Genomic DNA, 72,089 nt, shown 5'->3' on the forward strand with positions numbered 1-72,089 from the left:
TGAACTGGAACAAATTGCATGAGTGAGATGGACGGGAAAGGCAGAAAACCATGGGGGAGACCTTCGTCCAGCAGTGGGCAGAAGCAAAAGGTTGAAGAAGAAGAAGAAGAAGAAGATATATGGAAAAGGTATTACTTGTTTAGAGCGTAAGCATTGTTGATAACCACAGGGACATTTATCTCATTCGTCTCATCCAGAACAGGCGCATTTTTGTTTATTCTTCCTCCTTAAATCGTAGCCATTTCTTCATGATGATGATGATGATGATGATGATGCAGCTAGAGCCATTTCGATATGAGATGGTGATCGACGCAAAATGTCGGAGACATTTCGCTCAAATGGAAGTAAGAACATTATGATTCCACTGTATCGGGCTTTGATCAGATCGCATGTGGATTACTATGCACAGATGTCGTCACCTAGCCTTCAAAAGGATGGAGCGATATTGTTAGGGGTCCAAAGATGATTGAATAAGCTGTTCCAAGAGTTTCTCTACTGCGCATATTGCCACTCTGTTCTTCCATCTAATTAAGAATGAATTTATGACAAGTCACACAAACATTGATAGTTATACTGCAATAACACTGAATCTCCATCGAAAACCAATCTCAGCAAATAATAATAACAACAATAATAATAATAATAATACAGGCCATTCGACATGCAAAACAAACCACAATCACCCTAACCCAGTGGTCGCCAAAGTGGTCGATATTGACCCCCAGGGGTCGACCATTGTTAGGTGTCGATAGAAAAATATAAGACATCATTATACGAGTAATATTTAATTCGGTTGACTTGGATTACCTCCATCCTGAATGACAACGCAATTAAAAGTGATCGTGGGAACAGTGACATGAATAGGACCTGTAAGATGGAGCAAGGTCATGAAAATAGTTGGAGGCCACTCAAGTAGGCCCAAAATGACATATTTACCATTAACGGATGTCGTGGTTACCGCCTGGCCAGCGCGGGGGGGGGGGGCAGATTGCAACAGGTACGCGGTTGCTTATTTATTTATACTTACACGTAAACGATCCCATTCTCATTTTTGCGCATCGACATAAAAGTGAGCGTTAATGTTCTAAAATTCATCAACGAACATATTATAATTCAATCGTTATTCATTCACGAACTAAACTTCTCTATGTTAAAGAGTTGAGCAGGGCTGGTAGTAATACCAGTGATATTAATACCAGTAGTTTATTAATACCAGTATATTAATATCACTAGTAATACCCGTGATATTACTAGTGATAGTAATAGTAGTAGTAATAGTAATATAATAATATATACTATATTATACATACAATAAACATTGTAACTATAAAATAAACAATCTAAAACTCACATAAGCGTCTTTTTTGCTTGTCCTATTATAATTATGTAATAAAAATGTAAAATAGAAGGGTTCGATAAAAAGTCAAGAAACTCTTGAATGGCTCGACGATCAAAGAAGTTTGGCGACTCCTGCCCTAACCTAATAGATCTTTCTCATCCAGTTTACAATTATCCTTAGTAGTAACAACAAAACAAACGTCGTTGGCCAAAACTCGCAGTAATCAAGACCATACAACTTACTCTTCACATAAGCCCAAATCGCAGATATATTCACTACTATTCACATTCAATGCCAAAATGACAGATTTCACAATTCCCTTTCTCACGAAAATGGCACCTTTACCTTTGTGAAATCTGACATTGCTTTTCCATAGAATGACTAGCTTAGAATCTCTTGTGTTTAACCGCCTCTGACTCAAGGCTTCCTAGCTCCATTTGGTAACATTCATGTACTGCATTTAATGGTCTCCAAACTCTGATAACCAATCAGACCTCTTCACTTCCTCTCTATCTGCATTCCAGCCATCAAAATCGTGAGGTCATCTTCCCAAGCAACCTTAATTCGCAGTTTCACCTGGATTCCCTTTTCTAACGTCATAGACCGAACTGTACGACATGTAGAAATTTCTGTTATAAGCTATTACCTAATGCAAATCATATACCGGTATATATACATACCTGAATTCTTGATAACCCTTTTCACTGTCTAAATTTTTAACTGTTTCTTCTTCCATATATACTGTAGAGGTTACCTGTCCTGAGGGAAACTCAGACCACAATTTGTGTATTCTCCTATCTCACAGCATGTGCCTTCTCCAATAACACCCAGCCTCATGTCCTTGAGCAATCAGCAGTTCCAAGTGCGACGACCTTCCTAATTTCAACTTCTCCTTTCCATACTCTGGGTATTGCTTCCACTCCTACCTGAACAACTGTTCTTAGCGAGACACAGAAATCATCCTCGCTGATATCAAGATCTCCTTCTCTATTCTATCGGAAATCCTGGTTCCACAGAAAGAGAAAAGGAGGAGTTGAATAAAAAATGCAATCAAGATCTTCAGCTTCAAACAACAGTCTAATCTGAAGCACGTAACAAACACAAAACGATCATCGGAAAATCTAAATCTGATTCCAAAATTCAAACAGTAAAAAACTTGTCTCCTGTTCAAATGGAAGCTGTGCCCTGTGGCCCTGCACATCCACATCTCTCTCTCTCTCTCACTCACTCTTGACCTGATAGCACAATTATTATAGCACCCATAGATAAACTTGTACTTCTAGCATAGGTATTTTCCTCCAACTTCAGCATAGATAGTAAAGACAAATCGCCTCCTACCATACTAGAATCCCAGCATCGTATGTCTCTTGTAGTTTTTCGGTGAAAAGACATCAGATAAAAAACTTTGACACTAAAAAGTCTTCATAGCAGTGTTCTGGTGGCATCTCTCCAATTATATTCAAACATTGTGCTCCAGAGCTAACACCTCTTCAGAGTTGTCTCTACAGTGTTTAATACTCGAGCGTCACTTATCTCAATGCTTTGAAGGAATCATATGTATTACCTATTACACAAAGAAAAGATAAAAGTCTTCCACCTAATTTCCGACCAATTGCCATTACCACAGTCTTCTTCAAAATAGAAAAAAAATCGAGAAAATCATCCCTGGCGTAACGTCCACATTACTTAAATGCTAATATTTAATGAGGACTACCACTTAGGATTTTGCCATTCAAGATACACAGCTGACCTCAGATTACATTCCCTACCACTGGACAGTGCCATGGAAAGGAGCCATGGACCAACCTATCTCTTATTCGGAGAAACAATTGCTGTCCCTCTTGTTATTTACAGAGTTTTTGACAGTGTCCGACGTCGAAGCCTGCTAAACAAATTGCCGTCTGTTGGGCTACCTCACTTCCTCTATAATTGGACAGCCAGCTTTCTCTCTCTCTCTCTCGGTGGGAGGAATAATCTTCATAGAAGATTATTCCTCCCTCCTTCATTCCAGTAAAATTACAGAGTCCACCATCGTCTTAGGAAAAATTACTTTAATTTCCAGAGTTTTCGACTATCTCATTAAGGTCATTATCATCTAGAGTAGAGTATACAAATATATGTACAAAGACAAGCTATACTACACGTACAATTCAAACAGTAAGCCAAAGAAACAATGATTTGATCAACAGTTATTCTAGTGGTCTGACCTCTAGTGAAAAAAAAAAACTACATCAAAGCTAAATTCCGTCTAAGACGTCATCACAGAACAATTTAATTTGATAGCTTTAATAAAGCAAAAGTGGTGGCCTAATTCATAATTTAACAGAGTATTGTTATATTAGAGTTAAGATCCTGATCCTAGATTACTTAAAGTCCTAATTATAATTAATTCTTAAACCAAAGGTTAAGTGTAGAATATGTGCTGTCCATATTCTTGGGATTTTTAGACCACCGTTATTGATAAGATTAGGATTAATAAGAATTCCACAAGCCTCATTTTGGTGTGATATAAACAAGTGCTGAATTCTATGTAGAGTTTTAGGGCATGATTAGAAAGGCCAGATTTACCACAGTTATTAAATTTAATGTTACATTTGTGTTCCTTTTTTCGGGTAAACGACAACTGGGCGACGGAATAAAAGATCAAATATGCAATTCTATTCTGTTGATCTATTACCAGGTAAATTTAAATAATATTTTTTTGAGAAATGATTTAAAAGAACGGTATAAACATAAAATTTGAAAAATATCACTCATAATGAAGTTTATTTTTATTGTGTAGAATTACGAATTGTATAGAAGCTGTAAAGAAATTTCCCGTACTAAAAAATCAGTCAGCTAGTTAATAAATATTTAAATTATATATTTTCGTTTATATCATATATCAAAATTTGTAGGATCGTTTAAGAAAGAGATGGTTAAAAAGAGTGGTCCGAAAATGATTTAAAAATGAAAAGGTATAATTACACAGTATTAGAATAAAGAAAAAAAATTTTAATTCATTTATTAATATTATTTTGTAATTAATAAACATATTTACAAATGCTACTTATACACTAAAACAAAAAGTATATGAATTCAAAACAATTGTTTTGAATTTATTAATTCATATTTAGTTATATGCAATACCACGTAAATATTCTATTATATTTTCCCTATCGTAATTAATAACTTTTTTCAAAATTCTTTGGTCAACTTCATCGTAACGTCTACGTTTGTGCTCATGTTGAAAACCTGCTACTGATCTTTCATAATCAACATGATATGTTTTTTGAATTTTTTGTAGTCCATTTATAAAAATCCATAAATTTGGATGACTTGCGCTGCTGCCAAAGCTCAATTGCAATTTTCGATGACAGGCATCCGCAAAATTATTTGTCCTATCGGTTCCATTTATTGTTTTTTACACAGACCAATCGTTTCAGAGAAAATTCGGTGGAGCCCTGGTTCTGTTATTCGTTAGACGACCTATGTATGTGTTTGTAAACCATTCTAAAATCGGTATCGGTTCAAATTCATTGAATAAATGATTCTCAAGTTCAGAAATAGCGTAAATAATTTTTTTATTCGGTTCTGGAATTGATAATTTTTGAATTTAAAGCGAATTGCGCATCAGAATTATAGTGGTTAAAAGACTGCATGAAGCTAAATGCTTACGAAGATTTTGTACGAGATGAAAGAAATCAATCATTTATGTTAGCTTGTGTAAATACTATGCGTAACACTTGATGAATGGCAATTTCAAAATCAACATTTATATTTTCGGGATCTAGTAATGGCCACATATCATGTATCTTATAAAATAATTTTGTGTATGTTTCAAGAGCCTTTTTTATATTGTTTATTTTATAATAAACAATATAAAAAAGGACCTCCATCCTTTCTAGCCAAAATAATAAAAATTTGAGCAAAAAGTGGGGGGAAAGTAAAAATGTGCCATCCATAAATAATTCATTCATGCTTTGGCTCCACACTGCATAGCTTTCACGACCAAAAATTAATATTCTCATTGGGTCAACCTGTTCTGATCCAGAAGCAGCCAATAAAAACGTTCAAATTGTGATGGACTGAATTCATAATTTAATTATTCTTCAGGAATAATTATTGTTTTCCTAGAATCAGGATTAATTGGGGCTTTTAAATTTTTTAATCTTCTTCTTTGAATATTTCTGCACAGACTGCTATGATTTGGAAGCATTCCTTTTACCGCAGAAGAAACATTTTGTAGAACTTGAGTTCTGATTTGTGATGGGTTGCTCATTGTCGTATCCGCGAATTTTTTGGCTGTTTTACTAACTTCTTGCGTTATTACTCCGACCGTATTTCCAGAACTGCTACATGTGTGTTCCTGTTTTTCAGAAATTAGTGATCCATCACTGACACTTGTCCAGATTCTATCTTTGCATCCTTTGTTTTTATTTTCAAATCGCCAAAATTGAATTTAACCTTTCCTATCAATCTTGTCTTTAACATAAAGATACCCATTCCAAGCATATTTTTCCGTGTCTCTTTGACTTAATATTCTTGAATTATCCATTTCTGAAGAATAGAAACAAGAAATATAAATATAAAAATAAAATTAAAAAAAAAATGTTTTCACTATTGATATAATTAAGAATTTTTTCAGTACTATTTGAAAAATAGTACTGAAAAAATTCTTAATTATAATTCTTAATTAATTTCACTATTAATTATATCAATAGTGAAATATTTCTATACTTCTATATAATTGTACTTAGCAATTTGTTTCATTTGAGAGATAATCAAGAGTTTGAAATTTATTTAAATTAATTTAGATGTCACGTATATAATTTAGTATACGATTAAGATTATAAATTTTGAATACATACCTTTTATTTACTGAAATTTGTTCTTTGCACGTGGTAACCGTAACGTTGACACAAATATCGGAAACGATGTAATAAACAAACAAACAACTAGTCTTACTGTTTAATAGAAGTCAAAATATATTGCGAATGCGTATTAAAGTAAATAACCGCACGCAAAACGCCCAAATGATAAATTGACAAACAAGACACCTTACGCAGTGTAGCTCAGAAATACTTCTTCAGACAATAAAAATAAACTTAATTATAAGCGAGATTTTTCAAATTTTATGTTTGTACCGTAATTCTATGGGAAATTTCAATATAACTTCAAACAATTCGTAATTCTACACAATAAAAATAAACTTAAATAAACTTAATTATAAGCAAGATTTTTCAATTTTTTTCTTTGGTAATTTTTCAGTTGGGCGTTTTGTGTGCGGTTATTTAGTTCAATACGCAATCGCAAGATATTTTAACCAGTCTTACTGTTTAATAGAAGTCAAAATATCTTGCGAATGCGTATTAAACTAAATAACCGCACACAAAACGCCCAAATGATAAATTGCCAAACAAGACACCTTACTCAGTGAAGCTCATAAATAAAAATTATAAGCAAAATTTTTCAATTTTTTTGTTTATACCGTTCTTTTAACTCATTTTTACCTGGTAATAGATCAACAGAATAGAATTGTATATTTCAACTTTAATTCCGTACACCAGTTGTCCGACGCCCAGTTGTCCGTCACTCAGCTGACTGTGTCCCTCTTTTTTTTGTTTCGGATAGGAATTATACGTCATGTTTCACTTGTAATGGGCAAATTACAGGGGCAATGAATACAGTATACTCCAGGATGGGCCAGCAGAGGAAGTGATCCTTGTATGAGTTGAATAAGTTCTTTATTGCAGGTTTGAAAGGTTGCCTTACGGTTGTGTTTCTGTAGTATGGATTGCTAGTTTTATTTTAATTTAGTTTAATTTCAGTTTTCCTAGTGAAAACTGAAAATTTGTTGATATTATTTGAATTTGTTGATATTATTTTTGATGTAGCCGTTTTTCAGGAAATTATTGCTAATAACTTTTAATTCATGTTTAAGTGCTCGTTCAATGGAGCATATCTTCAAAGCCCTGTTTTTATCGTGTTGATGACACCCACCTTGTTTTTGTGATGGGTGGTAGTAGGAGTTATGTGCATATAAAGGCCAGTATGTACGACGGTGTTCTGAAATGTTCTCTGCCAAACATCGAAAAAACGAATTTATAATTTCAAAATAATTTTTATTTTTCAACATAATCTCCCTTAAGACTAATACATTTATTCAATCGATGCTCCAGAACCATTATCCAGTCCCTGAAGTGTTTCTCAGTAAGATCTTCAAAATACCCCTCTACAGCTGCAATCACCTCTTGATTTGAAAAAAAAAAAAACTCTGATCAGCGAGGAAGAGGGTTTAGTTTTGGGAAGAGATAGAAGCCAGAGGGAACGAAACCGGGGAGTAGAGTGAATGGTCCAACAATTCATAGTGCAGATTCATTAATTTTCCCTTTGTCAAAACACCTTTGTGGGCATGTGCATTGTCCTGATGAAGGATAATTTTTTATTCTGCAAACCGGTCTTATCTCAAAAATGGTTTCGTCTAGTCTGGTTAAAAGATCGGAGTAATGTTTCTCGGTTATTGGTTTACCCTTTTCAAGATGAATAAAAAAACAAATGCCTTTAGCATCCGAAAACACCGATGCCATGACCTTTCCGGCTGATGAAACTGACCATGTCTTCTTTGGCGCTGAACAGCCAGCCAACTTCTGTCCACTGTTTTGACTGCTATTTGGATTCTGGTGTGTAATGGTGAATCCAAGTGTCATCCATAGCAATAAATCGACGCACGAAATCAGTTTTATTCTTGTTAAAATAATTCTGAACACTCCAAGCAGTGTTCAGAGATTTTCATGCGTGCGTTTCTGATCTGCTGTGAGCAAGCAGATCACCCTTAGTGCACCCATCTTGCGCAAAGGTTTTTCATTTGGAATTCTTCATGCAAAATATATCCTATATGTGCTTTTGAAATGCCAATAGTCTCAGCAATTTCACGATTGATTGATTTTGATTCACCAGTCATCCAATACCATATCGTGCACTTGATCAATGTTTTCTGGTGTTGATACACTTTTTGTACTTCGTTCACGTGGATCACCTTCAAGCCGGTTATGGCCACGTTTAAACCCGGCAGCCCATTTCTTAATTGTCAGAAATGTCGGAGAAGAGTGCCCATAAACGTTTGTGAACTTCGAATGAATTTCTCTTGGCGTTAAACCTTTCTTACAAATAATTTTATAACCCGACATGTTCAATTTTATCCATTTCAAGAGATACAGACAACACATTTTTTTCAGACAGGTGTATAAATCAAACTACTTGATAGAATGAATTTCACATGGATGCTTATAGCAGATGTACCAACATAGAACAAAACAATCTTGCCGATGGTGCTGACCCTTTATGGTCGAGGCCGAGAACTTTTCAGAAACACCCACGTATTTGCGATAAACAGTGAAAGAAAGACTGCCGAAATGAAGGCGCGTGACCAGTAAATCTGGAAACGGAAGTATGTTCCGACTTTCAATTTCAGATAAAAAACATTGTCAACGTATCTAAGCCAGACTTTGGGTTTAAAGTAAAGATTTCTAGAGCACATTGCTCAAAAGTTTCCATATAAAAGTTAGAAGTTGGGTGTGGGGAGGTAAGGTTGAGCCCAGGGCTGTGTCTTCTTTTTGCAGGTAAAAGTATTTTGCCACACAAAATAGCCAAAAATTAGTAGAGGGCACAGATCGCTGTGATATCTGGCCGGAATTTGTCCTGTAAAATAAGAATTTTTTCAATGATTACGTTTATGTATTGTGATGGCTTTAATTTTGTTTACAAAGTTTATGGCAGATGCGGTACATTCTGCTTGTGAATCTTGGGCAAACTATTAATTCTCGTTTAACGAGAGTAGTGTGGTAGTTTTTTTAACTGTATCAGCCGGTCAGGACGTGATTGATTTAAGTAATTCTGTTTTATTTTCAATCCGATTAGTTGGGTTATTGTTCACAAGTTGATAGTTGCTGTTGTCTGAGGATAATCGATTCAATTTTTTCTATGTAAGTTGTTCGAGGTTTATAATCGTATTTTATCAGCTATGGTGGTTTGGAGAAATCTTATGCTTCTTTCAGTACGGTATACAAATTCCAGTTTGTTAATACCCCTGAAAGTCATCAATTACAATTGATGTTATGAATTACAATTATTATTGTAATTCATGTAATTCATTACAATTAATGAATTACATGAATTATAAGTTATCAGCAGTATCTTGTGCTAACAACAAACTTCTTCTCAATATTCCACTTAAAAACAAAAATAGATTACAATAAAACTGTAGATATCTCATATTTTAAAGTTATATCAGATAAAATAAACAGAATACGACAGAAATACAACTTTAATGCCACCTTTGAACCTACTGCAAAATTACAACACTTATTCAACTCATCGAGGGAGCCACTTCTTCAACTAGCCCACCCTCGAGTATATCGTATACTCGAGGGTTGTATAGTATAGGAGTATAATCGGATGCACAATTCCTATCCGAAAAAAAGGAACATCAACGGCACATTAAATTTAACAACAATGGTAAATCTAGCCTTTCTGATCATGTCCTGAATACTTTACATTGAATTGATTGGAAAGACACCGTTTTACATCACACCAAACATGATATGGGCTTAAATTTAAGGAGGCCTGTGAAATTCTTATGCACTACCTTAATCTTAACAATAATCGTGGTCTAAAAATCCCAAGAATATGGATGGCACATATTCTACCCACATAACCTGTGGATCTAAGAATTAATTATAATTAGGATTTTATGTAATCTAGGATCTTAACTCTAATATAACAACACTTATGTTAAATTATGGATTAGGCCACCACCCTTTGCTGTATTAAAACTATTTATATGAATATGTTCTCGGATGATGTTATAATAGAATATCGATTTGATATAGTTTTTTTCCGACTACAGGTCAGACGAGTAGAATAACAGTTGATCAATCATTGTCATTTTGGTTTACTCTTTGAAATGTAATATAGCTTGTCTGCGTATATATATGTATATAGTCTAGATGATGACCCTAATACGAAGGTCGAAATATCGCGAAATTCAAGTAATTATTCCTAACACGATTGTACCTCCATAATTTTACTGAAATGAATTTATAATTTTGCTGATGAATAGAATTAATAGTTATTTATGTATATATAGTGTCAACCACTTATGATGTAGTTATATGAAAAGTGGTTCACTTCATTCAATCTACTCATTTGACAAAGCCTGCAGTGTATAAACGTACCAAGCCTCAAGCTTCAAGATGATCTACAAAAAAAAAGTACCTAAAGATTGATCCACATATCATCCTTTAATAGGATGAGGACAATCTGGTCACCCATGAATACACCAAAAAGCAGTCACTCCATTTCTGTTGCAATTCCCTTACTCTCAGTAATACACAAATCACCAGACAGGATCAAATCTCTCTGCTTCGATTAACATTTACCTCCATAGATTAACATTTGCACTCCTGGCGTAAACTCATCACATCAATAACTTCCTCGGCATTCATAAAACTAGGCATTCTCTTATGATGATATTTTACACCCACCTATCTAGTAACTCTATCAAAATTCCAAACCTTAAACCTGAACCTTAAAGTACTGCTCATAAGTCCTCTTTCACTTCAACCACTACCTTACAGACGCAATGTTTTGGCAGTGTGTTTATTTATTCTACAGGTAATTCAACGGTCCTTGCTCTACTGAATTGTCAACCGTAATTCCTTCACTTTATGTTGCAAATTTGAATACAAGAGCTGCAGCTATCCAGAATTCCCTAATTTGGATAAATTTCCTAGATAGGTAGGTGTTAAAATAGCATCTTGAGCTGAACCGAATGTTTAGTGTTTTGGATGTTGAGGAAGCTGTTGATGTGATGTGATGTGATGTGATGTGACGTGTTTATGACCTGAGAGCATGGAGGTAAATGTTAGTCCGAGCAGAGAGAGAGATCTGATCCTGCCTAGAAACTTGTGTATTACTGTTGAGGTTAAAGGTATGCTGAGATCCCTTTTGCAAGAGAAAAAGAAAGACAAATACACCGAAGATGGTTCTCGTCTTCCAATTATTATCACATCTATCTCTGTCATCGAGAACAGCCTTCCTCATGAAGTATTCAGAAACAATACATCCTGTACAACTCTTCAAAAAAAAAGCGCCCATAAACTTTGTCCTTAATCGTCACCTGCACCCTACATATACAGCATATTATAGTGCTGTGTGTGGGATCTGTTTATAGGTCTTTCGAACTCTTCTATATGGATTCAATATAAAAAAAGAAAAGTTTGCTACTTAAGGCAATCACGAACATTCATGGCTGTGGTAGGATGCGAACCTGCAGCCTTTTAGTTTCATCCGAACAAAAGCTTACATATGCATCGCAGCCAACCTGGCCAGCTTTTTTGAAAGAACTCTACATACACTGCTTATAAAGAAGCAATTGGCACCCCCCCCTTCTTTTGGAAAAGGTGTATCGTGCCATGTAACGAGTCACGTGTTTGTATCCTGAGGAATATGATGCACCCAATTCATTGCAACTGTGTCCGTGGTGAAATGGCTAAGAGAAGGAAACTGACGGAGAATAAAAGGGGCGTTGTGATAGGATGCCATGTTGAAGGTCTATCTTTTCGGTAGTGTGGATCATTCCATGTCAACAGTCAATGATGCCCATCTCAGATGGAAACGCAGGGAGTCAATAGCAAATAATACTTGCAGTGATTGACCCACCATCCTCAGCTAACGTGACGATAGAGTGCTACGAAGGATAATATGTAAAAACCGCCACCATTCCTCGGTCGAATGCGGAGTTCTGGGAATTCGACTGGAACATGAATCTGCACCAAAACGTTCAGAATGGAGGCCCACAACCTGTGCTTCCATGGTAGGACTGCAATATTCAATCCCTCCCCCATTGATGAAATACTCGGAACCATTGCTGTTTGTTTCTCATACTATGGTATCCGTTGACTTCTTTTCAAGCAAGGTATATACACTTTTTCTAGTTAAAATATTGTGACCAATCCAGTTATTTTACAATCGGCATTCCACTTTTACAAGGTGCCACTTGTTTTGAAATGAACCCAGAATACAATATAAAGGGGCTGCTTGCTATTCTGTTAATTTAAAGTTCCTCATCGATATGAGCAAAAAATGTGATCTGACGGACGTTGAAAACGGTTGAAATTGTAAGGTACTGCATGAAGAATGGTATTAACCAGGAAACTTGGAATATTCACATGTAGGTAAGGTAATCCAAATTCAGCACTGTTGATCGACGCATGTGGTGAAAGGAGGTTGTAATTTAGGCAAGTCCACAGAATGAAGCAATGCGAAAAGCTGACCGTAGAATTCAACTATAAAATAAATGCAGTGTTTCCCAGACTACAAAGTAACATAAACATTCCTCTTTCATATGGGCTTCTGAAGTAGTAGGCCTATTAAAAGGCCTATTCTGTTTTAATTGACATTCTTTTTTAATTGACAGGAGTTTAACGTACTTTTTATGTAAAATTACTGGATGGCCTTTTCATATAGATTGTTTCATTCATAGATCATACGATTGGTTGCCTGAAGATTCCTTATCTTTGTAGATAACATCAAAGTAATTTTTTTGCATAATTGTGTAGTGGTAACTTTCGGTCTCTCAGTCTTATCTTCGATCATTCAATTGCAAATCAAGTTAACACACTTCTTTGCTTCGGCTTTGTCGTGTTGTATTGCAGTGATATTAACTTGTTTAGTGTAGTCTGCGCGGAATATCTGTTGTTATAGTATATGATAAGAGGGTTTCACATAATGGATTATAGATTAGTATCATTATGCATATTACGACTAATTAAGATATATATCTCACTGAATTATTCAGATGATTAAAAATGATTTATGTGGCTAATCTGGTTGAGATCTTCATCAAGGAGAAATGTAACTCTTCGCTCCAATGATGTTTTAACTAGTGCGATTATTTTTATTCTACTGATGGATGTATCTTGTATGTTGCTGTGTTTGTACTTTTAAGGTTGCTAATCGATAATAATAATAAAACCAGCAAATCATTCAAACCCGTTCATTTCGAAAATTAGTAAGTAGTCAGCATTTTTCATCTCAGCATTACGGAAATCGGTAGGTAGCAGGTTACACCTTTACTCTTGCCTGGCAGTTGAGTTCGTAGCTATCAATGATTTGAACGGGAAAGTACGCACGATAATTGCCGCCATCTTTTGTTCCGAAACTCTGGCATTATTGTTTGAATTTCTGCGATGTACTACTTTGAACAAAAACCCTACTTTTCGGAAACTATTTATGTGTGCCAAAAATCGACTAATTCGGGAGCGACTGAAATAAATGTTCTGGGAAAGTTCCCTCACTCGGCGAAGGTGTACTACTACTACTATCACTTTTACTACTACTACTATTACTACTACTACTACTAATACTAATAATAATAATTATAATAATAATAATCCCCAGGCTTTGTCGTGGCGGTGGGGCTTGCGTGCTTCAGTGATGTTAAGAGCTATTCTGGCGGTAGCATAGCTGCCAGTAGGGCCACCCTTGTCAGACAGGTCTCAACTGAGGAGCCCGACTAACAGTGTTCATCAATTTCATCCAACTACTTACATCAATTAAACATCAACGAAGTGGCCCCACATAAAAAAACTTTTTTATGTGGGGAACATTACTTGGAACAGTCCATATTTTACGACGCTACCTGACAGACTATTCTTAGATTGTTGGGTAGGATCTGAATTGTTCTGTAACACCAGTCAAATATTTGTTTATATGATATCGTGTTTGGACTGTGTGTCAATTATGTGAATAAAATAATTAGAATAATAATAATAACAATACAAAGAAGAAGAAGAGAAGAAGGAGAAGAATCAAACATGAAATTAAACCCCAAGACATTCAATAATATCAGGTGTTTTAGTTGAAAGATGAATTTTATCTTCCAGTGTAAAACCACCACCATGATTTTTCGGAGGCCTGAAGTAGCTCAAAAAGTTAGTGTTTGGACCTTAGAACCAAGTTTTTAAATTATGTCAAAAATCACTTCAAATAATTAAAAGAAGTTCATCTAATTAAAATATATTAGATGAAATGAAAATAATTTTTTGCCAGCACATGGTACGTGATATACTATAATTTACAAGCTATCGCGGGCTGAGTCAACTGATACTGTATATATAAACAAACGAACAGAGTGGTGGTAAACAGAGCATGTTTATCGAGACATTTCGTCTTTACCATAAAATTTTAAGTAATTATTTTAAGTAGTTCATAATTTCAAATTTTAATTTATAATCTTTATACTGTTTGGCCTTTGTTTTTTTTTATTCCAAGTAATTTTAAATGCATTTTGCAAAATACTCAAGTACTTATCAGGTATGTTTTGTTTCGTTCATGACAAGTTATTTTTCGAATACTCGAAATTTGGAAAATCTTGCAAAAGCTTTTAAGTCATTTCAAATTTTGCTTGAATTGGTCTTTTTTTTTTTGTAGTAACAAAACTAACACTCAGAAATTATATATGTAGTATATATTGTCATCAATGCTGACCGATATTTCGTATACTGTGCTGGAGTTATTTGCGCACATTTTGGATATTTTGCAAAAGTATCACTACTGAAGAGAGCACTTTGAATTTCGTGCGTACATACCGCAGAAATTAGGGAATACCTCCGAATTGAACGGACATACAATGAATGAATCTCTGCGATATGTTTAGCACAGCTTTTAAATGATTTTGCTTACTCAGGAACGAAGAATAGAAGAGGGAATCTTCGCGCTGCAGTTGAAACAAGACATATGCAATTTCAAGTAATTATCGAGCAAAGAAGATTTTCTCTAATGACGAAGATCATCCTTCAGATGTTAGATCAACTTAGTTATTCCTCCAATTCAGAAGATATGTTTTTGCAGTAATAATTCTTGCTTTCTCATCCCTCAGGAAAGAGGAATCAGATCTGTCTTCAATAGTAGATAGATGTTTCTTTGCCTTGGAAAAAAGACAAATTCCATACAACGTGAAGATAGAGAGCCTTTTTTTAAATCTTATTTATTTTTTTTTCTGTGAATCCAGCCCAAAGTTTTAGACACCCCTTAGATTTAGAAACATAAATGAAATGAATATGCTGAGGTTAATTACAAATCATAATTTTATTTATTTCATCATAATATTTGTTACATCACTTTGCAAAATTAAAAAGTAACATTGAACAAGTAGCATTGCGATTGTTCAAATAACTAGTATCACTGCCTTGACTCTTGCTATCCAATACAGGTATACTTTGGTAATTTTCCTGCTACGAATCGCGGCCATTTCTTAATAATTGAGTAGATTCGATCCCCTGGACAAGTAGTACAAAATGCGTCACGATGCCCATGCAGTTGGTAGTTCTTGAGTATTGCACCCTTTAGAATTAAAATATATTTTAGCTCAGAGAGGTTTAGACAAAAAATACTTTAAGGAATATTCTATCCATAGTTACTTGTAAATTAAAAATATTATACGAGAGGGATCTGTAAAGTTCTGATAAACATCTAGAAAAAAAAACGATATTAAAACAACTGACATAACCACAATATCAGAACACAACACCTAGAACAAAAATATCATTTTTGTTCTTGGTGTTTATCAGAACTTTCCAGATCCCTTCCTTCATCTCGAATATATGGAATTGCAATTAGCCTTCTTTCAAATAACACCTAAAGCATTTAATATAAGATAACAACGGAGACGTTTCACATACTTACTTTCCGAACACCACATGCTATCAACTTCTTGGCTGCATTCAACATGGATTGACTTGGATTTTTGTTCTGGAAATTTCCAATGAATGAGATAGCAACCTGATCGTTGTATCTACGAGTATGAGTGCCGAATTTCTTCCAACCCCTTCCCTCATATACCCTACCATCCCCTCCTATGAGAAAATTGTACCCGATGTCATCCCAACCAAAAATGAAAGAAATATGAAATGTATTAATTTACAAGAAAAGTGAATATAAGATACAATTTTATTAGCAGTACAGAAAACGAACAATTTAGTGTATAGAATATATTTTATTAATAATATGTGAGTTAAACTACTATGCAACGTAATTTGGGTTCTCTTTAGTTAATTATTTCTCATCTTTCGAAATAATTCCTGAGAACTAAACAAATATGGCATCTGATTACATTGATTTGTTCAAATCATCTTTGTTCCTCTCGCCAATGCGTACAGAGTCCATGTGCAAGAAGGTCATTGGGCATAATATGCAAGCAAAGCGTGTGTACTGAAATTAGTGGTCCAACATAATTACCAAAGTTTATATCGACATAATATCACTCTTAATTTCTTATAGTGTAATAAAGAATTATGAAATTATTTCACAGTTTTACTTTGAAAAAAAAAAAAAAGAAGTCTAAAACATTCAGTGCGAAAACTGCTTATTACTCAGACAGCAAAATATATATCTGCTAGGACAAGTAGGCGTTAATTTTGTTTATGAAATGATCCGTCACAATACTCAGAGAAGTTATTTTACAACGGTTGATTTCTCTGTTTTATATTTACTGTCATTATTTTCCTTATCTATTTAGGAATTAATAAAACATTCTTTAAACTGTTTTAAATTCACTTTCAGGATATTAACGTAATCTGAGAAACACTTACGGCGATTGTTTTGATGATTTCTCTGAATTTTTTTAATTTCTTTTATACAACTGGCTTTGCTGGAACAAGATGCACCTGCAGTGTGGTGGATAAATAAGTGATTTGCCGCGTTCGTATTCTGAAGGGGTCGTTTAGAAGGCCTGGCACCCCATCCTCTACGACTAACTATTTCCACATCAGAACATCCTAGAAATATTCACGATATTTAAAGAATTAAACGAAGTATACCAACAAAATAACTGAATTTAGAAGAATAAATTATTCTCCATGTTCCATTATTATTCTTCCATCATTTCTTTATAGGTAAGTAAATTAAATTAAAAAAGTTCTTACCATTAGATTCGAGCACAAACAATGCAACTAAAGCCATTGAACACAGTGGAGAAATTAGGACTTTAGAAAACATTGCACCACTAAATTTATAAACAGATTAAAATTTTATCGAAATAGACTACAAAATTGAATTAGGTAGTGAGAAGCTCTTCTTCAGGGAATAGCGCAAGTTGAATGATTCCAAAAGATACTCGCGAGCATTTATATCCACTAGTTAGAATACTGAACAAAGAATGGCGTTTGTCACTCTGGTATGTCTAGCGAATGACATACGTATAAGCAATGATTGACGGTGAAATATTACGTTTTGTACATGAAACAGCTTTCTGAAACAATGAGAATTCCTCATTTATGGCGGATGTTTGTTGAGTTTACTTAAAATGCAAACCACATAGATCAGAAAAACCTCCTTTGTAAAACGCGACAGACATTGCTACACCTGTCACTGTTCTATTTATGTTTTATATTTTGTGTCATTATATTTTATCTATGCTTTATGATGAAATGCCATGTTTTGTAAATGACACAGTTTTTGAAACACTGGAAATGTCTCAGCGCCTTTCTTACTTTAGGAGACGGGATAGCTGCCAATTCAGATTATTTTTCTACTGAATACAGGAAATGCAGACGAAACTTTTATATGATTTTGATAGATGTAAATTTTTCTTCATCACCATAACTGCTTCCGATGTAATAATTGCCCATATTTCTACTCCTGCGTACTTTTCTTCGCTAAACGTTTCGCATATATTAATAAACTTTATAACTGTCCAACACATTTTATGAAAATATAAATTGACTTCAAACATATTTGATAATATGAAATGTGTTTGAATATAATATGTACTCTAAAGATAAAGATTTTTTTAACCTTAATTCGAAATCCTTTCAAAAATTTGTGGAGTCGTTTCAGTTTTTGTTTCATTTGACCTTCTTGTAAAGCTAAAATTACGAACATAAAGCATAATAGCCAGAAAATTTTGCAGTGAAATTTATCAAGAGGAAAAATGATGGTCCTGGCTATTTACTGTCGGAAGTAAAATTTTGATTGTAAATGAAATTTTAGAACAAATTAACGCTTCATATACCTTGGATGCTGTTATTATATATATATATATATATATATATATATATATATATATATATATATATAGAATTTCAGTTTTATAAAGATAACAGGAATGGTCAGTGATATTTTTAGATTTAGCTAGATTAAAATGCAAACAAGAAGAAGATTTTGTAAAGTTTTGACGTGATCTTCTATGTTGTAAGAAATTAAAATGTGAACAACAAAAACATCAGGAGAAGAAAATATTAGAAAGACCAGAAATAAAATTACTGTATTTATATGAAATACAAATACAAAAAAATTAAAAAAAAATGAATCGAACATACGAAAGAATAGACAACTCGAGACTGGCGAATATGATAATACTATGATGCGATCTAAAGAAAAGAGAAGTCAAGGATGATAAAGGAAAAAATGCAACGAAGCCATAAGATGCCACTGGACCTATATCCATGGTAGAATGATAATGATACAATGCAGAAAAGGCTAAGGTCTTCCTTACCCAATCTGCAAGGTTATTTTGTTGTTACTGTTAATAACAGAATAGACGTGTGGATGTGTCGTGCCTTTATAGAACATGAGATATCGTGTAAGTCATAAAATATTCATGGTCTTGATGTGTGCAGCATTGTATACCAACACTAACCCACTCCAATTCCCATCTGCTTAATTTTTTTTTTCTTTTATCTTGGATGAGATGTAATTTCTTAGCTTTCATCCGCGAAGCTTATTTGTAAGCTTATCTAAGGATGACACCAGTTAGCAATTATTTACCGGTTTGTTTACTGTATTGGGAAGCGATATCAAACCCATATGTTTAATAGATTTGATTTCCACTGCAGCCTGTAATTGGGAAATTCGCGCACGGCACGCGCGCGCACACACACGATAACTTGGAATGTCTTGATGCGTCGCTGAACTGGAAGCCTGAACGAATATATTGTGTTTCATTGCGTTGGTACGGTATTTTGGTGCATGTTTCTTGTTCATAGTATGTCCTTAGAGCTCTTTTCAGGCTATTGTAGTTTGTAAGGTTTCTGTATTCAAAAGGTAATTTGTTTATCATGTCTGGGATGTAGAAGTTTCGCGTGGCCTTTCCGTAGTGATTATTGTATTTATATGTGATATAATTAGTTGTCTGAGGTCTTGTTATATGGTATGTAATTCTGACTGTCCTGTAGTTGGCATCGAAATAATGTTTTATCAAAACTGCATAGTGACATAAATGTTTTGCTGTCAGTATTTTGTGTTATGACATTGCAATGTATATAAAGTCATTATTGTCTCTTTGTTCCCAAAAGATCAGTTTTACCATTTTGTATACTGTAGCGACATTAATCTATTTAGTTTGTAGGATGCACAGAAAGCATACGTTGTTGTAGCATATCTTAGTATATTTTGGCATAGTGCTTTGTATATTAGTGTTTTTAGGCGTATGGGAAGTATGTCTTTTAACCTCTAGAGTTTGTCAGTTATTGTTCGGAATTTGTTGTGTAGATGGTTTATGTGGCTATTCCAGTTCATATCTGCATCGAAGTAAATTCCAAGATATCGTATTGTTTCAACCTGAGTGATTGTAGTGGTTTACTGTTCTGTGTATTGTTTATGTTGGAGAGTGGATGTTGGATGGTTACATATTTGTTATTGACTGGTCGAGTCAGCGGATTTCTGAATATCATTAATTTTGTCTTATCTGAGTTTCGGTGTATAGAGTTTTTGGTGAGCCAGTCTGTCAACAGATTTATGTCATGTTGCATTTTTTGGGGCTATGCTTGTGTTATTATGGATGGATATTATAGCTGTTATCGCCTGCGGATTGGAAGATCTTACGTTTGAGAGGTAGCTGATTAATGTCGTGCGTGTAAATGTTGAATAGAATTCTGGAGAGTAGCTACCAGTAACCTGTGGAACTCCAAAGGTTACTGGTAGCTCTCTACTTCGGTTTGACCCGAAACATGTGATATGCTTTCTACTTTTGAAGGTAGTTTGTAAACCACCTGTGCAGAAGCCCATCTATTCCATCATGCCTCAACTTTTACAAGGTTTGATGTGTAAGTGTATCAAATGCTTTAGTTAGATCAATAAAGACTACCATGGCAATTTTGTTTTTGTCTAAGGCAGTATTAATTACGTCTGTAAAGTCTTCCAAGAGAGATATTGTTCCCATATTTTTCTGAAAACCATATTGTGTTTTGGAGATAATATGAAAGGTCTCTGTGTATGCTGTGAGTTTCTTTAGTACGAACAGCTCCATAATTTGATTGACAATTCGTAATGTTCCTATGGGTCTGTAATTGCTGATTAAATTTCTTTTTCCATGTTTGTATATGGGTGTGATTATGCCGGTCTTTAGCATACTTGGTATCTTTCCTGTTTTAAATATTTTGTTTATTAATTTTAGTAGGATAGGACCTAAGCTAGTTGCATGTTTCTTGATATCCTTAGGTCTTATACCAGCAATCCCTGGGCCTTTGTTTGGTTTGATTTGATGTATTGCAGAGAGAAGTTCTGCATCTTTTAAGGTTGGGAACCATAATATCTGTTTTGATTGTGGTCGAAGTGGAGGATCACGTTTTGTGATTGAGGGAATATTTCTGTGAAGTTCTTGGATGGAGTCTGCAAAGTATTGGTTAAAGTCATTTGCTAGTTGTTGGATAGGTTTTGCGTCCTTCATGAGACTGTGTTTTATGGTTTCAGATGCGGTGGTGTTGGGAGCACAATCTAGCATCTCGTTGATGAGATGCCATTTGTTTTTCATGTTGTTTTGTGCAGAGGTTAATTTGTCTCTGTAGTAGTTTCTTTATTGCATTTCTTATTTGTGCTGTAAGGTGATTACTTGTTATCTTATATTCAGTTTTTAAAGTGTGTTATTTGGATATCGCTTTAATTCTTTTCATAGAGCGTCCTTTCTGTGTATTTCTAGGATTAAGTTTTGTGTATTTCTAGGATTAAGTTTTGTGTTATCCAAGGATTTGGGGATTTTTTGAGCGAATTCTGATTTTCTTTGCAGCTTTCTTATATATTTCCTCCAGTGTGAGTTTAATGTTGTTGTATAAGATATCTGCTGAATCTGATGCAATGTGTTCTCAGTCGGTTTTTCTTATTATGTGGTTGACTATTTCTTTGTCTATTATTGTTTTGTGTCGCTTTTCATCTGTGGGGTATTGCATGGATATTGTCTTAGTGTGCAGTTTAGAGCCGTGAAGTAATGATTTGCTACTTTGCACTTTAGGACTGATGCAGTGTAACTGTTTGGTGGTGCTCGGATGTTTATATGATCTAGACAGGAGGCAGTGATAGTATTTCCGAATATTTCTTCTCTAGCACATGATGTTATTGTTGGTATTAGGTTATATATGGATAGCATGTCTAGGTATTGTACAGTGCTGTTCTGGTTTTCGTTTGCAATATTTATATTTATGCCACCGATTATCATTAGGTGTTCGGTTGAGCATATTTCTTGGCTTGAAAGCCAGCAATTGAGTTCGTGCAAGAATTTTATCATGTTTAAGTTTGGTGGCCTGTAAATAGCATTTAGTACTATGGAATGTTGTCTATTGGTGGTATTAGTGATTTCGAGGCAAAGGGTTTCAGCATGTGTAAACTGATAGGCCGTTTCTTTTGCTGTTAATTTATGTTTGATAAATATTAATATTCCACCCGCTCTTTTTTGTTTGGCGGCATGATCTATGTTATTGTAAGCCTGGAATTTGGAAAGCAGTCGCTTCATCATTAGTTATGAATACTTCTGTTAGGACCAATATATCAATAACACTGGTGTAATTCCTCAGATAAGCCTGTAACAATAGCAAATGTTTTCGGATGCTTCTGATGTTAATATGCAAGAATGAGAGTCCTCTCGCTTGTACTGTGTGTGTGTTGTTTCCAAGCATCAAGTGAGTCAAAAGTACAATTGCTGATGTATTCTGGTGTGCAACTATACGATGGTTCACATTCATTTTTTTTTTTTGAGGTGTGACATCTTTAATTATACTATTATTTGTTCTTATATTTTGTGTATATCTACTTTAATATCTCTTTATTGTTTATCTTTATTGATCTACCTTAAGTATTCCTTCTGCCTAGGATCTCCAGATATTTATTTGTTTAATAACTGCGCCCCCGAAGTTCCCCTATAGGCAAAAGAAAGCTTTCATACCCTAGTAGATCAAGCATTATCTATATTTTATCCTCTCCAAGGATTATTGCAGTCATGGCAAAATATTCGCTACCTATCTTAAATCACTTCTATACTTCGGGTTCCCGTTTCCAAGTCAGAATTGTGGTTTTGGGGATCAGTGCATTGCAAAAGATTGGATCTGACAACACTTTAAATAATAATAATAAACAAGTTTAATTACTGGTCTAATAATTGTACAAATTACATGAAAATACAAGTTTGATTCACAGAGGACTATCCCTTTATCTTGAATGATCATTTAAAATTTATTCCTAGTATATTCTCTCCCACTCACTTAATTAAATCTTTAATAAACCTATTTTTATATCACAACTATTAGAAAATTTCACATATATCATAGATTTCCTAGGTGTGCATACCAATTGTAATTTAGCTTCATTCAGGCATCATACGCACGTATACATATATATCTCTCAGAACCTTATTTTTTCCTTAAACACTTAGTAAAAACTCTGGTAATTACATTGGTACAATTTATGTCATCAAGTTCTAAACATTCCTACAATATCATAGCAGGTAAATTCTTCAACAACAAGAATTATCACAAGCACATATTTTAGTTGTCAAAAGAAATTCAATAGCCAAACTTCTTCCATGGGAAATTAACTGCGCTCATGTTTCATTCGTCAGTAATTACACACAGTTACGAGTAATGCTCACACAGTAAAAACTACCTCCTTAAGTTAAGTAACTTAACGTTCGTTAGGGAATTTTCACTTAATTCACAGACATTTAATGAAAAGATGGACTCACGTGGTTCTCCTCCTATCTTGCATGTGTCTTCCTTCCTTATTCCTTTTTCGGTGCTTGAGGGGTCTCTCCTCCGTTCCGTGTTTTGAAATCTTCCCCTGGGAGTCACAGGGCATCGATGAATAGTCTCGACAGCTAGCGGGATATAGGGTAAGCCTTCTGGCGTCTTGAACTGCTCGGCGAAGAATTGCGTAGGTCAGGGCGTGCACTTACTCAACAGAGCAGCAGAGCTTCGGGACCAATACGACAAGATTTCTCCTTGACTTATCGCCTCCGGATATCTTCGGCTGCAACTTGAGTGGCTCACGGTGGACGGATCTCCGTCTTCCCCTCCGGAACTAACGGCACCTCTCGATCTCTCGTGGACGGATCACCCCAGATAAAAAAAAAGAAGAATCCCTTTTCATCTCGGATCCAAATCTTTTAACCACCAGTCACCCTGCAGTTTGGATTAAGTTTTTGAACCCCTAATGTCCCCGTGCGAGTCTTGCACTTATGAAATCCCTGGATAATAACACGTGACTTAATGATTCTCGAATTTTCGCTGATAAAATCTTCCTTTTCCTCTTTACCTCCTTAATCCTGCCTACGGGACTTTCCTTTTGATTCACGCCGCGTCCTTTCAATACTGAACTTGAAGGTCACCTGCGGCGGGATTTGTAAACAATTTTCAAATTTGTTTGCCAAAGCTTTGGCGTTTCTCTTGGTTTCATTACCTCCACATCTCTTCTTGAGCAATGAGCGAGTTAATGGGTGTATTTCCACGGTAAAAGGTCGATGTTTTACATCATTTATATTTTGGGAACATCGAAATTTTCCAGAGGTCTTCTTTTTGAACTAATTTGGAGTCTTTTGTTTCACTCTGGCAGCCTATCTATGTCATCCGAGCTTTTCGAATTATATTAAGTAATTTCTTTATAACATTAACAAATAAACAAGCTACTACTTGACATATGTCTTTATTTGTTTAGATTAAAATAATTATTGTAAATAAATGACAGATATTCTTGTGAGATGAACTCTAGGGAAGAAAGCGTGAGAAGCTGTCTCACATGAATTGCATTATAAATTTAGTTAAACATTGAGATCTGCCATGTAAAAATAAATAAATAAATAAAAATAAAAATAATTCTCTGATAAAGTTTGATTTATTAACAAAATTAGTAAGCAAAGAACAATAATTACAAACCTTTCATCACGTTTTCAAGCGATTCAATTCATTCAGTAATATAGACTGACTTCTTTGCCGAAAGACAATAGAAGTTTGTAATCAAGTTTAGATTGAAATTTACAGTGATTCAAGAAGAGCGTTAAAGTTCGCAGTTCCTAATAAAGTTCTTGAATAACCCAATGAAAATTCCCAAGAATGTTAATCAAGGTTACATTACCGTTTCTTACTTTCTCTTTTAATAATGTCATATTTTAGATCGTATATGATTTACATTCAGTTTTTCTTAAGGTTTTTTGCAGAAAGAAAAATCTAAAAACTCCATTCATTTATTCTTGGATAAAAAAAAAAGACGTTCTCTCTTCACATACATTCCCTGATATATTTTCATTAGTTTCATCACTTGCTTACGTAGATAAAGGAGTGCACATGTAATAAAATTCGATTTTTGTTTAATAATGAATGTGTGATATACCAGTCAGATTCTGGTAAACACAGGTGACTATGGTCAGTAAACATTATTCATAGTTAAAGTTAGCCTTTTGAAACGAAACACTATTAGCGTTTTGAAATAAACCCTTTCTTTGAACTAATTATGAATTATCTTGTAAAACAACTTAGTAACTATTATTTACTTACTAAATAGTACAGCCTCGTTCGTTCGGAAAAGCTTTTACAAACATTCAATTTTCATGATGGAATGGAATCCCCAGCATTGGTGATAAACAAGCAGTCGATGACATTCACCGACTGAATTACCGAGTTGAATTTATTCGTTTCGTTCAAAAGCTTCTTTAGAGCAGTTGTACCAAAGAAGGCGTATCATTAGGCCTTCATCTGGAAAGACATGAATGCGAATTCAATGTAAGTTGCGAAGAACCTTCATAAGGGAGTTTTAAGTAAGCGTTGACTTCCGAGGTGAAAATGAATTTTTTAGTAGAAAGAAGCAAGAATACAGCCGGAGAAAACTCTGAATTCATAGACATACTTACAACATAACTGTAGTTGCTTGACCTTACATATGAAATCATCAGTTCTTCGTCAATACGTGTATTTATTTCTCAGGTTTAGCTGAACGGTTTTGTTTTCGGTGAAACTAACAAAACGTGTCGAGTTATCTCCATTTTGATTTCAACCATACAATTTCAATGGCAAAATTAGGCACACGAAAATTATCTACAGTGCTGATAGAAACAGCTTTATGTTGAATTGCTGCGATATTGACAGACGTCATTATAAAAGGATGCATCCATTTTATCATTGCTTCCGAACCTTTCCTTACTTGTTATGTTGCTGATTATTATTGATAAATAATGTTTGCAATTATATAATATTATAAGAAAGGTTAGCATCATATACGTGTCATTAAATGTAATATAGTATATACACGTGTGTATACAACTGAGTCGGTGACTGACTGAGACTTTTCAGACTGCGTTGAGAAATTTACTTCTCTTGGTGTTTGAGTAATGCATGATAATGAGAGAAAAGTAACAAAAGTTGAAATTATAATAATTTATATTAATAAATTCGCAAAAATAAAAATTGCTTGCGATGACCGTGAGTCAAACGTAATTCTTGAAAGGCAGTTATGCTAACCTCTATACTTCCATCGCACATGCCACAGTTCCTGTTACTTACTTTGGAATCATAGTGCTTTGTTCAAATTCTTACAAAAATGATTTCACTAAAGCAAGTCAATGACCTGAAACACTTCATCATTAATATATCAGTTTTGCTATATAAGTACAACTGCGCTGTAGTTGTACGTTAATAGACTGAATGAACGTTAATTTGAGTGATTTTATTTCTCCAAATTGCCAAAGTATTGAAAGCAAGATAATGTACTTTGCTTATATAGATTTCGATAGAGCACTTAATCTCTTAAAAATTAGACAAATTGCTGTATATCCAATATTCAAAATTCGGAAAGCCTAAGCACAAAACTGACTGATATCAAAAAGACATAATTAAAAATCCTTTCATCTTTGAGATTAGTAGGTTAAATAAGACCATTCTCACTGTTTTCACAAAATCAAACAAATTTAATTACACTAAAACTGTGAATCCCAATAACGTAAGGGCAAACTCATGGAGACTAACTACAAATATATTATTATTATTATATGGATAGAACTAACACGAGTGATAAATATGTGTTGAATTTTTCCTATCGACCAATATTAATGTACTTTGCACTTGAAAATAATCTAAATATCAGTATGTCAAAGTAGTGTCAGTCTCATTCTCAAAGTAGTGTCGATAATGATTTACCTATCCAATACTTAGCTTACTGTTTACACCAATTCTTGCAATTAATAAATATATTAATGCTAAGGACTTCTCCATATGACTGAGTTAAAACTGTATGAACAAAAATGCATGAATCTGACGTAAGGAGCAGTGTTTGTTACTGCTATCTTTGCACTGAAACTATGACTGATCAAATTATATTATTAACAATATAGTTTTCTATCAAGACAATTCACTCTTACATTTAGATTAGGCATGGAATGACTGTTATTAGCCCTTTAGAAATCACACTTTTATTTAGAAAAGTATTCGTTATATGGATTTTCGTATTACACTAAGAACTAACACTATATTTGGAAAACGTATCACTTGTTTATCGCATTAACATTGTTGAAAACCACAGGAACATTTACGAGATTCATCCGATCCAGAACTTGTGTATTTTGTTTAGTCTTCCTCCTCAAATCGTAACCATTTCTTGAAGAAGAAGAAGAAGAAGAAAAAGATGATGATGATGATGATGATGATACTAGATACATTTCGATATGAGGATGGTTGATCGGGACAAAATTTCAGGGACATGTCACTCAAATGGAAGTAAGAATGTTATGATTCCATTGTGTAAGGCTTTGATCAGATCGCATGTGGATTACTATGCACAGGTTTCATCACCTAGTTTTCAAAAATATAGAAAATACTGGGAGGTCCCACAGATGATTGAATAAGCTGGTCTGTGGTATCTGGAATGTTGAGTGTGAAGTCAGATTGAGCGAATGCAATTTTCAGAATCTTGTGGATAGGAGAAGTGGGGGGAACAAGAATGTAGACATATAAGTTGTCTCCATCATAATTCTTCATGGACTAGGTGTAGATACGGTTAGATCAAGTGGCAATCAAATGGCAATGGAAAGATTGCCAACAAACCAACTACTCGGAGAGTGCTGGGTGATTGGAATGCATTGTCTGAGAGTGTTGAGAGCGCGGAGACAGTGAATGCATTTAAGGCGTGGTATCATGAACTGGGTGGGTAAGTGTGAGAGAGAGAGAGAGAGAGAGGGGGAGGGGAGCCTCCTGCGATGTCTTTTGACTCCATGAAGGTCTGATGATGTGATGATGATGATAAATATGTAATGCAATAATGAAATGCAGAAAATTGAAATGAAAAAAGAATTAGACAAAGTGATTCATTTAGTCATCTACTGCTCCATATTTTAATGGATGAAATAATAACAGAAGTAGAAGATAAGAAATATTTTAAATGAAATAAAAATTTATCATAAAATAGAAAATGTAATATAAATCTGATCTGATATGCATATGATGGAGTAATCGTAGCTGATACAGAAGAAAATTCACTTCTCTTTGTAAATTATGCTCAAAAGGAAGAATAAAAATCTAAATATCGTAACTAAGAATTATAATAAAGCCAGTTTTAACTTATGGATCTGATATAAGAGCGGAAATAGTTAAGATCGTATTTAACATTATTACAGAAATGAAATCTCTTAGGAAAATTGTTCCAAAAACAGAATTTCATCGAAATGAAGCCGAAATGAAGCCTATTGGCTCTTTATATTTAAGTAACTTAATGGTTGCACCTGTTTGACAACTCGTATAGCAGAGTATATAAGTTCTTTTCGCTATACTCTTTGGTATCTATTTGGTCTAGCTACTCACTAATGAAGCCTCAAGAAAGGCTAAAACCGGTGAGGGGCTATTATGAGTTCGCTCTCTTAAGGTTTTTGCATTAAGGGAGTAATTTGAGTCTCCGGGGAAAGTGTTTTCCGGAAAGGCCCGGTGAGGGGCTTTGTCGGTGAATGCTTTCTTCAGAATATGAGCGGTTCTGCTTGGTGGTGGTAGGTGGAAGGCCATCACTGAGTGGAGTCAACGCCGAGATGGACGGTCTTTAGCCCACAATTGAGTGGCCTAGTGATCGTCCGAATTTTTAGAGACGGCTTTACTTATTCATAAGGCTGAAACCGGTCTGGGCAGTGACCTCCCACCATAATGTAATAACAGCATACATTTCCTAGGAAATGTGTTTTTACATTATGGAAAATACCAAGAATAGCGATCAGAACTTCACCACATTTGCTGCGAGTTTCCCGAGATTGTACTAGGATTACTTGCATTAGCTCACGCTAGTGGTCGCAGATACTTTTATAGTTTACTATATTCGGCATGAAACTCTCTGATTCCAATCTTTGAGTTTCTTATTCGGTTTTAAAACAATGTGGGATTTAATATCCCCTTAATTTAAATAATGTTTATATCGCCGAAATGAAGCCTATTGGCTCTTTATATTTAAGTAACAGAATTTCATAAAATCACAAATGAAGAAATGTGTTCTTACAGCCGGAAAATCCATAGATATCAAACAGGAAAAGGAACGCCTAAAGCATGTTATCAGAATGCAAAGAGAAAGAATAAGTAGACGAATAGAAAAAAATAGCAAGAAAGTACTAATGGACCATTTGGAAGACCACGAAAATGATAGAACTTTCGATTACAATAATCATTATCGCAATAGGTGTAAGATCGGGGGCTGGGGATTAAAAAGAAGAATGTTATGTAGGAATATTATCCAAGGAGCATGATAATTAAAATATGTTAATGCATGTATCATGAGCATTTGCATAAAATGCTAATATTTAATGTTACGGCTGACGTAAAGTTGCTTATATACATTACTTGAACAGAACTCAACGGACAGCATAGTGTGAGGAACAAAAAAAGCCATGGCGTCCACCTTAATAAGATGTAGGATCTCCATTCGCTGCGATGACTGCAGCAATCCTACATACTTGACACAAGTGTACGATAGCAATCAATTGGAATTTTGGATCATTCTTCCAGAGGCATGTAACAAAGTCAGAGGCATGTAACAAAGTGGGGAGGACGCCTCTTGACATTATCTGACACTCCAGTTCATCCAACAGATGTTCAATATAGATAAGATCAGGGCTCTATGGAGGCCACTCAAGAATGATGATATTCATGTCCATAAACGGCGCAGTTACAACAGCAGCAGCCTTATGACATTGTCTTACTGAAAGCGACAATGGCCAGTTCCGTAGAAACGCCACAAAGTAGGAAGCATTACTTTTCCCAGAATGTTTAGATATCTCCCGCAGTTCAATGTTTGTGGCACCACAAACACAAGTCCGAGGTCAAATCAGGAAAAATAGAACCATACTGTCACATCTCCGAATTTCATAGTTGGGGTTACGCATTTTGGTAAGAGAGGTTCACTGGACATCTGCCACACTCGTCCATCAGCTTGATAAAGGGCATCGCGTGATTCGTCGCTCCATAAAACATTCCAAACTTCCATGTCCCACTGTACACGTTCTCTGCACCACTGAAGACGAGGTTGCATGCTGTTTCGTATATTATGGGGTTTGCTTATTGCGGTTCTAATTATTCTTTCACTGGAAACCCATGTTGTTAGCCTCGGTTCTGAATGTTTTGGGCAAATTCGTGTTCCAGTCGATGCCCGGAACTCCGCATTCAACGTGTTGGCCGACGAATGGTGGTGTTTACATAGTATCCTTTGTAGCACGTTACGGTTACGTAGGGTGAGTGTGATGAGTAGTGCATTGCAGGGAGCATTTTGCAGGTGACTCCCTGCGCTTCCATCTGAGTATGGTATCACTGATTGTTGACTTGGTATGGCCCAATTTTTCAACAATTTACCGAGCAGATAGGCCTGAAACATGACATCAAATCACAACCTCTCTTTCAAACTCCGTCAGGTCCCTTATTGCAGCTATTTCACCCCCTGACACAGTTGCAGTGACTTCGTAGCATTATATTCCTTCATTTATACCTGATACAAACACGTTTCAAGATGCACCTTGCCCATGGGGAGTGCTTTGATTTCTTTCACAGCAGTATATGTATATGTAATGTAACTCTTATACTACAAAAGTGTTTTTATACACTTTTGTATATAAAAGCATATCTGGAAAAGTACATTCATAACATGGGTAAGCAAAGTATTTTTTCCCTATGTTATTAATGTTTTATATATTTTTTGCATTTACATTTCATTTGTACATAGTCCGGAAACCACACTCTGGAGACCAAACACGGAAATTTTTAAGCCACTTTATGCTTCAAATAAACCAGGAAGTGGTATTTTGCTGGGTATTGAAATTCATCTCTCGCCTAATGACAATCACAAACATCCATGCCCATAGCGGGATTCGAACCCGCAGCATATGTTTACTGGAGGATATATATATATATACAGGGTGTTCGGGATAAATTTGACATATTTATAATTAATTATATTTTTCCGTAAGTTACATGTATTAACACACACTTCTCTTCATTTAAAAGTTTGGACCCTTCTTCATTCATATACAAGATGTCAGAAAGGATGGATAGCTGGAACCCACCTGAATCATGGAAGAGAATAACTTGTATCATGATGATTCGTGCCCGCCATCAAAATAAGGATATTACGACTGCTGCCCAATGCTCCCTGAATACAGTAAAAACAATCAGGCATGAACTAGAGACTTGCAATGGTGACTACGAGGATGTAGCAAGAAGAAAGATCCCTAGCAGACGATCTGATTGCGTTCGTACAGCAGAATTCCTCGCAAATCTGCAGGAACAGGTGTTGAAGAACCCTGGCATTGGAATTCGGGCTTTGTTCGTGGAGTTGCTAACTGTAGTCAAGCCCTGGATAACAAGGGTAGCCAATGGTAGGCCGTATGTATGGCAGCAGGATTCGGCCCCTTGCCACACCTCTGGGAAAAGTCAAAAATGGTTGTCTGAAAATTTCTACGACTTCACCAGTCCAAATGTTTGGCCTCCAAACTCCCCAGACCTTAACCCCATGGATTATTTTGTATGGGGCGCAGTTGAAAAAGACACCACTCGCACTTCCAGTAATACGAAAGCCCAGTTAATGGATAAAATTAAAACAGTTTTTGCGGCCCTTCCCAGGGAGACTGTAGCATCAGCTTGTTCGAGGTTCCGAAGCAGAATTGAAGCTGTGATCGATGCTAATGGTGGTTATTTTGAGTAAATCTTGTTGATAGTATTGTAATTAACTCTGCCTGTAATGTTTTTTTGTCAATTCATTAAATTTAATAGATACAAAGAAGATTTTCTTTTTCCTTACGAAACTGTCAAATTTATCCCGAACACCCTGTATATATAATCCTTTCAAAATGTTGAGATCACTCCTGTTATTTAACAATCGGCAATTCCATATCATTTGGCATCATTCGTTTAATGGTTAAAGTCAATGATAATGAAGTTGTGATAATGATATTATGTTAAATCATAAATATGTTTGATTTAACATAATGCTATTATGTTAAATCAAATTTAATGATCGGCATGCAAGGGACGGCATCGGATGGGCTCCAAAAAGATATTATTGCAGTGTACTGATCGAAGGGTGGCAATAACCAGGAAACTGTCAACACTGCAGTTAAGGTATTTCAAGAGTGACAGGATATTGTACACAACAGCAGACCATCGGCGTGGAGTAACCGCTGTTGGACCAGCAGTTTTCTCCACGTCGATTGATTATCTCTCCTTGTGCGAATCTAGAATGAAAACTGTGGAAAACAGCTCACAATGGGATTCAACTAGACCGCAACGGACACCGTTTCCCAGATCACAAACCAGCATAAATCACTCTTCCGTATGCGCTTCTAAAGTGGCATCCCAATGAAAGATACTCTTGCTTATGCCTAAATCATCTACGGATATGTCTACTGTTTTACATCCGAGGAAAAGCTGTTTTTTTTTCGAATGAATGACATTTCCAGATAATGACTTTTCCAAACCAACAACTCCAGTAACTTTTCCAGATACATGGATGGTAGGTGAAGGTTTACTTAAGCGAAAATCTTGTGAAAGGAATCATCCCGATGTCATGGTCCACTGGAAACGTTACTCTATGGAAATGTGTTTTCTGGGAAATTTTCTGGGACACTGCTACCCACAGACATAGTAGAAGATTACAAATTTTTTACATTATTCGGATTACACACTAACGATGTGATTATTTAGAAATCATAGGTTTATTAAGTTCACATAAATGTTTTCGTTACATGATTTCTCACACCTAATAAAGTAATATTATTTGGCATGTAGTTTTGTGAGATTTGAGTATTTCAAATAACAGTTTCATTGACTCATGTTATCCAGAACAGGTATATTTTGGTAATCTTCCTGCTTTAAATCGCGGCCATTTCTTGATGACTGCGTAGAGTCTGTTCCCTGGACAAGCAGTACAAGATGCGTCACGATGCCCATGCAGTTGGTAGGTCTTGGTTATTGCGCCCTATAGGAGTAAAAAGAAAGATACTTTTAGCTCACAGAAGTTAAAATGAAGTATTTTAAAACGTATTCTATCAATAGGTATTTCTAATAATAATAATAATAATAATAATAATAATAATAATAATAATAATAATAATAATAATAATACCCCGAAGGAACACGGCCTTATCGAGAGCGTAGGGCTTGCGTGCTTTAGTGATGTTGAGAGCTATTCTGGAATTAGCATAGCTGCTGCCCTGTTGGCAGCTATGCTACTGAGGAGCCAGACTAACTGGCTGCTCAATAGCATAGAACCATGGAACACTGTTAGTCTGGTCAGACCTAACAGTGTTCCATTCCCAATCTTAATGGTGAAACGTAAGAAGCGATCCATACTGGATCAGTCGACGCCCCGGTCATTAAGAACTGCGTCAGATGTTGGGGATCCTGGGCATCAGGTGGCAAGTGGGTTACAGAACCCAGTTCTCCTTACTGAGCAATCAGGGCAGGAAGCTGAAACGCGACTGGAAGAAACCAAACGTAAAGAATGAACTGTAGGGAAAACAGAGAAGTTATGAAATGTTTTTACAGATCAACCCACCCCAGAAAAACGAGGTTTTATAAAGCGTATGCATTTAATTTGGAAACAAAAAATCCCAGAATCTGCAATAACAGAACAAAGACTTGTGGACCAAAAGAATTCATTTTCCGTAACAAAATATTTACTGAACTTGAGCTGCAAGAGTTACATAATAAACCAACTCCAGTAACAGCAGATCATCAGGAGGTAGCAATAGCAGACTTTGGAATTCAATTCAGTAAGCATCAAGCTGACGAAATTCCTCAGAATGTTTTGACAGAAGTGCAGTGAAAAATGAAGTCAGAGATATTGGAACATATGAACTCCATAAACGACCGCATAAGACTACAACCATTAAAAGCTTTACATAAATCTAAACTAAAATAGCTCCTCTTAGACGCAAATTCTGTGATTAAAACCATCACAACCAACAGTATAAATGAAACAAATCAGCTCCTATACAGCTCAGTCTATATCATTACAGTGAAGCTTGGTTGCAAACTGCAAGAGCAAAAGCCGAGGATGAAACAATCTGCACCATGAAAAATCCGGTTGGAACGAAAAGTCAGCAAACTTCGAGCTGATATCTGAGCAAATTAAAGAGTTTTAAAGACGGACGGATGAAAATTAATGACGTCAAAAACAAATTGATTAGAATATATAATTTGCCCAACAAAACAATTGCTGAAGTTACCGAAGAGCTAAAACAAAGAATTGCAACGACTGCACAGAAAATTAAAAGATATGAAGCAAGAATAATCCATTGTGTACAAAATATGCAATTTCGACGAAACCAACGTTAGTTCTTTCAGTCTCTCCAGAGAAATACAAATGCAAACCATCATTCACCAGGAAAAGAAGAAACACTCACATTTGGAAGTCAATCTGGGATAATCCTATCGAACACAATAAAGATGCCTCATGGATTAAGGAAATACAGTCAGAAATGAAACAAAAACAAATGCAAAATGTCATTATCACTAAAGAAATGGTCAGTGCTCAAACTAGAAAATTAAAAAACTGGAGTGCACCTGGCAAAGACGAACTACATGCCATTCGATCATGTAGACTGGTTAACACATCTAACCAGTCTACATGATCGAATGGCAGAACAATTTAATTATTTGTTGCAGTCATGCTCAGTGGAAGACTGGATGATATCTGGACGCACTTTTCTCTTCATGAAGGTTAAGGGTGCAGACCCAAGTAACTATCGTCCAATAACATGCGTACCAACTGTTCACTGCAATCATAGCAAATTCCATATACCACTACTTATCAGAAAATCAGATTTATCCGATTGAACAAAAAAGCAATTTTCAAAAATCTAGAGAAACAAAAGACCAGATGCTTATTAATAAAATGATTCTCAGAAATTCAAAAAGACGAAAAACTAACTTAAACATGGCATAGATAGACTACAAGAAAGCTTTCGATTCCCTCCCACACTCCTGGATCCTAAAATCACTAAAAATATTTTGAATTAGCAAAAACACATGTTCGTTTCTGGCTGTTGCTATAAAATCATGGAAAAATAGTGAATAATGAACGATTCGGAGATATTAGCATTAAACTTGGAAATTTCCAAGGTGATTCCATGTCACCATTGCTCTTCAACATTTCTTTGATACCTTTTTGTATGAATCTGAACAAACCGTGGATATGAAATTCCTAAATGTAATATTAAAATTTTCCATCTGTTGTATATGGATGACTTGAAGTTATATGAAAAATCTGCTCAGCAAATAAACTCTTTACTGAACACAGTTCATATTTTCAGTCAGGACATCAAAAAGGAATTTGGTTTAGATAAATGCTCAATTTTGTGTATTAAACGAGGAAAAATTCATGACATTAGCGATTTTAATTTTGATCAAGAGAAATATATAAAAGCAATTTCAGCTGACGAACACTATAAATACCTAGAAATATTAGAAGCCAGTGATATTCTTCTCTCGAAAGTTAAACAACAGGCAGCATCAGAATACACCAAAAGAGTTAGAAATATTCCGAAAGCAAAACTAAATGGAGTAAACACAAATAGAGCAATGAATTCTTGGGCTATACGGGTGATTCGATACACAGCTGGCATGATAGATTGGACAAAAGAAGACCTGGACAAACTGGACCGGAAATTTAGAAAATTAATGACTATGCATCATGCATTACATCCACGAAGTGATGTTGACCGGTTGTACCTACCAAGCAAAATAAGTGGACGGGGTCTGCTGCAAGTGAGACAGACTGTGGAAGAAGAAGAAGAAGAAATTAGTTTAAACAGTTACATCGACAATAGCTCTGAGCCAATGCTTTAAGCAATTACACAAGCGGGCCTTCCAAAAGCAACAGGAAAAGATCAGATTACAAAAAGAAACAGCAAAACAACCGATACATGCGCTGGAAAAATAAACCCTTGCATGGCCAATTTCTTCGAGATACTGAGGACAAAATTGACGTGAACAAGACGTGGCAATGGCTACAGTATGGATATATTAAAAAAAGAAACAGAAGCATTTATTCTAGCAGCTCAAGAACAAACATTACAAACTAATGCAATAAAAGCAACAATTTTGAAAATCGATAATAACAGCAAATGCAGATTATGCGATCAGAAAGATGAGACTAGAACATTTGATTAGTGCCTGCAGAAAGATAGCTCAAACTGACTATAAATACCGCCATGATCAAGTGGCCAAAATAGTTCATTGGCATGTATGCAAAAAATATGGCTTTCCTACTTCTGATAATTGGTAGCAGCATCAAATAGAGACAGTATTGGAAAACGAAACAGCAAACTTTCTCTGTGACTTTAGAATACAATCTAATCGGCATTTGGAACACAATAGACCTGACATCACAATTATCGAACATTGACAGGTTTGGATTATAGATATCGCAGTACCAAATGATGACAACATTAACAACAAAGAACTGGAAAAAAATTACTAAATATCGACATCTGGCAATCGAAGTAGGCCTGCTGTGACTTAAACACACCAAACAGTCATCCCAATAGTTATCGGTGCACTTGATGCAATTTCAAAGAAGCTATCCAACTATTTACAGCAATTAAACATCAACGAAGTGACCCCATATGAACAAAAAAAAACAAAAAAAAAACAGCATTACTTAGAATAGCCGAAATTTTACGACGCTACCTGACGGACTATTCTTAGATTCTTGGGTGGAATCTGAATTTCTCCGTATCACCAGTCACATTGTTGTTTAAATGATATCTTGTTTTGACTGTGTATCAATTATGCGAATAAAATAATGTATGAAACTATCTAAACCAGAGGTCGGCAACGCAGTGCCCGCGGTGAATTTTTAGTGCGCCCTCAGAGAAATTATTGTAAACTGCTTTGGTGCTCGCAGCGGTAATTTTGCAGCGTAGATCGCAGTATATCTGAGAGATACATTCATTACTAGTATGTGCTAAAATGCAAGAAAACATGAAGAAAAAACACTGCAAATATAATACACGATGGTACAAATTAAGTGAATATGGGATCCAACATTATTTCATAACCGAATATAGAAACTAAAAGTTTCGGCGGATGCAAGCATAAGTAGTTCCTAATGGGCAACTCGTAGTAAAGGTGGAGCAAGCTCCATTCCTCTTTCCTTAGTATTTTACATAAATGTAAAGCACACATCTTGCAGAGGTCAGCAACCTTTTTAATATGAAGACCGCAATAAAAATTTGAAAATTACGGACGACTCATGACATAGGCATTTTTTCTCTCATTTCAGGCTTAGAATTCTATGATTAGTTGTTTTTGAGAAAAACGAGATTTCAAATTTTAACATTATTTCATTTACCTCGCTTTTACAACATATTTTTGTAACATATGAATGAATATAAAATACCATAAAAAATAAAAATAAAAAATGAGTACAAAAAGAATATTCATGTTAACAATTAGCATGTATCTGTCAGATCAGATGCGAGCGCCTTGCTTTATCAATCATAATGGCAAATGTATTTGTTTATTATGCAATAATAGTGCGGCTATTTCTAAAAAAAAAGTAATATAGAAAGACATTTCAAAACCATTCATGCCAATTATAAATTTAAGTTTATTTATTTAAATCAGGAGGAGTCGAAACCAGCTCCCCCGAGCTTCATGGCGCCCGCAGATTGCGCCCTTCATATTAAAAAGGTTGTCGACCACTGATCTAAACCTTCACTTATAAGAATCCTTCGAATAATATCTAAAACATTCAATATAGGATAACAACGAAGAGATTACACATACTTTCTGAACACCACATGCTATCAACCTCTTGGCTGCATTCAACATTGCTTGACTTGGATTTTTGTTCTGGAAGTTTCCCATGAATGAGATCGCCATTCCATCTGTGTTGTAGTTAATGGTGTGAGCCCCGACTTTCTTCCAACCCCTTCCCTCGTATGCCCTACCATCCCCTCCTATGAGGAAGCTGTATCCGATGTCAGACCAACCTAAAATGAAAGAAACGTGAAATGTATTAATTAATTGCTGTGCAATACAAGAATATGATATATATTGTATTTCATTTTTTGAATAACATATTCTCATTAACTGCATGCACTAAAGAATTATACATTTTAACATAGTTAGAGCTTTATAAACATAAAGACATACATAAATATACTTGGGCAGCAAGAGGATGGAAATCAATATTAGATTACTTCATATTAAATGAAAAGATATCAAACTTTTCACGAGATGTTAGAGTTCACAGAGGATATGAAATAAGCACTGACCACTTCCTTGTTAAAATAAAATTAAGATTACCACCTAAATGGCTATAAGTAACAAGAACAGAAAGAAAAATTGAAACATTTGTTTATAAAACTAGACTATTGAATGACACAAATGTACAATGGCTATATGAACAAAGAATTAACCAATATCTAGATAAAATAAAACAAAATGAAGAAATAGAAATAGAATGGCTTAATATAAAAACGATACTAAATGCAGCAGCAAATGAAAGCTTAGGAAAGACCAAAAAATTCAATAAAAGAAAAAACTGAAGATCTGGGATGGTACAATCAAAGAAATAATTAAAAAGAAAAAAGAAGCCTATCACAAATGGTTAAGCAGTAAAAGATTAGAAGATGAAATAGAATTTAAAAGAATAAGAGCCATAGCTAAAAGAGAAGTCAGAAAAAGACATAGAGAATCATGGAATAAATTTGTTTCTAATTTAGAACATGATTTATATAAAATAAGACCCAATGTATATAAGATTTTGAAACACCTAAATGCAGATACCAAAGAAAACATAAAATTAAACACTGAATTGAAATTAGAAGAATTTCTAAATTACTACACAGAACTATGGACAGACAAATATTTTAAAAAAGACAACTGGCAAACAATTAACGAAAATGAAAAGGAAATAACTGAAGAAGAATTAGAAACAGCCTGAAAGAAACAAGAAACGGAAAATCACCTGTAGAAAAGATAAGCTAGGTTCAGAACTATATAAATATGCAGGAACAAGATTCAAAGGAAGACTCTTATTATTTTTAAATAAAATTTACTCAACTGGTATCCCCCAATAGAATGGAAAAAAGAAATTATGATTCCTATCTTTAAGAAAGGTAATAGAGATGACCCTAAAAACTATAGAGGTATCTGTATACTAAATTCCTGTTACAAAATATATAGCAGATTCTTAAATAACAAACTAATGAAATATTCCGAAAACTTTATTCTTGAAGTACAGAATGGAATTAGAAAAGGACGATCATGTATAGACCCGGCCTTTTGCCTATAATTAATAATAGAGAAAAGAAGAGAATATTAGAAACACATATTGCATTATTGACTTTGAAAAAGCATTTGACAAAGTTAAAAGAAACATATTATTTAACACATTAAAAGAAAGACAAATACCAAATAATATCCTAAAAGCTATCACAAGTATATATGAAAATAATCAAATACAAATAAGATTAAATGACAAGCTATCATATACGAGAGAGATAAACCAAGAGGTCCGGCAGGGATGTCCCCTCTCAGCAACTCTTTTTAATCTACTTAAATGAAATATTAATAAAATGGAATAAAAATTTACTTCAATTAATTAAACTTTCTCCTACAGTAAACGTAAACACTCTCCTCTTTGCCGACGACCAAATAATAATTACAAATTCTGAAGATAACTTACAGAAAGCTATTTTAAATCTAAATGAGATGTCCAAAGATTATGGTATGATAATATCAACGGAAAAATCAAAAACTATGGCCTTTAAAGGACAAGATCCAGCAAGAACTAAAATAGTAATAGATAACAAGATCTTAATACAGGTGAATTCATTTAACTACCTAGGATGTATGATCACTTATGAAAATGAAAAAGATATAAACATAAAAATTGCAAAATATTTAAAAATAACAGGAGTAAGTAATTAACTCTATATTTAAACCAAACCTAGTTCAAAAACAAACCAGGCTAAAAGTATACAATACATTAGCCCTACCGGTCTTAATGTATGGAAGCGAAATCTGGACAATAAAACAAAAAGACAAACAAAGATTAACAACAGGAGAAATGAAGTTTATGAGAAAAACTGCAAAGTATACCCTATTTGATCACAAAAGAAATGAAGAAATTATGAAAGAATTAAACCAAGAACCAGTAATAGAAAAATTAAAAAATATAAACATAAATGGATGGAACACGTTCAAAGAATGAAAACAGAAAGTTACCAAAACAAGCCTTAAAATACAAGCCATTAGGAAAAAGAAAACCAGGATGTCCTCTTAAACGATTCAACGATGACTTCTACGGCCGGAACAGGCCATGCTAGGCCTGAATCCTTGATATGCATGATGACGATGATGATGATGATATTCTAGTTTTGGTTTTGTTAATTTGGAATTAGTAAAACGTTCATTAACACTTTTCAGTTAATCTTAGACATCAGTATAACCTGAGAAAGAGACTTACCGCGATTGTTTTGATGAAATCTCTGAGTGCTTTTCATTACGTTTATACAACTGGCTTTACTGGAACAAGCTGCTCCTGCAGTGTGGTGGATAAATACGTGTTTGGCCTGTCCTGTATTCCGAAGTGATCCTCTTGTACGACTGGCACCCCATCCTCTACGACTAACTACTTCCACGCCGGGACATCCTAAAAATATTTACAATATTAAAAGAATTAAACGAAGTATATACCAACAAAATGACTGAATTTATAAGAATAAGATATTCTCCATATTCCATTATTATTCTTTCATCATTTGTTTATAGGTTAGCATCACTTTATACTAGCGTGTCGTGTAAAGTTAATAAAAAACTTTTTACCATTAGATTCGAGCACAAACATTGCAACTAAAGCCATTGAACACAGTGGAGAAATTACGACTTTATAAAACATTGTGCAACTAAATTTATAAGTAGATTAAAATGAAAGATAATATCAAAATCGACTGCAAAAATTGAATTAAGTAGTGAGAAGCTCTTCTTAAGGAATAGTGCAAGTTGAATGATTCCAAAAGATTCTCGGGAGCATTTATACGTCCTACTTTGAATACTGAACAAACAATAGCGTTTGTCACTCTCGTATGTCCAGCGATTGGCTCTGATAATGAAATCATATTACGTTGTGTACATGAAACAATTTTTCGACACACTGGAAATTCCACAGCTACTCGTATGGAGGAAGTCTGTTAGATTCACTTGAAATACAAACCACAATATTCTACCAGAAAAACACTTCCGTTTAAAATGTCAGCGACAGGTGTTACTACAGTTATTCTAAGAAGCCAGAAGAAATACATCGAATTTCTTCTGGGAAACATTTTAAGACGTAAAATTGAAAATTTATTTCTGATGTGGCATTTCGTTTTTGTAAGAATATTCCTTAATATTTGTGGCATAAATATTCATTGTGCAAGACATGAGTTCATTTTTGCTCTTTAGAATGCTAGTTCTTGGAAGTGAAATCTGCCTATTGTTTGTGAAATTGGCACAATTTGCCTATTGTGCAGACTGCTGAGCAAACAAACTTCAATGAGATTCACGTTAACATTAGGTAAGGTTGTTTTTAGGAAATTTGCCTGCGAAATTCAAAAGTGAAAATAAACTAAAATCTCTTTAACATTCGAATAAAGAATATCTTTGGTATCGATGATATTTTACTGGTGTTCCATTTAAGAAATAGGATGTGTATTTGCATCTAAATTAAGTACGTAAATTGCAACTACTAAGAGAAACCTATCTATTTTGATGCTTCAGAGACTTTGTACTCTGAAATAGTTTTAAAGATTACTTCCACGAGACTGTCAATCATCCTGTATGAATAATGATAATGGTTAACAGGGCCGGCTGAAGCGGGCATGCAGAGCATGCGGTGCATGCGGGCGCCCTACGAAGGGGGCACCGCCGCTGGGACACGGTTCGTAAGTTCATTTTTAAGAAACAAAATTTTTATCATAAAAACAAAAAATTCTTAGAATGTATAAGGCCGGATACACCGAATAAAAAAAATTGTATATTGCCGCCTCTTTGATCAGCCGGCTGTTTATAATTTTGCAGTGAGAGTAGGCTAAATGCTTGCTTGCAGAATGTTGTGTCTACTGCAGTTTATCTAAAGTGAAACGGTGAACGGTTTTTATGCGCAGAAATGAATTTTCTTACAAAACATTTGTTACTAGTTAACCAGTCATAGGGTACACATCTCAGTAGGCTACTGACAGTAGCGCAGTGCGGACCATTATTTCGTCTCTGTGTCGTGTTGTGTAATAATTTCTTGTGGGTATGAAATAGAAATGGAATCAAAAATTAAAAGAAAAGTTATCCGGTGCACAAAATCGTAAGCTTCATGCTGCGAAAGAAGCAGCTATTAAGAAAAAAACTGGGGATCTTAATAAATTTGTTAAAATATTAAAATATTTTGATGCAGATTGTAACCAACTCGATACATCAGAAATCAGAGTTGAAGAACCGTGGACATCATCCAGTTCGCATGAAAGTACTATTGTAACTATTGAACAAGATTACAAGACGCATGATTTAAGTGAAAAACAGTTAGGAGAAGATTTAGTTGTAGTTGACCACGAAACTAACACATTGTTAGTCTCTGTAGATTTAGATCCAGGTGAATGGGGAAATATTGATGAAAAATTACGAGTTCTTTTAATTGAAATGGGGCCTGTTCAAAGGAAAAATATAATACATCCCTTTTGCTGTTGTTGCAAAGTTTTCGCACCTACTGAATCAAGTAGTCTTGTAGAAGGTTATAACAATTGGAGAAATGTAAGTACAACTTTGCATAGACATGAGACTAGTTTAACTCACATGAGAAATTTCTTAAAATGGAAGGAACTTGATAAAAATTTAAAAAGCAAAACTACTATTGATTGCCATACTCAAAGCGTGTATGAAATGGAAAAGAAACATTGGCCGAGTGTTTTAGAACGCTTGATTGAAATTATAAAATTCCTTGGTAGCCAAAATTTAGCTTTTCGCAAATTATCTGTTAAATCATATGAAAGGAATAACGGCAATTTTTTAAAATTAGTCGAATTGTTTGAGAAGTTTGATTCCGTTATGGAAAATCATGTTGAAAGAGCCCTACAAAAACAATAAAGTACACTATTTGAGTAAAGACAGTCAAAATGAAATATTGGAAACTTTAAGTAACGCAATCAGGGATACAATTTTATTATCGATTCGAAAATCTAAATATTATTCCATAATTTTAGACTGCACACCGTATGCAAGTAAAACAGAACAAATGACTATTATTATTCGTTTTGTTTCCTGTGACAATGGAATTGTCAAGATCATGGAAAACGTTTTAGGTTTTGCAGATATATCAGATTCCACAGGACGTGGTTTATGTCCAACAATAATGGAACAACTGGAAAAATGGAACATTCCCATTGAAGACATGCGAGGTCAAGGGTATGATAATGGGGAAAATATGAAAGGGAAAAAATATGGGCTCCAAAATTTGCTTTTGAACAAACCTCCTCGAGCTTTTTACGTGCGATGTGCTGCTCATAGTCTAAATTTAATCATTAACGATGCAGTCAAAGTGAATTCAGATACAATTAGTTTCGTTGCAATTATTCAAGAAATATAAAATTTCTTTTCATTCTCTTACAAACATTGGGCAATCCTTTTAAAGTTCGTAAAAAATTTAACATTGAAACAGCCATCAGAAACGCGATGGGAAAGTAAAATTAATGCAATCCGCCTTCTATGATATCAATTAGGAGAAATTTACGATACGCTTTTTGAAATTTTAAATAATGAAAATTTTAATAAAGAAACTCAGCATGAAGCACAAACATTATTTGTTAAAATAAAGGACTACACATTTATTTGATCTCTTATAACTTGGCATGATTTACTTAACAGAATAAACTCTGTGAGTAAAATGCTTCAAGACAAAAATATGAACATTGCACTTGCTTTACAATCTATCGAAAATTTAAAAATATTCTTACAAGAATATCGATCAGATACAAATTTTAAAGAAGTTCTAAAACGGCAAAATAACTGAGTGAAGAGGTGGATGGAGAACAAGAATTTAAAAACTGGTACGAAGGTTCGACGACGAAAGAAGACACGACAATTGGACTAAGATCTTTCATGACGAAACGCCACAATCACCAGAAGATATATTTAGAGTAATGTGTTTTATACACTTCTAGACGTTGCAATGTGTTCGTTAATAGAACGTTTTGAACAACTAAAAACATATTATGATCATTTCAATTTCTTGTATAGATTACTACAAATTAATAACGAAGATTTACGAAAAAAGTTTGTCGATTTAAAGATTTTCTTGATGGACGGTGACAATAAAGACGTAAATGAAATAGAACTGTATGACGAGTTACTTTCCGGGATATTTTTCAGAAGGATAATTCAAAACCCTTTCGATATTCTTAATTTTATTGTGTCCAATAATTTATCTTTCCCTAACTTTTCAATTGCTTTAAGAATACTATTAACCTTACCTGTTAGTGTAGCGAGCGGTGAACATTCCTTTTCCAAGTTGAAATTGATTAAAACCTACTTAAGAACAAGTATGCCAACAAAAAGCTTGTTAGTTTCTTATTGAAAATGATATATGTGCGGAATTAGACGTTAAGACCATTATTTCTAATTTTGTGAATATGATATCAAGACCCTAAATAAATAAAAAAATTTCAGTTATTTAATATATAATAAATATACGTTATATAATAAATATACTTAAAAAATTAAGTATATTTATGTAATTTAATTTTATTTTCTGTTATTGTGTAAAGATATCATTTTTTGAATACTTATATTAAATGTTCTAATTATTTCTGAATTCTTTTCTTATTTTCTCATCTATCTTGAGTTTCTTTTATTTTCCTGAAAGATAGTTCCACTTATAAACATTATTAAAAACGTTTTACAAGTTACTAAGAATTTAGTAACTTGTAAAATGCAAGAATTTTTTAAACTTTAATTCAAATAAATTTTAACTTTAATTAAAATTCATTTTAATTTTGTTAGCGATTCGGGTCGGTGAGAAGGCTATAATCCCTGTATCATTATATTCAACGATTAAAGTGAAGTGGCTTTATCAAAATTTGCTTTAACTTTTGAGAATTGTTTGAATATTCGGGTTTTTAACGATTATCCTGCCTAGTCAACACCCCCGGTCCGTTACATTTAGCGAACCAACGTGTGTTGCTGTTCTGTCAAAATTTATTTAAGAAATTTCAAATAATTTAAATTTTTATTATCGTAAAAGAACCACACACGCCCGGATCGTTACAGGGGCGCTTAGATAGAAATTGCATGCGGGCGGCAAAGACCCTAGCGCCTGCTCTGTGCCATTGCATCGGGCAAAGGTTGCAGCTCTTCTAAGTTTTACGGGAATTATTTTGGCTCTAAAAGGATACGTAGTTGGCTACCCCTGCTATATATATTTATTTATTCTCTTATTAAAAAACAGATTGTATTTTTTTCTTTTAATCAACACTTCATTAATAGTTTACGCAATATTGGAAAATTATGCATTTTGGATTGCAGAGAATATTATTCCCAAATTTTAATGTGATCGTTATCCTGTGAGTTTTTAAATTTCCTAATCATTGTTCGAAAGATACGTGGAAATGAACACAATATAATGAAGATGAATAACACTCCATATTGGAACTGTTAAAATTCATGTGACTCGTACCTTTACAAGGATGTTTGATGTTTAGTTGATAAAGGTACTTTGAAGCGGTATAAATGCAAATTTCGATATCCGTCTACTTCTTAGAATATCTGTAGTGGCACCTGTGACTCCTTGACTCACACAAGGAAGAGATATTTGCTGATCTGTAATTTGTTATTTTTATTCCAAGTAAAGTTCATAGACTTCCTCCAGAGCCGTGGAATTTCCAGTGTTTTGTTAAACTGCTGCATGTGAGGGATGTGATACGATTTTGTCGATGAATATTGTTCCTTGCAGGGAGTTAATCGCTACCCAGATTAGAATGTAACAAACACTCTTCAACCGTTCCAGTTGCACTCCTTCGGTTTAAGAAAAAAAACATTTTAGGCTACTTAATTAAGTTTCATTGTGGAGATTGAAAAAGTACTTCATTTATAATTATTTGTAACTATAATTGGGCAATGTTTGCAATGTTCTACAAAGTCGTGTTTCTTGTAATGTGCGTAGTGGGTCTACTTGCCTTGTTTGTGCCCGAGTCAAAAGGTAAGAGATGCTATTTACACACACAGATAGAGAGAGAGAGAGAGAGAGAGAAAGAGAGAGAGAGAGAGAAATACTATGATGTATAAATTTACACTTATATTTTGCTTATATATTTATAGGATGTCCACGTGTGGAAGTAGTTAGTCGCAGTGGATGGGGTGCCAGTCCAACAAAAGGATCTCTTCAGAATACGGGTCCTGCAAGCCACGTGTTTATTCACCACACAGCAGGTGCATCTTGTTCAAGTAAAACAAGTTGTATAAACATAATGAAGAGTACACAGAAATATCATCAAAATAATCGAGGTAAATCTTGTTTGTCACGAATTCTGAGATTATATTAATATTTATATGATGTTTTCTATTCCATTCGTTTTTGTGAACTTCATCATGTTAATCAGTAGAGAAATTTCAGTCTTTACTCTTTCTTCCACCACAACAAGAGTTTTAGCTGTACATTCTCGAAGTTAAGAGATTAATTTTTAAAGAATAATACATCATACGTAAGCATATTTAAAAGTGATTGGGAACAAATTAGTTGTTTGCAATTAAAGCAATAAGTTCCTACTAATTAATTAATAATTCCATTTATTAATTACAGCTAGAAAATAACCTGTTAGAGTCATAAAAATATACTCTTTGTAATATCATTCATGCACAGATTCATCACAGCAGTTGAATTTGCAGCCGACGATGGTTTGTAAACCGTAAATCAGTTGATTTATTTTTATTTATAGCATATAAGTTTTACATGACTAGAATTTTTTTTTAAATTTTTCCCCTCAAATGCGCTGATTTAAGTGAAATTTGAGATGAAGTAACAAATTTTATTTTTTTAAAGCTTAATAACGGATGGCATATTCTACTTTACTAATAGCTACTTACATTTTAAGAAATGCATTTAAATAAATAATTACAATTATCGCCAATTCCTTTTTTTATAATATGTGCTATTTACATATAGAAGAAAAAATCATTCTAACTTCCATAGCTCAGTCGGAAAGGCCTGGGCTCGAATTCCATTTAGGACAAGAAGAATCTTTATATAGCTAAGATTCCCAGGCTTGCATCTAATCATCGTCGACTGGGTTTAGAGTTTTTATCTGAGAGACGCATTGGATCATTAACAGTCTCCTTATTCTGCATTTGTAGACCAGATTTCCATATAGTTAAAAATAGACCTTTTTCTTTGCAGAAAAGTTTAACATAAAAAAGTAGGGGGGGTACGTGTTTGATATATACGTATAAAACACGTACCCCCACTTATTTATGTTTGATATGTTGTTTCATGTTCTTTAACATCTAGAACTGAACAATTTTAAGGACTCAAGGATTCTCAGATGCATTTTTATTTTCGATTATATTCTAAAATATTTCTCACATAAAACACTTGCCTATCACTCTTCAAAATTATGTTTGTTAGTAGAATTTACTTATTCAGTTTACTTAAAAAATGAATGTAATTTTATATTCCTTTGTTTTTAGGTTGGTCGGACATTGGTTACAGCTTCCTCATTGGAGGAGACGGCAGAGCATACGAAGGGAGAGGATGGAGGAAAGTCGGAGCTCATACTCGTAACTACAATACAAATGGCATAGGGATCTCATTCATGGGAAACTACCAAAACCGAAATCCAAGTGAAGCCATGTTGAATGCTGCCAAGAATTTAATAGCATGTGGTGTCCAAAGGGTAAGTAATTGATTATCTAACATTTTTGATGCACACTTTAGATATTATTTAGAGAAGCCATGTATATAATCAGACTCATGAACAAAAAAAAAAATTACAAAACGTGTAGTGGGATCATCAGTGTTTTTGGGAGAAATATATTAAGGAGAACAAAGAGAACAGAACTGTTAACGCATTTTTCGAATAATTCATGATTGAGGTCCTTAGGGAAGATAGAATGAGGTAGGCTGTTTCAGAGAACAGAAGGAGCGATGGAATGAAAGAGAAGAAAAGAAGTTTGTTCAGTAACTTTGAAGATGGATAATAAACGGATGTATTTTGGCCATCAGCTCCTCAGATTCTTACAATCTCTCTCTCTCTCTCTCTCTCTCTCTAAGAGGAGGAATGAAGGTGGCTATTTCAGTACAACATTGTTCATGAAGTTGCCTATAGAAGAGACTTAGGAAGGAAACAAGACGTCTGTGAGAAGTGATTGGAGTGAATCTGTGAGAGAAGGAGAGGATCGTTAGAGAATTACGAATTACACTTTTCAGTATAGCATCAAGCAATTTTAGACAGGCTTGGAGTGCACATCCCGCTCGACCGCGTGAGCAATATTATATTTAAAGTTGGGCTTGATTTTTTTAAAGTCTTAGCAGTTACACTGGCGAGAAGTAGTGTCTTCAGCGTATACAAGTCTGTCTTAGATTACAAAGAAATTAGCTGTAGATCGAGAGAGTGAATGAAATACACATTTTCAATGATTTATTACACGTTGGGACTCCGGGTTATAAAGAAGTTGGCTGTTAAGGATTTTTGAGAGAACCGAAGTTATATAAATTGGATAATATCTTGTTGAAAGATTTTCTCCTTTTTATTTTGGAATGAGTTAAACACAGTCTTGTTTCCATGCTGAATGGTAAATATCAATCGAATGCGTACGTGTTAATTCTGGACCTGTATTTAGTTGTTCTGAATGTAGAAAATCAGTCTAGAAAAAGTAATCGAAGACATCGGAGAGGTTATCAGAATTAGGAGAAGGTTGGGGATAGTAAATGCAACTAAGTTTGGTATGGAAATTTTGACCCAGAGCAGATCAACTGGAGGGGGGAGGAGAGGATTCAAAATACAGCCTTCTCTAACATGAGATGTCACTTCCGATAAATCCATACGTGCTGGCTTTCAACAGGCAGGAATTATTTATGAGTGTAGTTTGTGAAGTTCAGGTAGACGGTAGCTGTTGAGGTCACCAGCTGAAGTTTTGTTAGGAATAAGAAGTGGTTTGGATGACTGTAAGTGTCGGTGCACATCATATAAATAATATTAATGCCAGGGATGTTGGTGAAGTGAATATGAAAAATTTTTATCATTAATGTTTGTAGTTGAAGACTGCAATATCACGGATACTGGTTCACCGATCATTATCTAATGTGTACTTAATAACAGTAAAGGTATTTTACAAATTTATTATATGGATGCTACATTTGTGCGTTTCAATGTCTTCTCCCAATTTTTTCCACTCTTCCCTCTCAAGGGCCGTCCTCAATCTAGCCGCTTCTTGTTATTTCTATAATATCTTCTCTCCACCTCAACATCTGTCTTCCTCTGGATCTTTTGCTCTCGGTGAAAATTCAAACTGTAAAGAGGACTGTCCACCTCTCACTTTCATCTTGACTACACGGCCAACTTAACTGCACTTTAATTGCGTGAATTGTTGAATATCTTCAGCAATTTCGTGATCTGTCTGATATCTGTATCATTTCTCATTTTCTGTAGATTACCGAATGAACAGCTTAAGGATTTTATTAGTTGTTCATCAAAATTATATGCATTACCACTAAAACATAATGTACATTAAAGAGGATATTTATTTTTAGATGATTTGAGATAAAATTGTCTTTTCTCCTGTAGGGTGCAATAACCAACACTTACCAGCTCCATGGGCATCGCGATGCATCCTGCACTGCTTGTCCAGGGAACAGACTCTACGCAATCATCAAGACATGGTCACGATTTATAGGAGGAAGATTACCAAAATATTCCTGTTAAGGATAAGACGAATTCATTTAATAACACTTCAGTTATTTGCAATGCATACACACAATAATACCAACAATGTTTATTCTCAGTTTGATCTGAGAATCCATGTAATGAATATTTTGTTGAATAAAATTATCGTATTTTAATAAGCCAAGAACAGTCATGCTGTGTGTAATGTAAAATGTTTAATTGTCATGTAGGAGGATTTATTAACATTTAACTTGATCGCTTGTAACTTTCTTGCATAATGTTTTGTATAACATAGCTTCAACATTTAGAAATTAAAAAGGAGTGATTTACCATCTAAACCCTTCCTTGAATATTGTTTGATGTCTTAGTCTAATAAAATATACATATCAAATGACTACAGTTGAAGTGAATTTTTATTACGTTATATACATATTCCAGTGAAAATGTTATGATCACTTATTTCACAATCGGCTATTCCATCTCGCCAGCATACATGCTAATACTGGAGGTGTGTGATGTACTCTTCATTCGAAGTTGCTGATTGATAAAGACAAGGGAATGATCCCATGAACTTCGAAAAAGGCGTGCTTGTAGAATATCGATTGAAGGGCCGCAGTATCCAGAAAACGGTTAGGCTGTTGAGTAGTGCTGAAAATTGCGGTTTCAAGAACTGGAAGGGCACCCAGGCAGAACATCAATAGACAAGCTAATGGTCACGATCATGCCTCTTCGTTGCTCGTAGTAAACAAGCTATCACGCCTTGCGCAAGCCCCTTAAACACTTGAGGAACGGCTGACGATGAAACATAACACAGCACCCACATTGAAGGGTATGAGCCTTCGATGTTGGTGCCCATTAAAGTCACCCATGACGCCATCGAATGATTGTGCATAGTTTTCATCTGAGAGACGTTATTGGACCAATTAAGACTGGAAAGCGATTAGACGAAAATAATAGCCACAGCATAGACTACCGATATCAAGGTAGACCATACTATTCATGGTGACTGTATTCCCGGATGGCATATCAGTGTTCTTGCAGGATTATACACAACACGACTTACCATAGTCAGTGAATTTGCCAAATTTGAATCCTATAGAACATCTCTATTATAACATGGATTGGGAAATCCCACATTTCAATTTTCCTCCCCGAACACTCACAGATCAAGTAACCAAGACGCTGAGACCTTATGACATACAGCATAACCATAGTTCTTTCAGCAAAAGGTCTCCTATGAAGTATTAAAGTGGTGATTATAATATTTTGACTGGGCAGTGCATAACCTCCCTATTGTAGCATTAATTAGGTTTCAACAAAGACAGGTTGTTTGGCCTGCTTTTGCAATATTACTGCGAGCAAAATGTTTATTTTTTCCCTTACTTACCAGGGAAGTAAGGGGATAATCCTATTTTTATGAGAGAATAATGGATATTCATTATTTTAATACGATCCTCGTGTCTCCAACAGATCTAACAAAGGCCATAAGAAGCGAAGTCCTTGGTATTAAGATGGCTGCAATTCTCTGGATGTAAAAGCAAACTAAGTATCGCATAAACAAACCTGTGTCCTATTACAAATCAATCTTTCTAACACGCACTAAAAATAACTTCTTGATATTAAGGTAGAAAAGCTTAAGTGAAAAATAAGTAAAACAAAATATGCATGAAATTAAATCATAATCGATTTTCAAGAAAATAGCCTTACGAACCCAGTTCTTTTTAACTCTTTTTTTTATATAAAAAAATAAGGTGATGTGAACTGCGCTCTGAGGCAATAATAGTTATCACTATTATTGCCTCAGTATATTTCTAGTTCATCTTATAGCGTCAACTCCCCCCTTTGTGTTTTTGCAGAGTTTTTTTTTTTTTTTGTTGTTGTTGTTGTTGGAAATGGAGTAAGAGGTTTTAGCATCAATAGAAGATAGACAATCCTATATTTCATGTATGAGTGTCTTGAAGTTGTGTCATCACACATCATTCTGTCCACCCTGACCAAAAATAAGAGCATTAGCTCTTAACACTGTTCTATAATATGGGAGCTTTCTTTTAGTTATTTATCAAGCTGAGTTAAGCGTTTCTTTGAAATCTGTGCAGATCAAATACCGATTTTGCCTGACGTACTGTGACAAGTTGGAAAAATCAAGATTAAAAGTATTATTCTAGCTTCCATGAAGTTGCAAGAATTATCACTGCATTTAAAGTAAGTCTAAGCTACACACGCAGCCGTACTCATAGAGCGAAACCGGAATGTTAAGGTGAAATGAGTTTTAGGTCATTCACTTCCTTTAGTGACACTATTATCGTCTAAGTACAGACCCGTATAGTACATAACAAAATTCCACATATTCAAAAGTACATGCGATGGTGGTATAGAGGTTAGCATAGCTGCCTTCCAAGCAGTTGACCCGGGTTCGATTCCCGGCCATCGCAAAAATATTTTCTTTTCCATTTTTGAACATATATTTTTAAACCAAAAAAGGATAATTCTTAGTCTCCAAGAGAAGGATTTCTGAATTATATACGCATCCCCTATTCTACGTATATTAATGTAGGATCTTTTGCCGATGGGATAGGTATCAACATTAAAACGTCAATCTCACTATCTACTCGAGATTAAAGCTATAAGAGATAACAAACCAAAGTGGTCAAATTATTGATTCAAACGAACGTGCGTTCAGTTACAAGAGAGAGAGAGAGAGAGAGAGAGGCAACCGGTTGATCGTAGAAAAGCATTTTCTTCTTCAATCTCATCCTAGAAAGTGATGAGTTGTCCCATGGAGTGTGTAGGCATTTAAAGTATCCTAACTGCCATTTTTATACTTTATTCTTCATAAAGCGGATGTATTATTTATATAGATATGCCTATTCAAGGAATCAGTTTGCCTAATAAAAACCGTAATTACTAGGGGAAATATCCTCTCACCTCTGTATGAAACCATCCGACTTACCTTCAGTTGAAAAACAAGTAATGAAGGATCCTGGCGTCATCGACGAGTTCGAACATTGCTCTTTTCAATCGATTCTCAGTTAGAAATATTATTATTTTCCTAATTCTTAAAAAAAAAAAACGACATAAAGATCTTCTTTTCTTTTCTTTTTTTAAAATTTATATTTTACATTACAATTCTTATTATTTATTTTATTCAGCTGGATTGCAGAGAATCGTTGTTCTCTCTCTCTCTCTCTTGTTTTCACTATACTTGACTCATTTATTATTCATCACTACACGTTTTGCTGCAATCTTGTAACTGTGTAAGTGTCATTCACAAAACAAAAAACAAACAAAAAAAAAAAAACGGAGCGTTGTTTTTGCGACAACCACCATCATTAAATTCCTGATATGTATCCTCAAGGGATATATAGGATACTATGTACCGCATTTCTACTAACTTCCTATTGATAACTTGCAACCATATTAAGAACTCCAGCTAGAACTCCAAGATTTTCAGAACTAATATTTCAGTCTTGTAAGGCACTTTTCCTGATCAGTTGCCAAGAGAGGTTACTTTACAAATGATCGAAATTTCCACATAAATTAGTCAGCTAAGAATTTGCCAGGGGTGTCAAAAAACACAGCTACGCTACTGCTTCTAACTACATTAGTCCGCCTAGATTTGTCTGTTATCTCGCATTTTAATCCTGACATCGTGGTTATTTTTTACTCTCCCAATTATGTTTATGTTACCATACTACCTTAGATTATCCCTTCTGACACATTCTCGAATGGTAACAAGTTCATTCCTAATATTTTCATCTTTAATTTGATTCTGCTATTGACGCCATTTGTTCATTCCTCTATTCTTTCGCAGAACTCTCATATCTGAGGTGTCCAGTCTTTGATTAAGTGTTTTATTTATCACCCAGATTTTCTATAAGTAAAACATAGTTTGAACATTGTCTATACAGCTAGTTTAGTGTTTTTACTAATTTCTCTATTGAGTGCATTAAGACAATCATTTCATGTTAATAAATAAATAAACAAATCAAACTGTGAATTAGTCCACTTGCTTGTTTATCTATGCTGGAAAGAAATTATTTAATATAACTCTGTTAATGTTTTTAGGGAATCTACAGGGGATTTACAAACCTACGTTGAGCGTATTTTATGATTTATACGAACCTTGATGTGACGTTTATTAGATGCTGTATAATAGCACATTACCCCCACACACCTACTCTGCTAGAAACAATAGCTACAGTCGGTCACATGAGCACAGTAATCAAGTCCTGTAGTTCATCCACAAGTAGTTTATAAACAAGCAGTTTAATGCTATAGAATATTAATCTGGCCAAAGATAATCCCAAACAGTTCTTTCGATATGTTGCAAGTAAAAGGAAGAATGTTTATGGCAAAACTATTTTAATGAAGAATGCCGATGGTAGGGAGGTGACTGAATCAGTCGAAATAGTAGAATTACTAAGTGAACACTTTGCAAGGGTATATCATCCCGGAGATATTGCTGTAACTAGAGAGAGAGAGAGACAACGGCTAATATGGAAACTAAGGTAAATAAAATGGAGGTGTAAAGGATATAACAGAACCTTGATGTGAACACAGCTATGGGATTAAATGGTATACCAGTTTGAGTTTTATGTGAAGGTGTCAGGGAATTGTCAGTGCCTTTGACCACATTGTTTAATGCTCCCGACTCTGGGTTAATCCCAAATGGGTGGAAAGAGAGAAAAATAGTTCCATTGCATAAAGGAGGCTCCAAGACTGATGTAGCAAATTACCGACTGATCAGCATATCAGGAGTCGTTGTCAAAGTATTGGAGAAGTTGGTCAAGAGCAAAATACTGGAATTGGTAGAAGGAAATGGGACACTGAATGGGGGAGGGGCAACATGTTTTTGTGAAGGGTTGGTCGTGCCTCAGTAACTTGCTCGTGTTTTATAATACAGTGACAACTGAGTTGGATAAAGGTAATGGGTTTACCTTTATCCAAGGTAACGAGTGATACCGCTGGACTTTGCAAAAGCACTTGACAAGATACTGCATGGACCTCTAATCAATAAACAGCAGCACATGGGGATGGATATAAAATTGGTGAAGTGGATAAGAGGGTCGTTGATGGAGAGATACCAGAGAGTAGTTTATTCAAGATATTAGAGTTCTGAAGGCTTGTGACTAGTGGTGTGCCACACACACACACACACACACACACGCGCGCGCGCGCGCGCGCGTGCTACTGTTTAATTTGTACATTAATGATATAGTGAAGGATCTGAGAAAAACTGTTCAGTTGTTTGCTGATGATGCAAAATTGGGTAGAATAATAGTTAATATGGATATTAAAATTTTGCAGGATGATTGATGGGCAAAGACATATGGGCAAAGCAGAACAGATATCAGTTTAACGTGCCGAAGTGTAAGGTTCGTCTTGTAAGATGAACTATGACTGGTGCAGGTCGTGGCAAGCCTTGTTTTTTGCTCTTCCTAGGAATCCGATTTACGGTCTGAATATCGTTAAGCTGTAGGGGGATATGAATTGCATGGCCTAATTTTAAAACTACGTCTCTGAGGTTTTCTGTAGGTGCAGTTTCAGGAAGACCGTTTATGATAAGATCTTCTTTATGTTGTTGCTGATTTAAATTCGTATTGTAGTTTTAGAGAATGAAGTTCTTGACGGAGTTCGGATGTCTCTTTCATCATTTTGATGAAATCAAAATTTCATCATATTTTTTCAAAATTTCATCAAAATTTCACCGTGTTGCCTGTCGTTTAGTGCGTTAATGCTGATTTTAATGACTTTTATCATTTGCAACACTTCTATAACTGCAAAATTATTATGTTTTACCAAATCTTCATATTCGCTAGTTTTATTTGTTATTTGTTTGTTCTGTTTGTCAAAGAGTTCTTGCACGAGATCTACTAAGTTGGCTTTTATAGTCTCTAGACCACTTTCTATTAGTATATTTAAAGAGTTGAAATTATAGGATTCGCCTGCATTTTTTGTCTGATCAGTTCGTCGTCTGATTTTGCCTCTGGTATGAACGGCTGCGTCGTAGGTAGGTGGCTGTCTTAGGTGCGTTTCTTTGTTCTTCCTGCAGAGTATGCACTTCCATTCCATGCGTGTTGCATTGGATATACGTTGCTAGGTTGTTTCTGAAAAGCCGGCACATTTTATGTGCATTACTGCATTTCGTACAGATTTTGTGATTTCCGTCGGACGATAAATCCTCCCGGCATTTGATACACTTCATGACTCACCTTTTCTTCCCTTGAGCAATTGTGGCTTGATTGTAAAGATTGCGACGTCCTTTGTTCTTCGCTCGTTGTTGACCGCAGTCCTCTCTGATAGCTTTTCAACACTTCAAAATGTGGTTTCTTCTTAGCCGATTTCGGTGAATTTTATATCATTCTCTCCGGCGTGACAAGCAGAGTTACTTGGGAACACTTTCAAATTAAAAACAGGAGTTGAAACCATTTTAAAACTATGAAAAAGGGGAGCAGCGATATCACCGTGCGCCGTTTGTATGCCTACACATCGCCCTCTTGATAATAATAATAATAATAATAATAATAATAATAATAATAATAATAATAATAATAATAATAATGCTACTACTACTACTAATAATAATAATAATAGATGGGCGTACGAAGTAGAAAGTGGTGATTGAATTCCTTACGACGGAAGATGAAAGTTCAATGGAGATTTAGATCCATCTGAAAAAATGAATATGGAGTCTAATGTTGTGAATATGTGCACAGTTAGATACTGGGTCAGAGATTTTAAGTGTAGCGAGACCGAAATCAGAGAAGCATAGAAGAGGTCAGCGAGCAGTAGCAAAGAAAAATTGACAATAAGAATGGCATTGATGCTCTGATCAATGATAATCGTCGCATCACAAATCGCGTAATGTGAAACGCACTCAGTATCAGAAACACCCGCTGTGATGATCATTATTAAAATACTGGAGGTGGGCGAACACAACAAATCCCGGAAAGACATCTGTATGGAACCTCTCTCAAATGAAGAGATAGTCGTTGAAATGGCAACATCATCTCAATTCAAAAGAACAGCTTTCCCTGTGCAAAGGCATACTAAAGTGTTCTGAAACAAAGCTGGGTCTCCTTTCTTGTGAAAGGTTTGAAGACAGGCACAGATCATCTCAGAAAGGTACGTGGACAGGTTGCAAAAATTTTAAATTTAGAGATTCCTTCTCCACAACAGTTGGAGACAACTTCTACTAGTTTAAGTTAAGGGATATTACATCCCATATTGTTTCATAGCCGAATAAGAAACTGAAAGAGTTTCATGCCGAATATAGAAACTATATAAAGTTCGGCGAGTCCAAGCGTAAGCAAATACCTGGATAGTGCAACATCTGACCCATTTGGTAGTGCTACACTGAGGCAACTCGTATTAAGGGTGGAGCAAGCTCCGATCACTATTCTTGGTATTTACCCATAATGTGAAACCCAGCTCCTAGGAGCTGTATTATTGTTCTACATTATGAGAGAAGGTCACTACCCAGACCGGTTTCTGATGAGACCTCAATAAAGGTTGAAACCGGTCTGGGTAGTGGGTAGTAATTGGTCTCTGGAAAAGGGTTTCCAAATTATATATAACTTTCATACCATCCACCATACTAATGAATAACAGAATATTACCTTACGTGGATGAGACAGCCTTTTAAAATGAGATTCCACCCACCAAAAGCAATAAAAATTAAAAATACAATGAACAACAGGGATACATTACTAATAATATATACATACACAGCTTCAGATAACGAAAAGGGTGATCATTTGATCAATGGAAAACATTCATCCCTTTGTTCTTCCTCTTACTCTTCTCCTTCCTCTTCTTCTTCTGCTGTTTTCTCTACTTCTTCTTCCTCCTTCCTCATCTCTTCTTCCTAAGATCTGTTGATTCTTTAGAAGTTAACAGGCGTTTAGTGTAAAGCTAACTGACATTCTTGTGCTTCAAACCTCCTAAGAATTAGTGATTCTTTGTGAGATAAAAAAGTGAACTTTCCAAGAGGAAATATCTTTTATTTACACAAGAGACCAACTTTCTTACTTCCAGTTGAAAAGCCTTCAAGAAGTATTCCTGGCGTCACTGACGAGTCCGAAATAGGGATTTTCGGAAGGGGTCAAAAAATTCCCCATTCCTAATTCTTAAGGCAAAAATAATAAACATAACTGCTTTTCTTTGAGGGTTTTTTTTTTTGGGGGGGGGGAGTAGTAGATCTCCAGAGTTTACTTCATTCTAGAATAACTTTAAGTTACACCGTTCACAAATAACATGTTACTGTTTGCCGAAAAGCATTTTAATGCTAATAAATAAATAAATAAATAAATAAATAAATAAATAAATAAGTACGTGAAATTGCGAACTGGTCAGTTGCTTGTTTGTCAATACTGCAAAAAAAGTTGCTTAATATAACTCCATTACGCAGGTGCAAAGGGGTGGGGGGGGAAGAATTGTTACTGGTTATGCACGTACAATGTTCTACAATGAATATTTTTATAACTTCCAGGTACCTGCAGATAATAGATGTTGCATGAAGGCAAATTACACCCACCCACACACATGCTGCTAGTAACAATAAAATAACCTTGAATCTAAAATTAGTCTGGCAGCTGTAAATGACGAAGGTTTCAACTAGCGGGAAATGATGTGGAATTGAGCATTCGCTCGTTTTTTTTTTTTTTTCTTGTTTTTAAGAGTAAAATGATTAGACTTGATTTTCGCATTCTTCAAGAAGGGCTATAGCTTTCTCTACAACACAATTACAAGTAGAAATGTCTGTAAATATAAATTGATAAGTTTTTCAACTGATAACAATAACACACAGGTATGTCCGCTATATGTGAAATAGTTATAAACTTTCTTCCCCATTGAGAAAATAGAGGAGAGAGAGAGAGAGAGAGAGAGAGAATCAAAAGAACGGTGATAAAATACCAACAAACCAAAAATTATCGATATTTCATATTTTTATGTTAATATTCTATAAAATTACAAATGATAAATATCACCCTATTCTAAAAAGATAAGTCAGTATATGTTATAATCGTGGTCCATCTCTCTCTCTCTCTCTCTCTCTCTCTCTCTTTCCAAGCATTTCGATCCCTTGCAACTGATACGAAGCGGTCAGTGGAGGAAAAATCTCTCAACATCCACACTTATTTTCTCAACCTTGCAAAAGTGACATCCAAATAGGAAGCCTACCATCGATCGCAACAAGTGATGATCAGTTGATGATGGATCTGGACTGATTGAGGAAGCATCATGTCCAGTTCCATGATTGCATTCCTACATCCGATCTACTACGTGTGGCATTGTCCTATTGATGAGCATTAGTACTGATGGAAGATCACAGCTCTTCCTGGTCTTGTTGAAAAATTACCCATTCTTCATGGTCTTGTTAGAGGAGCATCCAAATCGAATAGAATAGCATTTCTAGTATGTCCTTGCTCTAGTTGAAAAGAAATGAGGGGGTGCCTTTCTGAGACTGTCTCGAAGTGTACTCCAGCTACAAAATTCGACTGAACTAAAAGATGATCATATTTTCCAGCCAACTTCTTATCAAGACCAGACTTGTTACTTAACGTAAGTTGATTGTGTTTTAGTGTGAAAATGTACTGCAGCTAATAATTCACTTGTTAAATTGGTTTTGGTGTCAAAAGATGATGTCACACACTTTTTTTTATCCAGGTAAGATGTTTGGAAACAATTTTACAAGTGTTATGGCAAGATAGACTTCCAGGGTTTGTAGAATGTGTAGAATGAGAGTGACCTCCTGGAACGTTGTTGACAAGGGTGATGTTGACAGCCTTGAACGTTTTGAACCGGCCAACTGCAATATTCCTCTTCCCAATATTTTGGAAGAATTTCTTCATTGAAGATATTTTGAATATTTTCAGCTGCAGTGCATTTAAATTTGAACTCGGAAATGATATAAATCGTAATCGGACAATTTTTGTCATTCATTCTACGTCACTTAAATCACTTATGCATTAAATATATCAATTTGTATATCACAAAAAAAGATAACTAGATTTCGTCTTTAATTTTGGTAAGAAGAACAGATATAACTATTTATTATGGCGCACAAGAAAAACGAAAAATACAATACGAGTGTCCGTTTTTAAAACGAATTACTAAAAGAACAAATTTCCTGGTTGGCTTAGTGAGTTCATGTAACCACACTTCAGCCAATCACGATCATGGAAAGTTTGTTAATCTCTTTAGGTAGGAGATGAATTTCACCACTGGGTGAAGTGTGAGACCAAAATTCTTTTTATTGGAGACCTAAAGCAACTTGACTCATTTCATCCAGGATGAAATGAGTTTACTGTTGTTTTAATACCAGTCAATATGGTCCTTGGAGTTCCGACTAGAGGAAGGCTAAACTCAAATTACTTTCATTCTCATTCCGAGAGACACTGTAGATAGGTAAGTATTGAGTCAGTTCAGTCCTCAGCATTTGTTTATTTCTTCTCTTTTTTATCATTACAGCACAATTGAATTATTCTAGTATTCTTGGAAGATTTCCCAATTTTGTCACCATGCTGAATTTTTGGCACCCTAAACTGACACGTCATTAAGCTCCTGATATAAGGGTCTGGAGTTTAACGCAACCCTACATAAAATAGTCTCCTAAGGTTATCTAAATTTAGGTAATTAACCGATCCATTGAAATCAATACAGAACTACTAATAAATAGAAATCTAGAACAGATCATGTCTGCAATACTCGGACAATTTGGAGAAACAAAATCACTCAAATTATTAACGTATAGAGTTGAAGTTACACACGCAGTTGTACTCATAGAGCAAACCGGTACGTTAAGGATGAAATATGTTTTAGGTCATTCACTTCCTCTAGTGACATAATTATTGTTAAAATGGATACAACCACTATAGTTAAAAAGGTAGGGAGAAAACTTACAAAAATAGTGATGATGGTATAGAGGTTAGCATAGCTGCATTCCAAGCCGTTAACCATGGCTCGATTCCCGGCCATCGCAGAACAATTATTAATTAATATTGATTATTTTAAATTTCATTTTTTATTTCTTTCAAGAATATGAATTTTCATCAAAAACATTATTTGTCTTGTAATGTATGTACAAGTTAATCTCAGAGATACTTCTTTTTTCTTCTAATATCCTTCTAATTTCTTCTAATAACTCAATCGCCCGGAGAAGTGAATTTCTCAACAATTCATTCACAGACGCATCTGCGTGTATATACAGTATAAATAATCATAAAATGATCTCGTTCTTGTACGTTGGCATCGGTTATTATCGCAGCAATTCAACCTAAAGCAGGTTGCGGCATATTTGCAATCGATATGATTTTCTTTGCCTAATTTTGCCACTAAAATAATTTGCCACTAAGACCTGAGAAATAAGCAATGCGTTTGGATGGACGAATGATTAGTATGATTGGTTGATATTAAAAGGTCAGTATATTATGTCTGTGAACTTCGTGTGTTGTCCGATTTGTACCCCTCCCCTTTCAACAGAAAATTATCGAAAAGGGAAAAAAAGTGCTTCTGTCTTGCACTAAAAGGTAAAAATCTATTATGATAGTTTTTTGTTGTCTAGAATTTAAACTCACATCTTTCCACTCCAAGGGCATACGTTGCGAAGTCTTTGATGCAAATACGCTACGGAGGCTTTTAAATGATAATGATACGAATATGCTCAACTCGGAACTGCTTATTTAACCCAATTGCTGAGGACTGGATTCCTTCATGAAGATTGGATGTTTGTAAAAGCTTCCTGGATGCGATTTTCATCGTTACTTGGGTTCATAAGCCTTTTTTTTTTTTAAAGCTAAAGATTCGTGTCTGAAGCAAGAACAAGATAATTCGTGATACCAAAATTCTTGGATATGGTTTTAAGATATATTTTCGCCAATGAATTCAGGTGGAGAGCCATCTTAAGATAAAAGACAGGCCAAAGTCAGGCGAAGGTATCCAGATGGCTGCATATGAATCATTTCGTGGTTCACAGACAATAGAATCAATCAGCATCCCGGAGATTCAGTGAAGGAAGGTCACGGTCCACTAAATCGGAAATAAATACGGGTCAGTATTGTTTACAGACGAGTCCTTACTTGCTCTACAAAGCGATACCAGACGTGTTCCGATTTGGGCAGAACCAGGGACACTTATGGTTGAGGTAGTGTGATGGTTTGGGGAGGCATCTCGTTGAGTGGATGCACCTACCTGTATGCACTTCCTAGCGAGCCATGATTGCTGCATCTCATTGAAGCAATGGTTGTTGTTATCAACTGAGTTCTTGGACACCATTATGAGCAGTACGAAACATCGATGTATGAGGAGTATTGCTGTGAGAGGTGGTGACCACATTCCTTATTAAGGCCCTTCTTTGACAATCTCATTTTGACCTCTTGTTTTTGAAAACTGTTTTCGTTTTCATGTAGCCATTTATTACTGAATTAATCTAATTATTTACAATTTTTGTGGATATTCCTTTCACAACATCAATTATTTATACTGCTTTTCACCGACTTGCATAAAAATTCATCATACAGTTTTCGAGTTATTGTGATTTTTCTCTTTGTTCCTTAATTTATGGAAACCAGTGTATATTAAACAAAAAGCCTTTAAAAAACATAAACTTTGATAACTGTAGTACCAATGAAAAGGGCTTTAAGGAATTACCACCAAAGAAATAATAGGAATGGGTTTCTAATAGATCATTCGATTCAATAATATTTCGATTACATGACCTTTACTCGAAAAGACATTTCGAATCCTGTATAGAACGCGAAGAAAGTTGATCAGAGATTTTCAAAAGAGGAGTAAGCGAGTCTCATACGGAGATCTTAGCATTCCATTTCACCATTCTCCAGATCTTAGGGCTGCCAGCTTTTTCCCTAACGCAGAAATTAGGGCGCTGCAACCAGAACATTAACAGCTGTCGTGAAATATGCCGTAGAAAGATCTGTCTTTGTGAAGCGAGAAACTAAGGCATTTACATGACATAGTTATTCATAACTAATAAAAAAATCTCCAGGTACTGTATTTCATTATAATAAAAAAGAATAAAAATAATTAATTAATATTAAAAGTATTAATTATTTAATACTTTTAATATTGTATTAAGGTGACTTATGAGCCACCTAATATATATCTTTATATATAAATATATAGAGAACGTTTGCTGACAAGTTGCATATGTTTTCTTTCAGGATTTTCTGATTGAATAATAACCAGAGTATCAGTAAATCCATCCTTAAAGATATCGAGGCTTTTTTTTCGTTTGCAAGACAAATTAATAGCAGAAAACACACACACACACACACACACACACACACACACACACACACACACACACACACACACACACACACACACACACACACACACACACACACACACACACACACACACACAGAAACTTTTGATGAACAAAATTTGAACTTTGGATCGAAACATCCTGCATTCTATTGCCCACTCTCTCTCTCATTTGATTTAAACACAGTTTTTTTTTCAATACAGATGATAAATATTAAAACTCAGCAATGGAGAGATTGTTAACCATCAGAGCCGGCGCTAAGGTCTTTTGCCACCCGCATGCAATTTCTATCTAAGCGCCCCTGTAACGATCCGGGCGTGTGTGGTTCTTTCCCCCCCCACCCCCCCCCCCCCCCACCCCCCCCCCCCCCCACCCCCCCCCCCCCCCACCCCCCCCCCCCCCCACCCCCCCCCCCCCCCACCCCCCCCCCCCCCCACCCCCCCCCCCCCCCACCCCCCCCCCCCCCCACCCCCCCCCCCCCCCACCCCCCCCCCCCCCCACCCCCCCCCCCCCCCACCCCCCCCCCCCCCCACCCCCCCCCCCCCCCACCCCCCCCCCCCCCCACCCCCCCCCCCCCCCACCCCCCCCCCCCCCCACCCCCCCCCCCCCCCACCCCCCCCCCCCCCCACCCCCCCCCCCCCCCACCCCCCCCCCCCCCCACCCCCCCCCCCCCCCACCCCCCCCCCCCCCCACCCCCCCCCCCCCCCACCCCCCCCCCCCCCCACCCCCCCCCCCCCCCACCCCCCCCCCCCCCCACCCCCCCCCCCCCCCACCCCCCCCCCCCCCCACCCCCCCCCCCCCCCACCCCCCCCCCCCCCCACCCCCCCCCCATTTTGAAAAAAGTTATTAATTACGATAGGGAAAATATAATAGAATATTTACGTGGTATTGCATATAACTAAATATGAATTAATAAATTCAAAACAATTGTTTTGAATTCATATACTTTTTGTTTTAGTGTATAAGTAGCATTTGTAAATATGTTTATTAATTACAAAATAATATTAATAAATGAATTAAAATTTTTTTTCTTTATTCTAATACTGTGTAATTATACCTTTTCATTTTTAAATCATTTTCGGACCACTCTTTTTAACCATCTCTTTCTTAAACGATCCTACAAATTTTGATATATGATATAAACGAAAATATATAATTTAAATATTTATTAACTAGCTGACTGATTTTTTAGTACGGGAAATTTCTTTACAGCTTCTATACAATTCGTAATTCTACACAATAAAAATAAACTTCATTATGAGTGATATTTTTCAAATTTTATGTTTATACCGTTCTTTTAAATCATTTCTCAAAAAAATATTATTTAAATTTACCTGGTAATAGATCAACAGAATAGAATTGCATATTTGATCTTTTATTCCGTCGCCCAGTTGTCGTTTACCCGAAAAAAGGAACACAAATGTAACATTAAATTTAATAACTGTGGTAAATCTGGCCTTTCTAATCATGCCCTAAAACTCTACATAGAATTCAGCACTTGTTTATATCACACCAAAATGAGGCTTGTGGAATTCTTATTAATCCTAATCTTATCAATAACGGTGGTCTAAAAATCCCAAGAATATGGACAGCACATATTCTACACTTAACCTTTGGTTTAAGAATTAATTATAATTAGGACTTTAAGTAATCTAGGATCAGGATCTTAACTCTAATAGGCTGGGGTTCATGTTGCTAAAGGCCATTAGCATCTCCCCTAGTGAGGAAGCAAGAATTAGTGTAGAGTTTTCGCTGTAAGCTGTCGAGGCTACGGGTAAAATCCGCCGAGAGACCGCAGAAGCGTATGTTTTATCGGCGGGAGCACTCCGTACTGTGACTTCCGGCGAAGATTTCGTGGCTGGAATCTGAGTGAGCGGAGCTAACGCCGCTCTTGTCTCCCGTAGGTTAGAAGGGTGAATTGAGCATCCTTTATTTATAATTGGATGGATGGAGGCCGACACAATTCGCACATTTAGCAGGTGTAGACCGTGATTTTGTGCAAGTGTGCGAGGGATGGCTGTCACCACACTTTACGCACTTGTAATCTGCTTTACATAACTTTTGTGCATGCCGAAATTTTTGGCAGCGGTGGCACTGACCGGCGGATGCCTTTCTTCTGAGTGGTTCGGTCTTGATGACTAAGTTGCAGACTATAGTAAGGTCGTAAATTTCTCTCTGATCTTTACTGATCTCCACTAAGACCAGAGGCATGGGGCGCTTGTCTGTGCGGTACATGCGCGAGATCTTAATTGGTTCAAGACCTTGTGATCTGAGGTCAGTAGCTATTTCATCAGCTGTTATGGTTTCTGCCAGACCTCTGATGACTACCTTAAGGTTTTTTTCACTTTTCAGTTGATATGTGTGATATGGGACATTCTGTTCATCCATAAGTCTGGTGAGCTGGCGGTAGTCCGTTGCTCCATGAGGCTGTATGCGGACTCCATCGTCGGTGTTTTTAGCTGATGAGAACTTGATGTTATTGTTCTTCATTATCTCTGCAAGTGACGACCAGTTTTCTTTAGCTCTCAAGATTACTGGTGGAATCTTCTCCTTTCTCTGTGTCAATGTATCTGTCTCTGTTCTTTCATCAGCTAGTGCTGATGTGTCCATTGCAGCTGTATATTCCAACGTCTGAGGTATTATTTAAGGATCTGCTGCATGGGATTTTTTCTTTCTCTTCTTCCGTCTGACCTCCTGAAAGCCACTGGAGTTTGAAAGAGAGATGTCTTCAGTTGTTATTGCTGGCTCGCTGGCGTTGTCATGTGAAGGGTGAGGAAGTTCAGAGGGATGGGTATCCTCTGTCTCCACTTCAAGGATCTGGTGTGCTCCGATTTTATCTGGCCATTTTTTATGTAGCAAGTTGCCTAAATCCCTGAATAGCGTCAAACGTTCCTGAAAATTGAGATCGTCGAAAGATTTGTGCATGGCTAGGCTTACGAAAACGAAACAGAAACTAAAAAGTCTTACCTGTTCTGTTGATCGAGCACGAACGCCTTATCGAGAGTCTCGATCTCTAATCATCAGTATTAAATCTCAAAACTTTATGTAATAACTAGAGCGCTGAGAAACACGTCTGTACACAATCAAACTTTACGACAAACTCTCCCTCCACTGCAATCTCCTTCCCGGGATCGCCTCATAGAGCCATGGTTTTCTCCGTTCTCAGCTTATATACCTCCCTTCTTTTCCCCGCCAGAACCGTTTCTCACGCTCTAGCTTATGGCAATTCTTTCTCTGCCGTTCAATTCCACATCTCGCGATCCAAGCACGCGCTAGCTATTTCTAGCCCGTTCCCATAGTAACAAACAAAATAAAATAAAAAAAAATATTGCATAACATTATACCTTTACATACTGGTAGTTATAAATAAAAAATGAAAATATTATAATTTACATAAGGCATATTAAACTTATATATACAATTCCTCATAATATTAATTTAGGAATAATCAAAATAAACAGAATAATATTTCAATACAAGGTTCTATCATTGCTAACATATTTTGGATTAATTAATAAAATTTAATAAATAAACTCAAGGCAATTATATGAATAATAATTTACAATCATGGGATTAATATCAAACAATTTTTACAAGTTTAGCCTTTGGTATGGTGAATTAAGTTGGATTCTGTAAGGAATATTAATAACTTAAATTTCTCCTTAATCAGAATCCAACACAACAAAAGCAAAAAACATAATTTAAAGTTTCGGAATAAATGAGCCATGTTCTTGGCAAGAGCTCCCGTTTTCCATTTTTATTAATTATAATACATTATAATACGTGTCGCCAAATTTACGGCCATATGTATCTCTGGGATATATTATATATTTATTTTGAACAGGCCCCATTTCAATTAAAACAACTGGTAATTTTTCATCAATATTTCTACATTCACCTGGATCTTCTAAATTTACAGACACTAACGATGTGTTAGTTTCGTGGTCAACTACAACAAGATTTAGTTGTAGTTGACTAAATCCTAACTATTTTTCACTTAAATCATGTTCAATTATCTTGTTCAATAGTTGCAATAGTACTTTCATGCGAACTGGATGATGTGCACGGTTCTTCGACTCTGATTTCTGATGTATCGAGTTGGTTACAATCTGCATCAGAATATTTTAATATTTTAACATATTTATTAAGAGCCCCAGTTTGTTTCTTAATATCTACTTCTTTCGCAGCATGACGCTTACGATTTTGTGCACCGGATAACTTTTTTTTTAATTTTTGATTCCATTTCTATTTTATACCCACAAGAAATTATTACACAACACGATACAGAGACGAAATAATGGTCCGCACTGCGCTACTGTCAGTAGCCTACTGAGATGTGTACCATATGACTGGTTAACTAGCAACAAATGTTTCGTACGAAAATTCGTTTCTGTGCATGAAAACCGTTCACCGTTTCACTTTAGATAGACTGCAGTAGACACAACATGCTGCAGGCAAGCATTTAGCCTGCTCTAGCTGCAAAATTGTGAACAGCTGGCTGATCAAAGAGGCGGAAATATACTTTTTTTTTTAATTTTTATTCGGTGTATCCGGCCTTATTTATTTTAATATTGATCATTCTAAGAACTTTTGTTTTTATGATAAAAATGTTGTTTCTTAAAAATTAACTTATGAACTATTCCCTGGCGGCGGCGCCAAGTACGGGGGTGAGTGAGTGTGCACATGGCAGGGTTGTAACGAGCTTGCGAGCTTGTAAGAACTGCTTTGATTAATTACACACCTAATTTTAAGGAGCTTACTAAGAAAATGGATACAAGGAAGGTCTCTACTAGTAACTAAAATTATTGTGTTTCGACTTTGAAATTATTCTAAGTGTTCAAAGTAAACTTCATTTAATGTTTCGAATTAAACTTTGTTATTTCAGTAATTTTTATTAACCCTGTTTTTCTCTCTCTCTCTTCTGCCTTTTTTTTTCCTGTTTTTTGTTGTCTCCTCTTCTCTCTTTTTTGTCTTTTCTGGTAGCTCGTGAAGAGCCGCGTGACGCGTGGACTCGAGCCGCATGCGGCCTCGCGAGCCACGTTGTGGTCACCCCTGATATATAGGATCCTGTAATTGATCCTACACAAAACGTGCTTCTATTTGGTCTTTTGGAAACAGATTATATCTTCAAATATTTTTAGCAATACCTGAGTATGCCCAATACAATTTATTTCCTTGTAGATGTTCTGAAGTACTGTATGTTCATATTCAATAGTGTCTAAAGAAAGCTTTAATTTATTTCAGGACAAAGTATATATTTATCTCAATTAAAATCTTAATCACGCGCAACACTTAATCTCGAAGCAGTAAATAAAGAGAAAATTCTGTTGAAACACGTGGTAATTATTGCTATTATTATTGTTATCGCTTAAATACAGGCAAAAACAACGATTTTCCTGTTGTATCGCTCTAATCTAGTCCTTTGGCCTATGGCATCTGCATTTAATCCATCACATTGGAAACAATGATATGACAAAGTAGGTGGCTAATAAACTGCTAAAAAGAAAGATAATATTCTATTGCTTACTCGTATGTATGCGGTAGACTTTGATCAATGTCATAAATTTCGACCACGAGGATTATGAAAGTATTATACAATGACTGCAAAGTTCAACATCAAAATCAAATTAAGATCAAGACATAATGGCTACTTCCAGTGTTATGTTATATGTTATGTTATCTAATCAGACAAAAAGTCTTCCTTTATAACTATGATATAATAGACTGATTATGGTGTTCTTTAAACAGCTGTTGTAATTGAAGTCAGTTATATTCAAACTGATGTAAAATTACATTTTTAAATAAATGAAATAAACACTGAAACTATGCTAATGTTTAATTTTATGATCGACGAGTTAATACGAATTGAAACAAAAGACAATTAGTATTGGATTTTTGCTCCTGTTTGTTTCCAGAAGAAACAGTATTGTTTTAATGTTGGATTTTCTTCTCAGTGAAACCAATTAGTATTCATTTCTTGAATTAATTCTTGTATTTTAGTGAATAGACACATAAATCATTGGAAAAATCAGCTGTTACGCATCATTTGTTAGCTGCCAGTTACTCTGCGACAATATTCTTGTAGTTTATTAATGTATTTGATTATCCATCAATCACATTGAGTATTTGTTAACAGAACCAAACATTTGATATTTCAAGAAAGATTCCTGTTGCATTATAACACATTGCTAATAAACAGAAATTATTAACCATTACTGTGTGAATTGTTTTCATTTCGGTGGCCTAAACAATGATTGATTTTATAATTACAGAGCTCTGTTTTTGTTCTATTTATTATTACAGCATCATCAATGATTCTGACCATTAAAAATTGTCAATTTCAATAATGACGATAAAATAAAAATTAAGAAATAAATAATAATAAATAAAAGATTAAAAAAGAAACATAAATAAAATAAAAACTAACTTTTAGCCAAAGCGGAGATACTGTTAACAATGGCTTAGAATCCCATCGATACATATTTAGGTATAAGTCTAATCATCTTATCTTAAAATATACTTATGAAAGTCATGGATGCTTGGTAAATAAATTGTAGGTTTTAAGAATCTGTAGTACCAAGACATTATTATTATTATTATTATTATTATTATTATTATTATTATTATTATTATTATTATTATTATTATTATTATTATCACAGAGGGCGCTGTGTAGACAGACGGATGCATGTACGCTGTATCGCTGTTGCTGGTTTTATAGGTTAAAAGTGTTAATTAACTCATGTTTCTAACTTAAAAGTGCTACTATTTAATTCTACTAGTCACGCTGAAAACAGGGACGTTTAAATTACCAAAACCGGATAAGTAAGATTCAAATTGTCAGTGTTGGAAGTTCATAGAGTGTACCGCAGTCACCAGCCAACGAAGAACAAAGGACGTCGCCATTTTAAAAGTCGCACTATAGTCGCTATAGTGCGACTTTTTAAGAAAGGCTAAAGGTCACGGAGACAGCGAAGTTCAAACAAAAAGAGATGTAACAAATGCAATAAGCCATTAAGCGATGAAGGGGATGGGCCGCATTGTTCCGGATGTAACAAAAAACAACACTTCCACTGTTCAGGGATCTCAGAAAGCACGTGGAAAGCAAAAGGAGCTGTGAAACGGACCGAATGGCGATGCCAACAGTGCCGTGAGAAAACGAAGAACAAAGACCAGACACCACAGAAAAGTAACGACGTACATCAAGGTAAGCCGCTTCCGAATCCTAAAATTACAGATAACTTTGAATCATTTAAACTCATGGTGAAAGACTTATTAAATGCACACATGGAACAAATTAACAAAAAATTCGAGGAGTATGAACATTATATACAGTTCAATAACGAGACCTCTGAAAAAATGTTAGGAACCGTGCGAGAAATAAAGACGAAATTAACGGTAGCGAGAGAAACGCAAGAAACACTCCAGTGCGAAAATCGAGAATTGCGGAAAGAAGTAAACACACTCAAGTGTCAAATGGAACACATGCTACAAAAGGAAAGAAAAAAATAACTTCAAATTGAGGGAATAATGAAAGAAAATACAGAAGACCTAAGCAACATAATGCAACTGATCGGCAGCAAAATTGGAATTCAAATAGCAACTACAGATATCACCTATATCAACTGAGGCCCACAAAAAAATAAAGAGAGACCGCCACCAATCATCGCTCGTTTAACCAACAGAAATCTGAGAGACTCCATTCTTACAGCAAGCAAGAAAACAAGGCTGACAACAACGATCCTAACTGATAAGAAACTCCCAACACCAATCTATATAATGAAACACTGGGCTCCATACTTCAAAAATCTTCTATACCAAGCAAGGAAGAGAAAAACAGAGAAAAACTACAAGTTCCTGTGGACAAAGAATTCCCAGATATTTTTGAAAAAGAATGAAAACACTGAGTATACATAATTACAAGTGAATCCGACTTACACAGCCTTCCAATATTATTATTATTATTATTATTATTATTACGGGCTACTCCAGGGAGTCCTTAGACTCATCGAGGGAGGCCCTAAACATCATGTTCACACAACTGTTCAACACCTTGAACTCGCTCACTATCATAGCACCCACAACAGACTCTGGCAGCTTATTCCACTCATTTACCACTCTAAAAGTAAAGAACCCAGCTCTAACACCCCTGCTAACCTCGCTCTTGCCCAGCTTCCATGGGTGTCCCCTAGTTCTCCCACCACCAGTCCTGATCTCAAAAATATCCTCTGAATTAATCCTATAGAATCCTTTTAGCAATTTGAATGTCTCAATCATATCTCCCCTTTTCCGCCTATCAACTAGTTTCTGCAACCCACAAATCTTCAACCTGTTCTCATATGGTTCATTTCATAGACCTGCTATCATCTTAGTCACTCGTCTCTGGATCCTCTCCACCTCCTCCCCATCAAGAAGGAACCGAGGTGACCAAATCTGGGCACAGTAGTCGAGATGAGGTCTTATCAGGGCTCGGTACAGAGGTACAATAACTTGCTTGTCTCTGCTCGTCAAGGTATTTTTCAACAACCAAGTGAGTTGATGAGCTGATTTAGCTACTTTCGCAATGTGCCCCCTAAACTTCATCTCCCTATCCACCAAGACTCCCAAGTCCCTGGCCTCATCAATCTCTTGGAGTACAGTTCCACCAATGTGGTATACTGCTGCTAATCTTTTCACTCCGAAATGCATAACCTTACATTTTGTCACATTAAATTGACATCCATTTTCCTTAGTCCAGAACTCCAATCTATCTAAGTCATCTTGCAAGACTTTGACATCTTCTGCATTCACTATAGCCCTACCCAACT

At 35.4% G+C, this 72,089-nt stretch overlaps 3 protein-coding genes, 1 non-coding gene and 1 pseudogene across 4 annotated transcripts; 2 read left to right on the forward strand and 3 right to left on the reverse strand.

The window, feature by feature from the left end:
* The window catches only part of LOC150110149 (peptidoglycan-recognition protein SC2-like), a 9,648-nt pseudogene extending 7,573 nt beyond the window's left edge, over nucleotides 1–2,075 (reverse strand).
* Nucleotides 2,076–15,580: 13,505 nt separating this feature from the next.
* Nucleotides 15,581–17,341, reverse strand: LOC150110150 (peptidoglycan-recognition protein SC2-like). Its single transcript, XM_090390535.1, has 4 exons — nucleotides 17,305–17,341; nucleotides 16,972–17,157; nucleotides 16,067–16,269; nucleotides 15,581–15,724 (listed from the first exon to the last, which is right to left on the reverse strand). The coding sequence occupies exons 1-4, from the start codon at nucleotides 17,339–17,341 to the stop codon at nucleotides 15,581–15,583; spliced, it is 570 nt and encodes a 189-aa protein (XP_090246661.1).
* A 15,573-nt stretch (nucleotides 17,342–32,914) lies between these two features.
* LOC150110151 (peptidoglycan-recognition protein SC2-like) lies at nucleotides 32,915–41,034 on the reverse strand. The gene is made up of 4 exons (XM_090390664.1): nucleotides 40,924–41,034; nucleotides 40,565–40,750; nucleotides 37,876–38,081; nucleotides 32,915–33,058 (listed from the first exon to the last, which is right to left on the reverse strand). Exons 1-4 carry the CDS (start codon nucleotides 40,994–40,996, stop codon nucleotides 32,915–32,917), a joined length of 609 nt encoding a protein of 202 aa, XP_090246790.1. The 5' UTR covers nucleotides 40,997–41,034.
* A 4,933-nt stretch (nucleotides 41,035–45,967) lies between these two features.
* Nucleotides 45,968–50,391, forward strand: LOC150110152 (peptidoglycan-recognition protein SC2-like). Its single transcript, XM_090398149.1, has 4 exons — nucleotides 45,968–46,315; nucleotides 46,435–46,620; nucleotides 47,800–48,005; nucleotides 49,896–50,391. Exons 1-4 carry the CDS (start codon nucleotides 46,234–46,236, stop codon nucleotides 50,031–50,033), a joined length of 612 nt encoding a protein of 203 aa, XP_090254275.1. The 5' UTR covers nucleotides 45,968–46,233; the 3' UTR covers nucleotides 50,034–50,391.
* Nucleotides 50,392–52,354: 1,963 nt separating this feature from the next.
* Nucleotides 52,355–52,426, forward strand: TRNAG-UCC (transfer RNA glycine (anticodon UCC)). The gene has a single exon. It is a non-coding gene; the product is annotated as a tRNA-Gly (tRNA).
* The last annotated feature ends 19,663 nt before the right edge of the window (nucleotides 52,427–72,089 follow it).

Source organism: Typopeltis vanoorti, chromosome 1 (genome assembly GCF_054136105.1).
Source record: "Typopeltis vanoorti isolate ZY-2024b chromosome 1, IOZ_Tvanoo_1.0, whole genome shotgun sequence".
Classification (NCBI taxonomy): domain Eukaryota; kingdom Metazoa; phylum Arthropoda; class Arachnida; order Uropygi; family Thelyphonidae; genus Typopeltis; species Typopeltis vanoorti.

Bases quoted from the DNA above. Each gene is read 5' to 3' on its own strand.
- LOC150110150 (XM_090390535.1), bottom strand. From the start codon at position 17,341: ATGGCTTTAGTTGCATTGTTTGTGCTCGAATCTAATG. The intron at 16,270-16,971 runs GTAAGTGTTTCT...CTTTCATTTTTG, and splicing joins AAATCATCAAAACAATCGCC to GTTGGGATGACATCGGGTAC. The intron at 15,725-16,066 runs GTAAGTATGTGA...TTAATTCTAAAG, and splicing joins TAGCATGTGGTGTTCGGAAA to GGTGCAATACTCAAGAACTA.
- LOC150110151 (XM_090390664.1), bottom strand. From the start codon at position 40,996: ATGTTTTATAAAGTCGTAATTTCTCCACTGTGTTCAATGGCTTTAGTT. The intron at 40,751-40,923 runs GTAAAAAGTTTT...AAATATTTTTAG, and splicing joins GTTTGTGCTCGAATCTAATG to GATGTCCCGGCGTGGAAGTA. The intron at 38,082-40,564 runs GTAAGTCTCTTT...CTTTCATTTTAG, and splicing joins ATTTCATCAAAACAATCGCG to GTTGGTCTGACATCGGATAC.
- LOC150110152 (XM_090398149.1), top strand. From the start codon at position 46,234: ATGTTTGCAATGTTCTACAAAGTCGTGTTTCTTGTAATGTGCGTAGTG. The intron at 46,316-46,434 runs GTAAGAGATGCT...ATATATTTATAG, and splicing joins GTTTGTGCCCGAGTCAAAAG to GATGTCCACGTGTGGAAGTA. The intron at 46,621-47,799 runs GTAAATCTTGTT...CTTTGTTTTTAG, and splicing joins ATATCATCAAAATAATCGAG to GTTGGTCGGACATTGGTTAC.